The sequence below is a fragment of the Aegilops tauschii genome, chromosome 5 (assembly GCF_002575655.3).
Source record: "Aegilops tauschii subsp. strangulata cultivar AL8/78 chromosome 5, Aet v6.0, whole genome shotgun sequence".
NCBI lineage: Eukaryota > Viridiplantae > Streptophyta > Magnoliopsida > Poales > Poaceae > Aegilops > Aegilops tauschii.
The window spans coordinates 356,995,564-357,067,652 of NC_053039.3; the positions used below are offsets into that span (position 1 = coordinate 356,995,564).

Below are 72,089 nucleotides of genomic sequence, written 5' to 3' on the forward strand. Positions count from 1 at the left end.
TCTCCTTGTCCTATTCAGACTGGGGGAGGGGCGCGTGGCCCTGCCCTGTCCTCCTCTCCTCTCTTCCACCTAGGCCCAATAAGGCCCATTAAGTTACCGGGGGGTTCCGGTAACCTCCCGGTACTCCGGAAAAATCCCGATTTCACCCGGAACACTTCCGATGTCCAAACATAGGCTTCCAATATATCAATCATTATGTCTCGACCATTTCGAGACTCCTCGTCATGTCCGTGATCACATCCGGGACTCCGAACAACCTTCGGTACATCAAAACATATAAACTCATAATATAACTGTCATCGTAACGTTAAGCGTGCGGACCCTACGGGTTCGAGAGCTATGTAGACATGACCGAGACACCTCTCCGGTCAATAACCAATAGCGGAACCTGGATGCTCATATTGGTTCCTACATATTCTATGAAGATCTTTATCGGTCAGACCGCATAACAACATACGTTGTTCCCTTTGTCATCGGTATGTTACTTGCCCGAGATTCGATTGTCGGTATCTCTATACCTAGTTCAATCTTGTTACCGGCAAGTCTCTTTACTCGTTCCGTAATACATCATCCTGCAACTAACTCATTAGTCACAATGCTTGCAAGGCTTATAGTGATGTGTATTACTGAGTGGGCCCAGAGATACCTCTCCGACAATCGGAGTGACAAATCCTAATCTCGAAATACGCCAACCCAACAAGTACCTTTGAGGACACCTGTAGAGCACCTTTATAATCATCCAGTTACGTTGTAACGTTTGGTAGCACACAAAGTGTTCCTCCGGTAAACGGGAGTTGCATAATCTCATAGTCATAGGAACATGTATAAGTCATGAAGAAAGCAATAGCAACATACTAAACGATCGAGTGCTCAGCTAACGGAATGGGTCAAGTCAATCACATCATTCTCCTAATGATGTGATCCCGTTAATCAAATGACAACTCATGTCTATGGCTAGGAAACATAACCATCTTTGATCAACGAGCTAGTCAAGTAGAGGCATACTAGTGACACTCTGTTTGTCTATGTATTCACACATGTATTATGTTTCCGGTTAATACAATTCTAGCATGAATAATAAACATTTATCGTGATATAAGGAAATAAATAATAACTTTATTATTGCATCTAGGGCATATTTCCTTCAGTTTGGATCATGCGCTGGTAGGTGGCGCCGACGTTCTTGAGCCCGAAAGGCATGGTGTTGAAGCAAAACGGCCCATATGGGTTAATAAGTGTTGTTGCAGCTTGATCGGATTCCTTCATTTTGATTTGATGGTATCCGGAATATGCATCGAGGAAACACAGCGAGTCGTGTCCTGCGGTGGCGTCAATGATTTGATCAATGCGGGGAAGGGGAAAAGGATCCTTGGGGCAAGCCTTGTTGAGATCCTTGAAATCGACACATAGGCGCCAGGATTTATCTTTCTTTGGCAACATCACCAGATTTGCCAGCCAGTCCGGATGCTTGATTTCTCTAATGAATCCGGCCTCGATGAGCTTGGCCAGCTCCTCCCCCATGGCTTGTCGCTTGGGTTCGGAAAAGCGCCGCAGTGTTTGCTTGACTGGTTTAAATCCTTTTAATATGTTGAGGCTATGTTCGGCCAACTTGCGTGGGATCCCTGGCATATCTGAAGGGTGCCAGGCAAATATGTCCCAGTTTTCGCGCAGGAACTCTCGTAGTGCGGCATCAACTGTTGGTGTCAGTTCAGCTCCGATAGATGTTGTCTTCTTGGGGTCTGTTGGGTGGACCTGGAATTTGACTATTTCTTCTGCTGGTTTGAATGAGGTGGATTTGGGGCGTTTGTCGAGGATCACATCGTCCCTGTCCACTGTGGAGCGTAGTGCAGTTAATTCTTCGGCCGCGAGGGCTTCAGATAGCGCTTCCAGGGCCAGGGATGCGGTTTCGTTTTCAGCGCGCAGTGCTATGTCCGGATCACTGACGAGAGTGATTATACCGTTTGGTCCAAGCATTTTGAGCTTCATATATCCGTAGTGAGGTATAGCTTGGAAGCGTGTGAAAGCATCCCACCCCAATAAAGGCGTGATATCCGCTGCTGAAAGGAGCCACTTGGAAGGTTATTTCTTCGGACCGATAGTTCTCCGGCGTGCCGAAAACACGTCAAGTGTGATTTTGCCGGCACACCGTGCCGCCCGACTAGGAATAATTCCCCGGAGGGTTGTGTTACTTTGTTTGATGCGGCTCCTGTCTATTTCCATTTTATGGAGTGTGTCCTCATAAATGAAATTTAGTCCGCTGCCACCGCCCATGAGGACCTTGGTGAGTCGAAACCCGTCCACGATGGGGCTGAGGACTAACACGGCTGGTGCTCATACTGGTCTGTAATTTGGTTCGTCACCGGCGTTGAATGTTATAGCCGTGTCGTTCCAGCGATTTGGCAAACTTCATTGAGCTCGCGAAGTGCCCGCTTTCGCTTGTTATTTGAAGCGAATGTCTCAAAGACTGTCAGTACTCTTGAGTCGTCATCTTCTGGGGGGTACTGTTCTGGGGCGTCCTTTATAAGGATGTCCTCGCCGCTCTTGGCTACCTGTCGTAGTATCCAGCATGCTCTAAGGCTGTGGGTTGCCACGGTATCTGTTGTTGCATGTATTTTGCATGGGCCATCGAGCCACCCCTCCAGAACGGTGCCGTGCCGTATGGCGTCTTTGTGTTTTTTGACTGTGGGACTGGGTGTGCCGCGAGGGTACGCCCTTTTCACCTGTAGGGGACTTGGGTTGGGGCTGGTGGTTCCCAGCGAGCTGCCCAAGTTTCCCAGGCACTTTCCATCACCAAGTACTTTTGTACGATGGTTGCTAAGTCAGCAAATTTCATTATGCGGTGGCGATTGATGGCGTTGAGGATTCCTTCGTCCGTGTAATTTTTGCAGAACGCCGATATTGCATCCTCGTCACGGCAATCTTTTACCTTGTCCTTGACAAGGAGGAATCTGGCCCAGAAGTGGTGGACCTTTTCCTGAGATTGCTTTTTTATGCTCATGAGAGTCTCTGTGTCCGGGTGGGTCGGTGGAGCGAAATCCGAACCCTGACCCAATTTTGGATCCGGAGTTTGAAGATCTACCGGCCCTGGCAGTTCGGTTTCCAGGATATCGACTGATTTTTTAGGCTCATCGTCCAACTTCATGTTCGGGGGACGGGGTATGCCTTTCTGCCGGAGAGTATCCGGCCCTTCAATATCGGAGACCCGGACATAGTTCGTCTTCAATATAGTAGAAGAGCTGCTGCGCTCCTCGACTACCGCTATCTGGTGGGTGATCGGCGGAGTTTTAATTTCTCTCCAGTCGGGTTTAAGCCCAACCCGATCGTAGTCTGTAGCGACCCCCAAGGCGGCCATGCGATCCAGGAGTTCATTCAATGACGATAACTCCATTGGATCCATCCGGGCGGAGTACTCGGGATCGACACGGAGGCGATTTTCAATGACTTGAGAGGTCATCTTCGGCTTAAGGGCCGAACCGGCGGTCATGACGAAGCCGCCCAGCCGGAGGGTTTGGCCTGGGGCCAGGGTTCCTCCGGAGATGATATTATCCTTGAGAACAAGGCGAGCCATCAACCCTCTTGGCGACGGCACAGTGGAACTCTCAATGAAAGCACCAATGTCGGTGTCAAAACCGGCGGATCTCGGGTAGGGGGTCCAGAACTGTGGGTCTAGGATCAATGGTAACAGGAGACGGGGGACACGATGTTTACCCAGGTTCGGGCCCTCTCTATGGAGGTAATACCCTACTTCCTGCTTGATTGATCTTGATGAATATGAGTGTTACAAGAGTTGATCTACCACGAGATCGTAATGGCTAAACCCTAGAAGCCTAGCCTATGCGTATATGGTAATGAATGTGTCCTATCCGGAATATGCTCTCTGGTTTATATAGACACCAGAGAGATCTAGGGTTACATGGAGTCGGTTACATAAGAAGGAATCTTCATAGTTGATCGCCCAGCTTGCCTTCCACGCCAAGTAAAGTCCAATCCGGACACGGTTATAGTCTTTGGTCTTTGTATCTTTATAGCCCGTCAGTCCGGCCCATGGATATCAGGCCGGACGCCCGAGGACCCCTTAATCTGGGACTCCCTCAGCGGGGCCTTGTGGTTTGACTACTCGTATAAATGTGCCAACGACCTGAGGAGGAGCAAAGAACCGTGAGGTATACTCAAGTTTTCCACTGGAGTACGACAGAGGAGCACAAAACACGGTAGCCCAGTGCCATATCCTCTACTCTCTACTCTTATTATATATTACTAGCGAGAGGCATTGTTCTATTGGCTATAAAGAATGATCTAATTTGCTAGTCATCTCATTTTTAGCATTGTTCTATTCATGCCTCACAGAGAAGGTGACACGTGCGGCGAAACACCCGAAGCAAAAGAAGAAACACAGGAGCAAAAGAAGAAGGAAGATTATCACCCCCAAAAAAGAAGGAAGACGCACACACAAGTCTGGGGCGCTGCTCTCACTACATGAAGGGTTGCTGGCCGCGGAGTCATAACTGCTTCTTCATCGCCTCCATGAGCTCCATCTCCTTGCGCGTCTCCTTCGCCATCTTCTTCATTGTGTCCATGGCGCGGGATTTCTCGACGCGATCCTTCATCATCTGTTCCACGGCCACATTACGTACCTTGACAGGAGCCAGGTGCTCGATGCGGAGCTTCGCGAACTCCTCCTTCTGTTCCATGATGAGGGCCTGCAGCATCTTCATCGAGGAACTACTATTGTCATGCAGCTTATTCTAGCCGGCATTCTCCTCCTTCAGCAGGTCAAGCTCGTGGCAGAGCTTCGCCTTGTCCTCTTGAAGTCGCAGGATTTCGCCGGTCGCCTTCTTCTCCGAGGCAATGCTCTTCTTCAGCAGCATCACCAAGCCGGCGGTCAACTCCCTCTGCTCATTGAGCTCAGTGGGCATGTCGTCGAGGCTCTCCTTCAGTAGCTCCACCAAGCCGTGGATGAACTCCTTCTGCTTATTGAGGTGCTTATTGAGCTGATCGGGCATGCCGTCGAGGGATAACGACTCCAGCGCCGCCAGCTCGGCATGTTCGCCTCCACGGCTAGGGCGCTCCTAGGAGCCATCGCCTGCCCGTGAGAGATCTTTCGAGGTCTCTGCGTGGCGGCGAGCCCTCTTTTTTTCCGCAGCCTTGGTTGCCGCTCCCTTGTTACGAGTAGTTATCGACCTAGAGCTCTGCACACCGGCCATGGCAAGGACGGACGAAGAAGGAGGACTTATGAGGAGGAAGGTAGAGTAATTTTCGGTTAGGTAGTTCCCCTTTTTATAACCTAAGTACTAGCACTAGTACTAAAACCTGCATAGTGGGAACACGTTAGGTTAGGTACGTACTGGTAGGTGTGAGCAAGCTTGCACTTAATTGTAGCCCTAGTACTCTGGAATGTGATGGGAACAAGGTAAAGATTAATTGATGGTTTTGGTTTCAGGCCCGAAACGGCTCCCGATGAGTTTAGTGGAACATAAATTTCAAGTACTCCCGATGAGTTTAGTAGAAAATAAATTGTTTAACATAAAAAATATATCATTAAAAAATAGAATATTTGAAGTTTGTAATGATATATTTTTCATAATGTATGCCTCTTATTAAGTTGGTCAAATTAATGACCTAGGTACACGTGCAAGACTTGTAAACTGAGATAGAGGGAGTACTACACTGCTCAAATGCAGTCGCACAAGTCAGTGATGTAACTGGTCGTACATGTCAGACCAAGCCGATGCGTGTCCCTTCGGTGAGACGCGGGTCCGACCGACCGTCTGTTGGTGCGACCGACCGTAAAGTACTTACACGATGGAGACTTCTGGTTGTGGCTTCGGTTGATTGTCACGATCAAGCATTGTAAAACTAGTGATAAATCAATTACCATCTTTTTCGAAACGACCAGGTACTTTTTACATGAAAACAATACATATAGATGGAGTGATTGTCAAGGTTGCAAACTGACATAGCGTTGCAAGTTCACTGCAGCAGCAACCGACTAGGTCACTGCATCGCTGCCGGGGAAGGAGGGCAGCTCACCTCACTTACGATGCATGCCCAGCGGCGCCGCCGCAACTGGTCCCGGGATTTGGCTTCTCCTACCGCCCATTTGAACAGTTGCACCGGCTGCTCATGCCATTGCGCAGGCATGCACGTTCTTTCCTCCGCAGTCGACTCCGTGAATATGATCTCTGCCATTAGTCCTAGCTCGAAATCAACACGATGCTGCCAGATGCTGACATCCCTCAGCATCTCTCGCCTGAGATCGACTTGCGCCTCCGCCTTGTGTTGCGCCAGGCACAACTCCTTGGAACTTCTCTCCAATCGATGCAACGCTTCCTCGATCCGATTTGACCTTGCTGCCCACCACCTGAAACGCAGCCCTGGCATGTCCTCGGGCGCCACCGATCTGTGATTCCAGAGCAATGGATCCCCTCTAAAAGACATGTGGGTTTCTCTCAAAGGCGGCAGTGCTGCGGGCCGCAGCGAGAGGGCAGCCCGCGGGGTCCTGGGATCTAAGGGATTATCCATGGCGGGATTCGGTGGGCGAGGCGGGGAGGCGAGCCTAGGCGCTGGGAGAGCCCTACGAGGCTAAGATAAAGATAGTACTACTCCATTCCGTCCATATTTAAATACAAAGGCCACCAATAGTAGCCCTGGCAAAAATTGATCATGCTGCGTGCGTCCTGGTTTATTGGCCCCCTTTTTTTGCCACTTTTTATGTCATGCATAAATATTATGTTACTTACAAATATGGTCAAAAATTGGCACCAAATACGAAGGAGACCAATGGAAGTACTGGCACCCCATGATTTAACTACTCGCATGCGCGAAGTGGAGTAGTAATGTCTTTCTTCCGCCCTCACGTCCACTCAATTTGCATGCGCTGTATTAATTGACCATCAATGAAATGAAGGACTTTACACCCGTCAAATTATCACATGGGGTGGATCTTCGTACAAAAATGCCTCGCCCCGTGTACCCGCATGTGCGTGCGAGGGAATGAGTGCGTGCGTGGCATGCGTGCACATCTTCGCTTCGTGCATGTACCGCCAGTGTGGCTCAGAGAGGACGAGTACATTCTTCTGGAAGCAGTAGCACGTCACTGTGATCAATGCACACAAGGAGGTCGCGACAATGCCTCCACATGTGCCACGTAGCTTCATGAACTGTAAGAGAGACACTGTGTAGCGTGCCATTGGAATTCTAATTTACGTGTTTGCACATACTCGAAGTACTAGTAAGGTACACGTGCATTTCATGCATCAGATTTGGCAACCAAATTATGAATAAATACCACACTATAGCATGTAAGCTCTGAGTCATATATGCCTGATGTAGACCTTTGTTTAATTCTTATAGTTCATCTCATTCAAAATAAATTAGGTTTTATAAAAAAGCTCAGGCCTCTTTGATTCGTAGGATTTCCAAAACTCGTGAATAGGAAACACATGGGATTAGAGTGGAATGTCGTCTTGAATCCTACAGGATTGTACGAGTGTTTGATTGTGCATAGAAAAAACACAGGATTCTTTCAAAGTGGTTTGAGTGGATGGGATGCTTCCTATGAAATCTAGTGCAAATGAATCCTATGAAAAAATTTCTATGGTTTACAATCCTACGAATCAAACAACCAAGATAGGAAAAATTCCTAAGGATTAGAATCCTCCAAAATTCCTTTGAGAACCCTTTGAATCAAAGAAGCCCTTAATCTATTTTATGATTCATGGAATTGTGCGTTGTAAAGCATAAAGTAAAAACAAATAATGGCAATTCAACTAGAAAAAAAGTTTGGGCAGTTTTGATACGGAAAATTCTAGAACAAAGGAGAAGCACTTGTGTTTTGAGGTTTGTGCATTATGCTTAAGTTCAACCATGGAGTCTGCTAGATTGTACATGTGGCAAAATCCAGTGGGGGCTAGAAGATGGTGCGAGGGGCCAAGTGGAGGGAGACTATGAAGTAGTGCAAAAGTGCGAGATCGATATTTGAAGAGAGGGGCAAGAACGTGTGCTGTGGCGGAGCCATGAAAAATAAATAAGCTAGGGGGCCAAACATTGCTAATCCTTTACGAGGAGGGCCAATTCATCAACTTAAACCATTTTACCAGCAATTGTCTAATGATCACATTCATATTAGCCTCAATATATAGTGATGTTAGGGGGGGCTTGCTGCCCCTGTCTTCGCCACTGTGCGCGCGTCTCAGAGATGAAGCGGAGGCATGGATGATGAGAGGGGGACGTTGGATATATAATTTATGTGGGTGTATTAGCTATGTAATCCTATATAGAGAGGTATAGATTGATCGATGTGGACGTGGGAAAGAGGGTGAGACCTCACTAGATACTTAGATTGATCGTTTTGTGTGGAAATCTGTGAAAGACCTAGCTATATATACACACACATAGAGGAACATCGATCGTTGCGCATGCACATGAGAGATAAAGAATGCCCGATATGATGGGGAGGGGAGGTGTGTGTGTGTGCATGCATGGGAGACCGACCTGAAGAAAAAGAGTGCATGTGTGCAATGGATAATGCCGACTGGTACTGTGTGTGCATGTATGCACGAGAGAAAGTTAATGGTACAATTATAAAGAGAAGATGACTGTGTGGGTGTAAAAGACTAGGTGACGTCATAATCAATGTAAAGTAGAATTCAAATATTTGAATAAGAGATCATGATGTTTGAAACCCATGCATGCATGAATATAACTGAGATATGCGTGGTGTGGTTTGGAAACGAGCATGTTGTACTGTATACACATTGAACAAGGTCAGACTGATTTGTATTTGAGATATCGATGGCAAACATCGTTTGGCCACATTGCATCCGTGCATGGACACACTATTCTAATTGGAGATGATGGGTGGCTTTCGCATCAGATATCTATATCTATACCCCTATATATATATATATTACATTTTATATTTTTTATATAGTGTGCGGATAACTTTAACTTTGAAAGATGGTCGTTGGATGAGGCCAATCCGATGGTGCAGAGATGGCAAATTTGAGCACAACTGGCCATTGGATATCATCTAGATTCCACCAGATTTTGCCACATGTACAACCTAGAAGACTCCATGGTTGAACTTAAGCATAATGTACAAACCTCAAAACACAAGCACTTCTTCTTTGTTCTAGAATCTTCCGTATCAGAATTGCCCAAATGTTTTTCTACATGATTTGCCATTATTTGTTTTTACTTTATGCCTTACAATGCACAATTCCATGAATCTTAAAATAGATTAGCTTTCTTATAAAAACTAGATGATTTTGAATGAAATGAACTATAAGAATTAAACGAACATCTACATCATGCATATATGACTCAAAGCTTACATGCTATAATGTGGTATTTATTCATAATTTGGTTGCCAAATTTTATGCGTGCAATGCACGTGTACCTTACTAGTCTAAATGGTGTTTGTGTGTGTGTTGTGCTTGTTAAACACATTGTACGTAGTATATCATACATGATTTAGATTCCGAACATCTAGCTAGAGCATACATGTACTATGATTTGAATTCAACATAAGATCTATACATATATTTGAATTTGAGATCGTATGCACATGTAGTTCGTATTTATGTAGGAATTTACTTCTCCTATATTCATGTCATGTGTTGTGAAGATAATATTTAGATGGTTGTATAACTAACCCGAGTACAATCCCATTCAAACAGGGAAAATGTACTCAAATTTAGTCCATATGCTAGACAACACACATTGTTTTTTTATTGTTGAGGGAAGTGCAAATTGTTTTGGTACTGTACACGTTATGTTTGTTGTCCTAATTTTTTTTTGTTTTTTTGTTGTATTTGAATGCATTTCTAGTAATATAGTAAAACGGGACATAGCTCTCTCTAGTGATGAGGTGCGAATTGTCTTTTTTGGGGTACACGTTAAGCTTGTTCTCCCGAAATTTCAAGCCACGCCTTGTTATGCCGAAATTTCAAGCTAGCGTCTGTGTCTATCATGCTGCAAAACTCCCGCCTCTTCAACCCGCGCCTTGTTACCCCGAAATATTTAAGATATATCTTTGTCTCGTTGTGCTCCGACAACTCCCTCCATCTCAACCCGCACCTTGCTATTCCAAAATTACAACGCGCGCGAAAACTCCCACCTCCTGTGAAATCCCAACACGCGAAATGCCCGTGATACCCCTGAACCAAAAGAACCGCCTAGGTCAAATCGGTGGGGGTACTTTCGTAACTTACCCCACATTTCGGACAAGTGCGTACCTAAGCCATGGTTCCCCGCTCCCATACCATCCGCCCACCCATTCGTACACCGAGGCCACGAAAACCCGCGAAGCCCCACACCCTCCTCCATCCGCCACCCAGCCGGAGCCTCTTCCCCGACGACGTCGTCCACAGCAACACCTCGACGTACCTCATCCACCATACCAGATGAGGATCCGTCGTTGATCTCGTCATCCCGCCGGTTCAGCCACCCCATCCTCCACCTCCAAGGAGCTGCCCCGACGTTCCCCTCGTCTTTCGCACCACCTCCATTCCCACATCGCCATCTTCACCTGCACCACCGGAAGAGAATAATCATCACTGTTTCCTCGGATGAAGCTGAGGCCTAATGGGCGCCACCAAAGAGGTTGTACACTAATCACCGCATTTTCTTCTTGATTCGATCTCACGGTGCTGCCGGCGCTCGGTCCCGAGCCGACACGGCGCGGCTCCATCCACGGCGGCGTCGCCGGCCACTTCCTCCACGGCGTCGCTCCCTCGGCGGCGACATCCACATTAGTAGGAGCTGCTGCTGCTTTAGCTCTCGCTCGCGCTGCTGCTCTGCTCTTGCTCTCGCCCCCTTCTTGGTCTGCTCTTGCTATTGCTTTTCCTCTTGCTGCTGCTCTCGCTCTTGCTCTTGCTTGCGATGCTACTCCGATTTAGCTACACTTCAGTCGACTGAATCGACTTTTGGGTCAGTCGATTTTCAGGGGGAGGGGGGGCTCGCCGGAGTTAAGGAAGAACCAGCCATAGCAGGGAGGGGGCTCGCTGGAGAGGTACCCCCACTATCTATCTTAGGGTTCAGGGTGGGGGCGGTGGTGGGGCGGTGGCGTGGGGATCGCCAGAGAAAAATATCGGCACGGGGAGGGGCTAGAGGGATGGCCGAGGCGGCGGCGGACTGGCGGTGGGGAGTGGTTTCGGGGTGGGCGGGGTGGCGCACCGCCGACCGCGGGCGGCGGGGGCCGGCTGTTTGGCCGGTGGTGGCTGGCAGCTCAGGGTAGCCTCACCTGATGCTGCTACACGACCAGCTGCCCCGGCTCTCGCACGCGCTACTGCTACTGCTTTTCTGCTACTAGTGCATTTAGTTTCGACAGTTAAGTTCAGTTTCGACAGTTAAGTTCAGAGATGAGCGGCTGATGTATTTTACATCTAGCACTTTGTGGTTATGTATTTTACGTCATCTATTCGAGATGCTATTAGAATTCCACTCAGGTTAACGTTGTCTCTCTTGTCCTGCTTCAGCCTCGGCGTCGTACAACTCACCGGAGCTGCTCGAACGACGAAACCCTCCATCACAACGGAGCAGTACCCTGGGCTCCATCTCCAGACGCCTAAGATCTTCTTCCCCTCCTCCGATAGCCAAGTCAGCCGGATCATCCTCACCGACCAACCCAATCATGCTGAGATCGACATGGCTTCGCCAAAGAGGTTGTACACTTGTTGCATCTCTTTTTACTCTACATGTTATATATATATTATCCACTGAGCACACGCAGTAACGTGAAATACGATTAGTTTCTCCTACTATATGACAAGCAGTGAGGTACCACGCTACTTAGCTATCTGTGATGGATTCTCTTGAATGCCATCATTATTAATCTCTGCGCGTTTGAGCTGTGCATTTGTCGATGGGCCTGGGAATTGAGCTAGTAGGGCAGCGGCCTGGGTCCAAAGTAATAGAAGTAGCAGAAAAACATTTTTTGAGTGTAGGCTTTTCCTTCATCAAGCCTGCCTACTAGGATCGCCAGTGCTTGAAAGAAAAAGTGAAGGAAAAACATAGGAATTGGAAAATTTCCTATGGTACTACTATTCATGAATTTGGTTCAAAGGAATGGAGCAAAGGAAAACTGTAGGATTTGTTCCTTTAGTGTCTCCTTGAAATAAAAACCGTAGGAATTTTAATTTCCACTTGTCCTCCTTTTCAAATTCCTATTCATGAAGCACAAGACTAAGAGATAGTAGCATAATAGCATTATAACCGTACATTTTCTTGTGGTTTGACTTAATCTCACCTTGCTTCTTTGCATCCTCTGATCTTCCAATTCTTGTGAATCAAACACCCAGATTGGCATAAATCCTGTGCTTTTAAATTCTCTGTTTTGCACGTGCATTCCTATCCTATTCTTGTCTATTTCCTATCCCTGGATTGTTAGAATCCTCAAATTCAAACAAGCCCTTACACAATTACTTCTGTTACAGATATGTGTCAAAGAAAACCTTGTGTGGTTTGTCCTGCTCCTGCTGCGCAGTGTTCCACCCCATCTTAGCTGCTCCAACGACGGAAGGGTTCACCACAACAGGGATCCGCTCTCCAGACTGTCTTTCGCCGCCTCAGATCTTCTTCCCCGCCACCGCTAGCCACGACAACTGCATTACCATCATCAACTGAGCAGATGACCTTGAGGACTACACGGGTCCACAAGAGAGGTCTCACTCTTCCGTGTCTGCTTTCGTTATGCATCGCTTAATATGATGATATGCTAGTTTATCGTCATGTTCACCTATTAGACTCCGAGTCAGGTCCATACTAATGCTAAAACTTGAGTTTTTAAATGGTTGTGGGGTACATATTGGGGCAGCAATCAGTACTATCTGTCTAATATCTGGTTAATCTCGTGTGTCTACTATGATTTTCATGTTGGGTGCAAACAAACATTAAAGGAGCCATTATCTGTATTTTTTAATTAAATCTATTATCTGCCTACTATCATTGGTTTTGGGTCTATCCACAGTTTGCTACCATCACTCTGGATTTGTGCATGCACTCCTTACATAATCTCACTATGTTTTATTCCTATGCACGTCAGTTATTGTACACAATGGAACTAAACATGTAGAGCAAAAGAGATGAGCCTTGCGTGGCAATAAAATTTCATGCAGATGTCGCTCCATGGTGGGCACAAAGGAAGCCCCGCTCCACCCATTTTGGTTCGTAATCAAGAGGAAGATAACTGTTCTGAGGGGGATTCAGAAGGAGAAGACCACTCTTATTTACACCCTGAGGTCTTCGCTCTAACTTGGCATGCTGGTGTTGGTAATATCATGAATATGGTGCCTTGCATTGCTTACTGGATACATCAAATATGTCATCTGCTTAGTTTAGACATGCTTTGTGTCAATGCCATCTGTTTAGTTTGTTTATCGTATATGTGAATCATGCAATGCCATCTTGTTTTGCCAGGCATCATATATGTGAATTTTGCAATGCCACCCCGGTTAGCTAGTCATCTTATATGTGAATTATATCATGCCATCATTTTTTTGTTAAATTTGTCAATAATTTTAGTACATTCAATTACTCTTCCCGTGCATCAGCCATTCGGCACGGTCATGGAAAAAAAATCTGAACTGGAAACAAGGTCTTCAGAGCAGACAATGCTATCTGAAGAAGCGCATGTCTTGCTGGTTATGGATAGCTCCTCAGAGGAGGATTTAGAGATAGATGACCAGCCCTATTTCCCCCCCCCCCCCCCCGAGGTGCATGCTCTCACTTGGCAGGGTTATGTTGCTCATATCGTGCGTATGGTATCTTGCATTGCTATGTCATTTGCTTAGTTTAGACATGCTTTGTGTGAATGCCACCTGTTTAGTGTCTAATTACCATATATGTGAACTAGCAGAGTGACCCGCGCATTTGCGCGGCTAGGTTGACTACATATATTGTTATATTTGGGATATTTCTCTTTGCCAACTTTATGGCCTCTTACTCATATATTATCTAATTTAATTTGCCATGAATTATGTGTCATATCAATAAAATATAGTAAAAGAGCAAGTTTCGATGAAACATGGTCAGATTATTGAGTGCGTTGTAGTTTGTTGTTAAAATTCCTTAGTCTGTGAACTTAGAAGACGGGCGCAATATCGTATATAGACTTCTATACCAATCTTCATGTTTCCCAACATCGATCCTCTCCTAATCCATTCTTATGTATCTTTGTACCAATATGTCTTTCGATTTCCAAGAATTGGATCTTGACACGAATGGCTTCTATGTATACCAAATGGTCTCTTGTTCCTCCCAAATCAATCACCGGCTGCATACATAGTTGCCTTGACTTTCTTCATCCACGCAACACATTGGCTACCTACATATATATCCACACACACACACTCATCTTAATATCACCAGTTACCTCTGTCTACTGGTATTTGTGCTTAATAATTTTCTCTCATTTTGTTCCTTCATAACTCCATCATGTTTATGGTTTCTTTATTGGTTTGCAATATCTTTACTACCAATTGTAAGCATTCATGCATGCTCATCTTGGCATGATTGGTTATCATTGTATATTAGTATTTGTGTGTTCATAGCTTGAGGATTTTCTCCGGTACTCTTCATTGCTTAAGGATGTTTCTGTCTTCACTTCATTCGTATCTTATTCATTTTCATCATGTCTCTATTGTCTTCATATCAAATCTTACTGTACATATTTCAAGATACGAACCCAACTACTAATTACGTGATATTTTCATGAAAATATACATGTCAAAATGGTACAGTGGTATATACATGATTAAAAATATATAATATTTCATCCAAGAGCTCGCATAATTTTCTTTAAAAAATGTACTTTGAATTAAAAAAGGACAATTCAAGCAGTATAATGAGCTATGTGTCACCATTGTGCCTTCCAGTTTTCTTCTAACATGTATACTTTCCGATCAGTTTGTTGTGCTTAGTACTGGAAACTGGAGTATACTATCATATTTCGTATTATCAAATGTAAATTGCTATACTTATGATCATCCATATAATTAATTGTGGTAGTCAATATATGTGATTGAATACTTGCGCTTCTTAGGTGGCGATTTGAATTTATATTTAGATAATATGAATTTTAAATTTTGTTTCAGTGGCCATGCCAGCCAGAAGAACCTCTTGGTCATAGTTAATTTTTGTGATAGTTTTATTTAAAGTGTACAACAATTTTATTTTATTTTCGCAAAAGCTCTGGCGTCAACGACCCCCATAGCTTGTACGTGGCGCCATCATTGTTTCCTATATCTCGTTACATTCCTTGTTTTTAGATTTTGTTGCAAAACTTTGCTAAATTTTAATAGATCTGTGTTTATATATATATAATTATAGATGCTATTATAATTTAAATAATTTATGATGAATAAAACGTTATTAATTTTCCTTGACCCCTCAAACTATTTATAGGAATGTTCTTAAATATATGTGCTTAATTGGGTCTTATTATAGCCCTCTTAATTTACATGGCTTAATCGCCTTTAGTAGATTTATGTTAGTTGATTTCTATAAATTTATTTGTTCTACATATGCTCCCACATATTTATCTATAATACCTAAATAGTTCATCCCCACTATCCTATTTCTCTTGACATGCAGCCTATCCACCTCAGCAGCCTTGCCACCTCATCAATTACTGTTCTTTTTATCTTTGTGCAGCTCACCACGTCAGCATTTGTTTTAAAAAAGTTGTGTGATTCGACTCTGGTAACCGAAGAGGCCTCTGTGGTCTGTAGACGACGAGTCAGTGTTAATATAATGGATAAAGGGAGTCCAACAAAAGCCCATTCGTCGATCTCTTCCACGCACCTCTTCTCCAGCGCGCACGCCCCCTCCCGCGGTCCCGGGGCTCCCCTCTGCGCACGCCTCCTCCCTGGAGGTGCTCTTCCGCCTCCTGCACCGCGCGCTGCACCACCCGCGCCTACCGCTCGCTCGACCTCCAACTCCGACTCGCGGCAACCGACGCCTCCTCGGCCTTCCGCGCCGACCACCATCTCAAGAGCCTCCTCAGGCAGGAACCATTGTCCCGGCTCCCTTCTTCGTAAGGCCCGGCGGCCAGGCTCCCGCCAGACGCATCTCCGACAGGGCCGGTGGCCCGGCTCTCATCTGCATTCGGCACTGTGGCCGAGACTCCAGTAGGACCCCGTTTGCAGGAAACCATCCGGTTGATGTCCAATCAGCACTCCCAATTGTCAAGGTATCAATGTACCGATTTCAGTATCGCAGGGCTCTCCACCACGTGCGGGCATCAATTGATTCAGATAGAATCGAACAAGTTTGATTTTTATTTTATTTGTGTGGATTTTGCAGCAAGGATGCTCCTGATGACAAGTCGATGGGAATTTTTAGTAGGGGAAACATCTAGATACGAACCACTAGATAGGTTTAGACCTGTAGTATCTTATTGGAATTGCTGATTTTCTTGATATAGCATGCACATATGCATGGGTATGGTACTGCTATCGCTCAGACTATGGAGAGCAATCCATGATTCAGGTGGAGTTATTCTTGACCATTTTTTTCCTGGTTTATACCAGTTGCGATCACCATTGATACACACCTATCCAGCCAGATGGGCAATGTTCAATTGTGTTTTCATGTAAGTATTTCCCATGCTATGATCAAATACTAGCGCTGGTGGAAGCTATGGGATTTCCTTGCAATGTGCAAGATGAACCTCTCTATCAGTGGCGGCAATGTTCCCGTCAGCAAGGTACATGGGATCCACTAAGGCATGATCCTTTCCCCTTTTTCTTACATTATCAAATCTGGATGTCACTTGATCTTGAATCAGTAATTAACTATCCATCACATATTAGGATTGAAGTATCTGTTCTGCTATAATTCATTCAGATATGTGCATTGGCTTTTGTTTCAGAGAAGTTTCGATCTACTTCCATCAGCAGTCCATTGGTGGATCTCTTTGTGGCTATTATCTATCAGCCTGCCAATATTGTATTTGGTTAGCAATTGTAGACTGCAGGATGGGTGAAGCAGACGCTTAATTAAGTTGAGGAATGGCATCCAAGATTTATCCCCTTCACGATCAGAGCCCTTCCCACACAACTTGGGGTGTCAGCTCTGTTTACTGGTATTGAGGTAGTCTGCTTTTATTGACATAGCTGGGGAGCATGAATGTAGAAGCGGAGAAAGTTTAAGCTGGTACAAGAGTACTAAAAAAGATTCGAGAAGTAACTGTTTTGACTTCCGTCATAATTCTAGCAGATGAACCCCTGTTGTACTACGTGTTTCTATCCGACCCATAAGTAGTACGCATGGACAGACCTAAAATGAAATTTGGCTTTACGCCAAATGTAACAAATCACCTTGGGTTTGGAAGATAACTGTACTCGATGCTCATGTGTGATATTTGTTGTCTCATGAGACACTTGGTTATTTGTAATTACCGAATATCACTGGTGATGGGTCAAGTAGTCTAGGCCCTGACAGAAAATGATTTTTGATTGTTTTGCATAAGATTTATGTTTTTTTTTTCTCATTCATGGTTATATGTAGATCATATACAGTAAGGTTCTCCGAAGTATGTGTACAGTTAGCTTATGTGTGATCACCTACCAAATCTCTGGTAAATAATACATGGAATCCACTATATTATATCATATTTTTATCAGTTTGCCTAAATTAATGTGTTTGTTTCAGTATATTCTACAGGGAGCTCTATTCTGTAGTGCTCTTTTCCGTTGGTATCTTCCATGAAAAACCGCCATTGAACTAAAAGTATGTCAAGCCAATATGATCATTGGTTAATGCTTGCATGTGATGATCGTTTTTAGTACATGGATAACTTGGACCTCGATGCTTATCTATATGTAAGTTCTCATGCTCTTGACAACCCAATAATTTGAGACAATAGGAATAGGTTTTTGTGTTGACAGGAAAAAGGGAAAATAAATTGGTACTCTTTCTCCAAATGATCTTGATCTTGATTTGTTCTCATTGTGATATTAGAGCTTCATCATTCAACGTCAATTATAGCAAAATACTACAGTGGTCATATTCGTTTTTAGTTTTTGTTCTTTGATGAGGTCTTAATAACCATGTAGATATAAGGATTGGTTTACTCATATGAGATTACTTATGGCATATCACCACAATTAGTAGAAAATTTGATCTCATAATTCACATTTTTATAAGTTCAATTCTATTCCAAGTGCGGTGTTTATTACAGTTTTTTATATCTTAAGATCATATATTGACTTTGCAAGCAAAGTTATTTAATTTATATTATCACGTGTGTACAACTAAGAGGTCCCGCAACAACGTGCGGGGTATCATCTAGTTTTTTTAATTCCTCATGTCTTTTAGGCATTTTGCATTTCTCACGTACACTCAAATGCCCAAGCAAACGAATATAGTGTTCCCAATAGCAAGCGCACATGCATACATGTGACCCGAGAACATGCTGGGTAATTGATTTTCTTTTTACTTGTGCGGTAGTTATTATGCTTAAGGGCCCACCCAAATTATCAGGTACAGTCGGATTGGTTGGTTACTACTCTGTATAGGGTAGGAACACATCTTCCATATTGTTTTTTTGTGTGGATTCTGATTGTCTTTTTTTACTGGAGAATTCCTGTTGCCTTAGTTTCTAATGGAATATTTTTGCCTTTCTTACAGGAGGATTCTGATTTGGCTCCTAATATTACGTACATGTTTCCTTTTCTCACGTACATGGTGCATTTTGGCAATCGTGGCCTCGTGGGTTTCTCTATCATGCATCTTTGGACCTGGTTCCTTTAAATCTGAGCCGTTTCTTTTTATGTGCTTAATCTGAGCTGTTACTGTTCTGCTGTATTAATAATAGATTTATATAGCCCAACTACAATACGGGCTACATATTTGTTGGAGGACATATGCTTTGTGGTGTCCTTTGTTTCTACAGTACGTGATTGTTTCTTTCTATGAGAAGTTTGTGAGCAACTAAGGATACTTCCTAGGCATATTTCTTTTGGGCTGATATTTCATGTCTATCTGATTGATTTTCTTCTTCTTTTGTGAAGATAAGTTTTCTAGTACGTACATGTGATCTATTAATTTATACGTGGCATGTTTCTTTTTTCTATGGAAAGATCTGTCTGTAGGTTTCTCTTTCCTTCTCTTTGCTTAGTGTACATGTACGTGTCCATAATAGACTTAGTTTGGATGCGTCATATCAATCCGGCCGGAAGCTGATGGTCTCGTGTCCGATGGTAACACCTATTCCTATATACGTATAACTTTTTTTCCTTCCTTTTCTTCGTTTGAATATAGTAACACTTTTTCTTTTCTTTTTACATTACGTGGGTGCATTTCATACCTGTCAAGGTGTTAAAACATGCACAAAATATTGTTGTACGTAACTTCTATATCTTTTAATCTCAACCGTTATAATGTAAATCAACGCATTATATATTTTTAACATATGTGGACAAACGTGATGGCTTGTTTTACTTCTGTTTTGATTATATAATAGATTATGCGATGCCATCTTGTTGCAAGACATTATATATGTGAATTATGCAATGCTATCTTGTTGCAAGGCATTATATATGTGAATTATGCAATGCCATATTGTTTAGCCAAGCGTCATATATGTGAATTATATCATGCCGTCCTTTTTTTGTATTTCTCGTTGCATTTATCGACAATGATTGTATATTCAACTGCTCTTCCTGTGCATCAGCCATTTGAATTGGTGATGGAGAAATCTGCAGTGAAAACAAGGTCTGTAGAGAAGACAATGCTACCTGCTGAAGCAGATATCTTGCTGGTTACAGATAGCTCTTCAGAGGAGGATTCAGAGGCAGATGACCAGTCCTATTATCCCCGAGGTGTATGCTCAAACTTGGCAGGGTTATATTACTCATATCATGCATATGTTGTATTACAATGCTTAGTTTTTACATCATATGCACAATATTGAATGCCATCTCCTTAGTTGACACATCATATATGTGATTGCCCTCTACTCACTTGCTTAGTATATAAATCATATATTTAAATTATATCATGCCAAGATGTTTACATAGACAGCATGTATCTGAATTATGGCATGCCAACCCATTTTCTCAAGACATAATATAGTTGTATCATCTCATCCTGTTTACATAGTCATCATATTTTGAATTATGTCATTCTATCTTGTTTAGTTAGCCATCATACATTTGAAATTGTGTCATGCTATCCTGTTTAATTACCCATCATATATGTGAAATTATGTCCTGCTATTCTGTTTGGTTAGACAACATAAACGTGAATTAGTTCATGCCCTGTTTTCTTTCCAACTATCCATTGCACGGGTCTATCTTACTATGTCTGTACATTCAATTACTTTTCTTGTTTATCAGCCATTTCAATTGGAGGGGTGATGGAAGTATCTGTGGGAGTAAAAACACAGTCTTCAGAAAAGATTGTACTACCCGTCGATGCAGATAGAAACACGGTTGTACTTGCCCAAGAACCAGCCCCACCACACATAACTCAGACTCACGCAGATTGTACCCCTACCCAGTTGGACAGAGAACTAGCAACACCCCTTCTAACCCCAACCCCACCAGATAGTAACCCAGTTCCAGTTGACATAGCACCGTCTCCACCACAGAGCACCCAAACACGAGCAGTTAGTAAGGCAACTGCAGTGCCCAAAGCACAAGGACTACCACTCTGAACCCCAAGTCAACGCTTAAAGCAGAAGAAGAACTGTTCTCAGGTCAGGTTCCGTAGCTATTGTTCATACTACTTTGCTCTTGCATCACTGTATTTACTCATACCAACTAATTTCAAATTGAAGGATGCAATTGAAACTCCAATGGCACGACAGGTATGTTTTAAACCTGTTTCTTTAACGTGTTTGCTGTTGTAACTTGCTATATGTTGATTTCAGTTTCAATTGAATAAACAGTTATGTTCTCATGCCATGCACATTACAAGTGTTGTTATTGCTGTGTAGTTTCCCACACTTATATTCTGTCTATGCTGCTTTGTCTTAAATAGATATGATTCAAACTGTATCTATCTTGATTTGGCAACATAAACTAGAATGATATAGACCATACAGTGACCATACTACATAGATATATGTTTGTTTCATATTGTTATCCTGTCCACCTTACTACTCAACTGGTTTACCAAAATGAGTTTCATATGCTACATTGTAAACCTGTGATGTGTTTGTTTGTTTCTCTTTTAGAATGCGGATAAAATATTGGAGAAGAGTACCCCATTATGCAATGGTAAAGGAAGTAATGCAGATAAGGTTCAAGATAGTGAGACATCCCTGTTGGTCTCCAAGAAAGCTGATAAAAACTATATTGAAGACACTGAGACAACCCCAAAGTCCTGTCTTGTTGTAGTGTTCGAGTTACTGGCTACTACTGCTGGCACCAGCTCTTCGAACTCGCTACCTGAATCAGTTCGGCTTCTTGAGTCTCAACTTCAAGTTGAAAGACATCGATCAGATGTTATGCGACAGGAAGCCGAAGGACTGAGGAAGTCCCTGCAGAATTCAGATGCATACTTTCTGGTGCAACATCAAGTGCTGCAGGATTTAAGCGCCAAACAAGAGAAAGTTAATAAGCTTACTAAGCATCTTGCCAGCATTATGGGTACCCAGGATATTGTTTCTTGAGCTCTTCTGAAGTGGTTTCAGTTCTGGACTTGTTTTGCTGCGGCGTTTATTTGCACTGGTCGCCAACTTTGACAACTAGTGTATATGATATGCTACTTTGTTCCCTATATTTGCAGTGGTGGCGAACTTTGATGCCCTGTGGATGTAATATGTGTAATAGCCGTGATAGCCTAGCGTAAGTTGCTTGCTTATTTATTTGCTTGTTGTCTTGTTTATTTGTTTGCTTATAGTCAGAGCAGTTCTTTTTCCGCGGTTTGCTAGTGGCCGCAATAACCTATTTCTTAAAACTATGCCACAATAACCACGGGCTACATATTTAATGTAGTTACCATGGGCCTCCTACGGGCCCTAGAAACAATGGGCCTTCTTAGGGCCATAGAAAGAATGGGCCTTCTACGGGCCGTAGCATCAATGGGCCTTCTACGTGCCGTATGATCGATAGGCCAAACATGGGCCAATAACAGACCGCATTATGGGCCATAAACAGGCTAGATTTGGAATCGCCCGTTCATGGGCCGACAATAACAGGTCGTCGTTTAATCGGTCGTATTTGATGACGTTATGAAAACAGTCCAACGGAGTAATGGGCCGCAAACGGGCCGATTGTAACCGCGGGATGAATTTGGCCCACGGGCAGAAAAGGCCAATGACGGGCTGTAAGTAACCGAATGCTGGAAATGAGCCCAAGAATAAATGGGCCCTGAGAAGGTCGAAAGATAACACGGGTTGTAAACGGCCCAATGGAATAATGGGCCGTTAATGGGTATAAAGGGGTACACTGTTCATTGCGGGCCAGATTCACCACGGGCCGTTAATGGGCCAAGAGTTACAAATGGTCTCGTATGGGCCGGAAGACATCATGGGCCATACATGGGCCGGAAGTTACAATGGGCTGGAATCATATTGGAAGGCCCAGATGAAGCTACTAGGCTTAATTCGGATAGGCCGTAACGGGCCATGAGTTAGCGGGCCGTAAATGGGCTATATACGAACAGGCCGTTAACAGGCTTTCCGTGGGCCGACCCGTTACCATTTGACCAAGTCAAACGGGCCGGCCTTTTCACCGGAATGGGCCTCTGTTGGGCCGTGCCACGTGTCGACGTATCATAGACGCCTCATGTCCAATGAATGGATGGCATCTGTCCCAACGGTGAGCCAACACATGTTTCCTCCGACCAATGAGAATTTTACACGTGGGAAATCCTCATTGGTCCGGGCTGTTAGCGGGTTATCGGATCCAAAACCGGACCCGATAGCTTAACGGCGTCCCGTTACGGTGGATGCCACGTGCCGGTCACCCTTGACAAAAGCACTTCCATGAGGCGCGATTTATCATCATGGAAGTGGACACTTCTGTGATGATAATTTTGGTAATTTCATGGAACACTTCTACGACAGCACATGTATGACTATCTTGATTCTGTCATAAATTTGTCATGGATGTACATGCATGCCAGAAAATGTGACCTACTGTGACAAACACGTATCATCACGTAAGTGTCTTTTTTTTGTAGTGTTGTCCCTCGCATCTGAATCACTTCAGATCTAGGGTTTGTGTTATGTTTCGCTCGAATGGAATGCTTAGCTCATTGTCTAGTATATTCTTCAGACCTACTAGCTCGTTCTATACATTTCTTTTGTTCAAAACATCTCTCAAATTCTACATCTAATTCTTCTTCAAAATGCTTTTTGCTCGATTTTTTTTTGCTGTGAGCATTTGTAACCTTGTCCCCATTTTCCCTTGTATCTATTCTAATTCACACGTGCATGACCGATGAAGATGATGTAATCATGGGTACAACGGACGAATCTAAGGCACCAAATGCAAAGGGCCCAACGATAGGCCCATCCACCGGCAAAAGGAAAAAGCATGAGCAAAGTCCAGATGGGCCAGAAGAAAATGCTCCGAAGAAAAGGAAAGACGGCAGGCAACCTTTCACAAACTCAGCTCAGTATATCTCTCGTGACAACTACAACACTGTTCCAGGAGAAGATTCGTCACAGAGAAGAAAGCGTCTGCAAAGGATTCGACGCCACTGGGTGCGCAAGTGGTTCCACTATAAAATGGTTCATCCTTGGTTTGCGAAGAACTTTGCTTTCCATCCTCCATGGGGTGACTGTAGTGAAATTGGCCTTGTCCGTGCAAGTGATCCCCAGGAAAGACCGCCACTTCAACCTGATGCTGATGAGTCGTCTCTCAATTCTCCCAATCATATCCTGATGAGTTGGCCAAGCGCCTGAAGAATGCCGAAAAGAGAGGTAAGAAGGCTGGAAAGGAAAGGGCCGGAGAAGAAGAAAATCGTCGTCTTATCAAATCAGACGTCGAAAAGAAAAAGGCTAACGGAAAAGAAAAACGCTGTTCTAAGATCAAGCATGATCCTAGCTCTGCTTTGAAGAAAAAGAGCGGATTGAAGGGAAGGCCAGCTAAACCAGTTACCAGAAATGATTAAAGTGATTCCTCCTATCAAGAAGATCCTCCACTCACAAGAGAAGAAGTTGATGCAACTCTTTCCGAGCAAGTGAACATCACTACATCCACCATCCTGCCTGATCTTCGAGCAAGTGCAGTTCCAATAGCACCTCCGAAGAAGATTTCTTTGAAGAGAAAAACGCCTCGTACCACTATCACTATGGTAGACCATGTGAATACAATCCCTCATCCTGAGGCAATTGATCTGCAAGACTTAGTTGTTGAAGCTCCAGTAAGCACAGCTAAGCCAGGAGAGAAAATTCCAAAACAGAAAGTGAAGCAAATCACAGCTCCCTCTACCGAGCAAAATGCTCCACGGGCTGATGTTGTGAAAGAAAAGGCTGCTAAATTTGCCCCAAAGTTGACACAAGCATTGGCTTCTATGCCTCTGACCGAGAAAAATATAGTACAGACTGCTCTTGTTGCACAGACTAATGTTGACTCTGATGCACCGGATTACTTCAATCAAGTGTTCATCATGGAGCAGCTTGAAAGATTTGTGGAGAACCTGTTTGATGGAGAAGTGGCATCTTTGCCCATTCCCTCTGAAGTAATTGCTCAAGCCACTGATCCAGTTCGAGACATGAGAGATGTTTTTGTTGAGATCAATGACCTCACCGCCCAGCTCAAAGAGCTTGACAACCGTATGAAGGCTATGAAATCCAAGTTTGTCATCAAGCAACTTGAAGAATCATATGTGGATATCAATAGAGCTTTGACTGTCCTTCGGCATAGGCGATCGGGATTTCATTCGGACCTCGATCAAATTGTTCGCAAGATCTGCCTCGATCATCAAGCCCAAGCCACTAGCTACAATGATCTTGTCAAAGGGCATATTGATTAGCCGAATCAGAAGAAGAAGAAGAAGAAAATAGCAAAGAAGAATGCTCCTCCTCTACCTACGATAGAAATCTCCTGAAGCTGAGACACAGAAAGAAAACTCACCTGAACTAGAAATTCCTTTGCCAATTCATGAACCAGTTGCAGATGCTCCTACTTCACCAAGGCCAACTGTAATAGTGACTGTGGCCTCCCCTGTTCATGAGGCAAATCCCTCTTAGATAAATATTTTAGAAGAAGGTGAAATTCCTCTGTCTGCACATCCAGCATCTCCAGCTCATGTCGAACCTAATTAATCAGTTCCTCCCTCTGCACCTCAACCGTCTGGCGAAGAACATCCTCTTCAGTCCACTGAGCCAGATAAAGCTTTAGTGCCTGATAAAGTCTCTGCTCCCTCACCATTTCGTATTTCTCTCGACACTGCGAAAAGAAATTCAGATGTTGGTCCTTCTGCAGTAAAGTCAGTTTTTGATCACCATTCAGATTCAGTAGTTTATGGCGATGAAGTGATTTCCGTTGAAGATGAGCTCAAATATCCATATCCTTGAGAGCAACTACCTTTATTCTCTACATGCGTTGGCGTCAAAGGACCACTTTTCAATCGGAACACTCATCATGTTTTCTTTCAAGAGAGTCCATACGGCAAGCCTCGCACTTCTGAATCTCCTCGGTTCTGGACTCAAGAACAGGCTACACATTATTCACAGGTCCTATATGACAGCCGCAAGATATTTTCTCATGAGTTCCCGGATTTTGCTGCTATGAAGAACACTGGCTGCTTTAATCAAGTATTACAAGATATCGAAGACTTGGGCCTCACGCATGTCTTGCTTTTTAGCATCCATGGAACAGAGAGATTATACTTCAATTCCATGCCACATTGTACATCTCTGGTGATGAAGCTGATAGTACCAAATGGATCATGGAATGGATGACTGAAGGGAAACACATAAAATGCTCTGCAATGGACTTTGTCTCTCATTTCCATTTCCCTCAGTTCGAGCTTAGCAAGACAGAAATTCGAGTTCAAAACATTGATGCAATTATTGATGAAGATTTCCGGTGCACAATGGATCAAGAGAAAATTTGTGATTACAATGGTCCTCCCTTGCCTGAGCATTTGACCTTTGACAATCAGACCTTATATCACATTCTCACTTATACCATCTGTCCTCTGGCTGGGATGAATGCTGAAAATGCTATATCTGATGTTCTTCGAAACACTATTCATGCCATCTCCCAATGATATATCTTTTATGTCGAAGACATGTTTCCGCGCATACTGATGGACTCTGCTCAGCTCCCGAAAACTATCAAAGTCTTTGCACCTTGGATTCAGAAAGTTGTTGACTATGCAATGCACGCCGAATATTTGGCCAAAGTTAGTCACAAAAGCTTCATTCCTTCTGTGCGTGATACTCTGCGAGTCATGTAAGATTTTTCTTTGGGGAAAGCACCAGTGTCAAGCCCTCCAGATTATCATAATACATTCGACGGGCCACGGCTACCTCAGCGTGATCGTCAACCGAATACACAACCTGCTTCACACCTTGAAGTGAGCTTGCGTACTGAGCAGCTGCTGTTGCAACATATGGCTGAGGATCGCCGAGAGAAAGAACACCTGGATAATGAATTGAATGCCATCAACAACTGCATGAAAGTTGTGCACATGATCACGGCTGAAAATAAGAAGCACCTATGGAAATTGCTTCGGAAGTTCTTCTCCAAGAAACAATTTAGCAACTCTGATATTAAAGAACTCTATGAGTATCTTGATCAAAGTTTCTCTGCCAAAGACTTTCAAGATCGTATCACTCCTCCTCTACCAGCTCGAGAGCCAACAACTGATTTACTTTGGTTTCAGCTGCGCAAATTACTCAATGAATCGGAAGCAATGTCGGGGGGATGAACCCCGGGCAGGCAACGGAACCCGGATCCTTTTCTAAAACAACGGGGCCAACATCGCCCCTCAAGCCGACTCGCGCTTGGCCGGGTCGCTCAACCCGGCCAAGCCCCTCGACCCGGCCTAATCCTCGACCCGACCCCAACAACCAGCTCAAGACAGCTGAGCCCGGCGCACCAAGACTTCTCCAACAAGCCAGCTCCCCCCTTGTCATGTTCTCCAACCCAGCCAAGGGTTAGTGGCCGTCCCATCCCAGCCGTACGATGGGACGAGTCTCCACCAACTGATGACCGAAGCAACAGTTCCCCGCCCATGCCTCTGGTCAGCCGGGCATGGCAACAGTGCCCCCCACCTACCCGCTGACCAGGGCTGGCATGGCCACAGAGCAATCGTCATCACCCATGACGCCAGCAAGTGGCGACCTAACGGAGCGCCACTGTAGCCGACTCGACCCGGCCACTCCCTGACGATCGACAAGACGGCTAACAGTGCCCCCGTACCCGGCGGGCCCGGGGAACCCGGCGAGGCCTAGTACCCGGCAGGTCCCAGCACCGGGTTCCTGGACGCTAACAACCTGGCCCTACGGCCTTGTAACATTACCATTGTACCCCTGGGGGGTTGATCTATAAAAACCCCCCGGAGCCCTCATGCATACGGGCAACTCCATCACTCGCACAGACGACTCTTTCACTCATCCACTCACTCACACACCTAGCAAGCAACACCCGAAGAGAGGGAGCCGCCTAAGCCTTGGCTAGCCTTCCTTCTTCCTCCCTACAGCTCTAGGAACAACCCTGTACTGTTGCATATAAACCACACTCGGCAGGACTAGGGGTGTTATCTCTCCGGAGAGCCCTGAACCTGGGTATGTCTTGCGTCCCGCGCTTGCTCATGCCGACCTCGCCTCTAGAGCCCACCAGTGCCCTCAAGCCTCCTCCTCTCTTTAGCCATCCCTTGGCATCTGCCGTGCACCCACCACGACAGTTGGCGCCCACCGTGGGGCAGCTCGAGGTTCTGGCCGGGAGCATGCTTCAGACGGGGCTCCTCTCCTACTCCGACGAGCCCGTCACGCTGGCGGACGACGTCATCGACGCACTCGCCACCTCCTTCGCCGTGCTGCGCATCTCCGACGCGCCTGCGGCCAACGAGTACCCCAGTGAGGTACTTGACTTTTCCGACTCCCCCTTTCCCCCGACGGCGGCACTCCTGCCGTTGTGATGGACCTCTGCGCGGAGGTTTTCATCACCGACACCGGCGCCGCTTCCTTGTCCAGCGCGGCGAGGAAGGCCGCCAAAGCCAGGGCCGCAGCGGAGCGGGCCAGCCCGCCCAACCCGCTGCGTGCCACGATGCAGAGCCTTCGCATCCCCATCCCCATCGGCACCAACATCGACTCCTCCGACATCGCCGAGGCCTGGACTCGCCTCGACGAGGACCACTAGCGCCTGCTGGACCTCACCGAGACGCTCGCTACCACACAGCGCCGCCTCGACTCCGCTCAGCTGGAGCGCAACGCTGCCTACGGCTTCACGCCGGACGCCCCCGAGCCACGCCAGGTCGCCGGCGTGTGGGCCCGGGGCGGCGAGATCGGGCGCGCCTTCGGCGCCATCCCTCCCGTCTACGAGACTCCCGTGAAGAACATGCGCGCTGCCCAGGCGGCCGCGGTGGGCCTGGACCAGCTCGCGGGCGAAGAGCTGCAGGACCGCATCAAGAGGGTGAACGACCTCCTCGCTGCGGCCAACGCGCAGCAGGACCGCCTCAACCAACTCGCCAAGCCAGCCGGATCCGGCTTCGCCCGCATCGCTGGACCCGGCGACATCCAGCACACGGCATCCTTGCCACCCGGCGAGGCGCACTCCGGCCGCACCCGGACCCGGCGCAACCCCGCCCCGACGACCGCCGGCGGCTTGGGAGACGAGCCGGCCTCGGAGGTCCGACGCCAACTCGACCCTCTGCTCCAACCCAGCCGACGTCCGACTGGAGGCTACCCGGTCCCCCACGGCGGGGTCACCGACCGGCTGGCCCGCGCGCCATCGACGACACCGACGCCCGTCACCGCCTCGACCGACTCGCCTTTCCCAAGAGCTGGAGGAGACCGGCCCCGTTGGACCGGCGTGCTTCGGGCCACACATTCGGGGTGAGCCCTTTACTAAAGGGTTCACGCTCCCCCATGACACCCCCAAGTACAACGGCACCGTGAAGCCGGAGGACTGGCTCACCAACTACACCACCCCATCGGCATCGCCGGCGGTGACCGCCGGCTCGCCGTGCGCTACGCGCCTCTCATGCTCTAGGGGTCGGCCCGCACCTGGTTGAACAGTTTGTCGGAGGCAGCATCAACGCGTGGGTCGACTTCGAGCAAGCCTTCGTGCGCAACTTCACCGACACGTACAAGCGATCATACGCTGGACCGAGCTCCGGAACAGCTGCGAGGGCGTCCACGAAGTCCAAGCAATCCAATACTTCTTCAACGGGTGCCGAGACGGCACCCTCCTGAAGCACAAGCCCTTGCGCTCCGAGCTGGCCACCATGGCCGCGCTCATGGTGACGGCGGACAAATAGCCAACATCAACTCTGCCATGAAGATCCAGGTGGCACTGGATGAAGCCAGCAAAGCAAAGCCGGTCACCCCCCCCCCCCGAAGTCGGCCGCCGAAAGCAGCCGGGAACAGCACAACCAGCAGAACAACAAGCGCAAGGCCGATCAGCCGGCCCAGCGCTACGACAACCGACTTGTCGCGGCCGCCGAGCAGGCGCCTGCGGCCGACCCGGCCGCCAAGCATCGGCAGACCGGCAAGACGACGTGGCAACCCGCCATGAGTTTCGAGGAGATGCTTGACGCTCCCTGCAAGCACCACAGTGGCGCGAGGCCGTCCACGCACATGCTTCGGCAGTGCGCCATCACCAAGCGCATCTTGAGGGGCGACATCCCGCCTCCTCCGGCCCCGGCTCTAGGAGCGGGACCTCCACCCCCTCCGTCGCCACCGGTTGGCGGCACGATGCGCGACGATGCCTACCCGGCCCAGAACGCGACCTACGTCGTCTTCACCAGCCCCGGGGACGACAACCATAGCGAGCGCCTCCTCCGGCAGAAGGTGAACACCGTCATCCCGGCCAAGATGGAATACATGCGCTGGTCAGAGCGGCCGGTCACCTGGACTCGGGAGGACCACCCGGCCGTCATGCCGAACCCGGGTGGCTACGCCCTCGTCCTCGACCCCACCATCGTCGCGCCCTGGCGCACGTGCAAGTTCTCCCGAGTTCTCATCGACGGCGGCAGTAGCATCAACATCCTCTACCACGATACCATGACCAAGCTCGGCTCGAGGCCAAGGACCTGGAGTCAACCCAGACGATCTTCCACGACATCGTTCTCGGACTCTCCTACTCCTCGATCGGCCGGATCCGGCTCGACGTCCTGTTCGGCAACAGCAGCCACTTCCGACGCGAGCCGATCTGGTTTGAGGTGGTGGACCTGTCCAGCGCGTACCATGCGCTGTTGGGCCGGCCCGCGCTCGCCAAATTCATGGTGGTTCCCCACTACGCCTACCTAAAGATAAAGCTGCTGGGTCCGAAGGGCCTCATCACCATCACCGGCGACTACCGCAAATCCATAGAGTGCGCCCGAGACGGCGCCAAGTTGGCCGAGTCGCTGGTCGTGGCCGAGGAGCGGCGCCAGCTTCACCGGATCGTCGCCTTGGCCCAAGAAGCGTCGGCCGCACCGATCCTGTCCGAGGAGCCGGCCGACGAGGCCTCGTTCAAGCCCTCCAAGGAGACCAAGAGAGTGAAGCTGAACCCGGAAGACGCCGGCTGCAGCAAGTACGTTGTCGTGGGCACTCGCCTCGACAGCAAATAGGAAGGCGAGCTCGTCGACTTCCTCCGTGAGAATCGGGATATCTTTGCATGGACCCTAAAGGACATGCCGGGTATCCCGAGGAAGTACGCCGAGCACAAACTCCACGTCCGCAAGGACGCCAAGCCCGTCCGTCAACCCCTGTGACGTTTTTCCGAAGAGAGGAGAAGGACCATCGGTGAAGAGGTCGCCAAGCTTTTGGCGGCCGGCTTCATCATGGAAGTGTTTCACCCTGAGTGGCTGGCCAACCCAGTCCTCGTCCTGAAGAAGAACAAGACCTGGCGCATGTGTATCGACTACACCAGCCTGAACAAGGCCTGCCCCAAAGACCCGTTCGCCCTCCGGCAGATCGACCAAGTCATCGACTCGACTGCCGGGTGTGAGCTCCTGTCCTTCCTGGATGCTTACTCCGGCTATCATCAGATCAAGCTGGACCCGGCCGACGCCCTGAAGACGTCCTTCATCACACCCTTTGGGGCGTATTGCTACATCACCATGTCGTTCGGCTTGAAGAACGCCGACGCCACCTTCCAGCGCTGCATGCAGAAATGCCTGCTACCGCAACTCGGCCGCAACATCCACGTCTACGTGGACGACATCGTGGTGAAGACCAAGCAGCACCTCACGCTCCTCGACGACCTGAAGGATACCTTCACCAACCTGCGCGAGTACAAGGTCAAGCTCAACCCGGAAAAGTGCGTTTTTGGCGACCCGGCCAGGAAGCTACTCGGCTTCCTCATCTCGGAGCGCGGCATTGAGGCTAACCCGGAGAAAATCAAGGCCATCGAGCGCATGCGCAAGCCGGCTCGGCTACGCGATGTCCAGAAGTTCACCGGCTGCTTGGCCTCGGTCAGCCGGTTTCTCATCTGGCTGGGTGAGAGGGCCTTGCCCCTATATCAACTGATGAAGAAGATGACATCGTTCGAGTGGAACGACCAGGCGGACGAAGCTTTTCGGGATCTCAAGCGCATGCTCTCCACCGCACCAATCCTGGCTGCACCGGCCGAGAAGGAGCCGCCGCTGCTCTATATCGCCGCAACCTCGCGATCGGTTAGCACGGTGATGGTGGTCAAGCGACCAGAGAAGGACAAGGTCCAAGCCGTCCAGCGTCCCGTCTACTACCTGAGAGAGGTGCTCTCCGCCTAGAAGCAGAACTACCCGCACTACCAGAAGATGTGTTATGGCGTGTACTTCACCGCCAAGAAACTGAAGCAGTACTTCCAAGAGCACGTCATCACCGTGGTCAGTACGGCCCCTCTCGGTGAAATCATCGGGTGCCGGGATGCCTCTGGCCGGATCGCCAAGTGGGGGCTCAAGCTAGCCGGCCACACCATCCTCTACGAGCCCCGCACTACGATCAAGTCCCAAGCTTTGGCCGACTTCCTCGTCGACTAGACCGAGACCCAGTACCTGCCACCGCCACTAGACTCGACGCACTGGCGCATGCACTTCGACGGCTCGAAGATGCGACTTGGCCTAGGGGACGGCATCGTGCTGTCCTCCCCCAAGGGCGACGGGCTCAAGTACGCACTGCAGATCCACTTCGCCGCCTCCAACAACGTCGCCGAATACGAAGCCCTTGTGCACCGCCTCCGGCTTGCCAAGGAACTCGGCATCCGGCGCATCCTGTGCTATGGCAACTCGGACCTGGTGGTGTAGCAGTGCTCCGGCGAGTGGGACGCCCACGACTCCAACATGGCAAGCTACCGCTTCCTCGTCCAGAAGCTGTCCGGATTCTTCGCGGGCTGTGAGTTCCTCCACATCCCGCGCGCAGAAAATGAGGCGGCCGACAGGCTCGCCAAGATCGCCTCGTCCCGGCAGTCCATTCCATCCGGCGTCTCCCTCGAACATCTGCACAAGTCGTCCGTCAAGCCGTCTCCGGACTCCGAGTCCATCCACGTCCCGGGCGACCTGGCCGCGCCTCAACCCGGCCCGGGGGCTGCTCCACCTGACCCGACCATGCCTCAATCCCCCTGGGGCTGCTCCACCCGACCCGGCCGCGCCTCAACCCGGCCCTGGGACTGCTCCACCCGACCCGGCCGCTCCTCAACCCGGCCCGGGGACTGCTCCACCCGACCCGGCCGCCCCTTAACCCGCTCCGAAGACTGCCGAACCCGGCTCGGGGGCTGCCGTCCCAGAACCCGAAATGGTGTTCGTTTTCGCTGTGGTGACGGCACCATCCTGGGCCCTGCTAATCTCGGAGTTACTGGAGAACGGGGTCCTCCCCATGGATGAGACCGAAGCTCGGCAAGTGCAGCACCGAGTGTCCGCCTACAGCATCATCAACAACGAGCTCGTCAAGAGTAGCTCCACCGACGTATTCCAACGCTGCATCCAGCAAGACAAGGGCATTGAGATCCTCCTCGATATACACCAGGGCGAGTGCGGGCACCACGCCGCCTCGCGGTCCCTAGTGGCCAAGGCTTTCTGCCATGGTTTCTACTGGCCCACGGCCCTCGAAGACGCAGAGTCACTCGTCCTCAAGTGCGAGGAATGCCAGCGCTTCAGCAAGCACAACCACCAGCCGGCGTCGGCGCTCCGGACCATCCCGATCGCCTCGCCCTTCACGATCTGGGAACTCGACATGGTGGGACCCTTGAAGACGCTCGAGGCGGCATGACGCATTTGCTGGTGGCGGTGGACAAGTTCACCAAATGGATCGAAGCAAGGCCGATCAAGAAGCTGGACGGGCCAACGACCGTTCGATTCGTCAAGGACATCGCGGTGCGCTACGGAATGCCGAACAACATCATCACGGACAACGGCACCAACTTCACCAAGGGCGGGCTCGTGCAATATTGCTCCGTCTCCGGCATCCACCTCGACCTGGCTTCCGTCGCGCATCTGCAGTCCAAGGGCCAGGTCGAGCGGGCCAACGGCCTCATCCTATCCGGCATCAAACAGCGACTCGTCGAGCCGCTCATCCATTCACCCGGCAGTTGGCTTGACGAGTTGCCGGCCGTCCTCTGGAGTCTCCGCACCATGCCAAACCGGTCGACCGGGTTCACCCTGTTCTTCCTCGTCTACGGAGCAGAAGCCGTCATCCCGACCGACGTCGAGTTTGACTCGCCGCGAGTCACGATGTACATAGAAGGCGAAGCCAAGGAAGCCCGCGAAGACCGCGTCGACCTGCTCGAAGAACCACGTCTCCTAGCGCACAGTCGCTCAGCCATCTACCAGCAAGGCCCGAGGCATTACCACAGCAAGAAGATCAAGCCCCTCATTTTTCGGGAGGGAGACCTCGTCCATGGGAGGGACCCTTCATTGTCAGTAAGGCCTTGTGCGATCGCAACGCATACTACCTCATCGACGCCCGCAAGACAAACACGCGCAAGAGGGACACCGCCGGCGAAGAAACAACCTGGCCATGGAATTGCAGAGCTCCTCCGCCCGTTTTACAGTTAGCCGTGTGCACGTATGTATCGCTGCCTTTTGTAATCATCTGAAAACTATGGGATCCCCGAACGATGCTCAGGGGCTGCCCTTTTCCGACCAAGCTATTGTGTCTCCTACATTTGTGCATTACTTTCCTCTTAAATCAACCCGACCACCAGGTCGACTCGCTCGACCCCGGGGCTCGGGGGCTGGCCGGCTTGGCCACCCGCCGTTCCCCTTAGCAACTCCTGATGCGTTGGATCGCCACGGCCTCTCACTTCGCCCTAAGCCGCAGAACCGGCTTCGGCTGTTGGCTGGCAAGGAGATGAGACCAATGCACCAGTGCGCCACGAACACTAAGTCAGGAACTGCCGGGTCGCCCAACCCGGCCTCGCCACTTTCAATTGCTGCACGACCGGCTGATTGCCAACCCGGCCCCGCCGGATCGCCGCCAGCCGGCCCAGTGGGTGTTTCGCTCACACTCAACGTTTCAAAAGCCAAAGTATCGCACGCTCCTCCCAAAGGCTGAATCCCTTGTCACGGACTGGAGCCTCGGCCGTCAGACTCGCGCGGGGGGGGGGGACCCAAAGGGGGAAAAGTTGTGAGAAAACGGCTCCAAAAATGAAAAGCAGGAACGCAGACATCCACGAAGTTTCTACATACCGCTGGGTCACGCAACCCGGCCTCGCCACTTTAAGTTGCCGCACGACCAGCTGCTCGCCAACCTGGCCCCGCCGGATTGCCGCCAGCTGGACCAGTGGATTTTTCGCTTGCGCTCAACATTGCGAAAGCCTAAGTACTGCACGCTCTTCTCAAAAGGCTGAACCCCTTGTCACGGACCGGAGCCTCAGCCGTCAGACTCGCGGGGGAGAAGCCCGGGAGGGGATAGTGCAGGAAAACGGCTCGAAAAAACGAAAAGCAAAAGTGCCAACATTCACAAAGCTCATACATCATAAATTAAGAAACAGGCCCAAGGCCAAAGTTCATTACACCCAGTTAACCCCCAGTGGGTGGGTGGACCTGCTACGCAACAGAAATTTGTACTGAGTTAAAAATCAGGCATTCCCGCCGCCGGATCGCGCAGCTCCCGGGTCCGCTGAGGTGCCGCTATCCTCCTCTCCGAGCCGGCTCGATGGCCCATCAACGCGTCCAGCGACAGGTCCGGATGCCAAGACATCGCGGACCTGAGCGCCATGTCGGCGCCAGCACGAGCGGCGGAAACCCACCAGTCATGGAGCCGATCCGGCCCCGCCTCCAACCATCGCGCTAGCCGTGTGAAGCTGTTCGGCGCGACGGAACCCGGCCAGAGGGCTGCAGTCATCGCCGCGCCGGCCTCGGAGAGCCGCTCCATCTGCTCGCTCAAGACTCGCAGACGGGCCTCGGCGGCGGTCATGATCTCCGGGAAGGTCCAGGCCACCCACGGGTAAGTCCCGGAGCTGACGATCCACTGCGGGTCACGCTGAAAGCGGACCGCCTCCTCCGCCAGCTGGCGCGTCTTCAGGAAGGCCCCTGTCGAAAAGAAAAGCAAGTCAGAAGAAAAGTCACCAAGAACAAGAAGCTGGAGTCCCAACCCGGCAACAACAAAACCAAAGGAAAGCACTTACTGGAGAAGGACTCTTCCAGGTGCTGCACTTCGAGCAACGTACTGTGCCGCTCCCGGGGATGGTGCGGTCACACTCTTGGAGCATCTTCTCCAGATCAACGACCTTGGCAAGGGCCGCCTTCAGCTCGGCGTCCTTGTCCTCGGCCGCCTTCACGGCCTCCTCGCGGCGCCGGGTCTCCCCTGCCGGGTGTCCTCCGCCGTGGCCACCAGCGCCTTCAGGCGCTCCACCTCGGCCTGGAGCTACCCCTTGTCGTCGGCCAGCTTGCCGCGTTGCTGGTCCGCCTCGGCAAGGGCCTGCCGCGCCTCCACAACCTTGGCGGACTCCGCCTTGAGGCGCTCCACCTCGGCCTCAAGACGGTCCTTGTCGCCCGCCAGCTGCTCCTGCAGCTGGCTAGCTTCGTCGAGCGCCCGCCGGGCTCCCGTCGCCTCCGCCCTCGCCCACTATGCCTCGGCTCCAAGCTGACCGACGTCGGCAACGAGCCGGTCGTAATGGAAGCCGGCCCGAATCAGCCGGGTCCTCCAAGACAGCACCTCGGCTGCAGAAGAGAGACTCAGAAGCAAAGTACTACTTTAAGATTCGACCCAACTGCTACGCAGTTGGCCGAATCTCGGGGGTACACCCAGTGGGTGCGCTAGCGCGCCCCCACTAAAAAAGAGCATGCAAGAAAAGTACCTGCCGCGGCGCGGAGCTCCTCCTCCTTGACGGCGAGCCTTTCCTTGAGATGTCGGTGCGTCTCAAGGAGTCGGTTGAAGACGTCGACCCGGTAGGAGGCCAGTTGTTGCAGAAAGCAACGATCAATACAAGCCAGCAAGATAAAATTCGACCCAACTGCTACGCAGTTGGCCCGAATCTCGGGGGCTACACCCAGTGGGTGCGCTGGCGCGCCCCCACAAAGAAGAAGCAATGAAAAAAGAAAAAGCAGAAAACTTACAAACACGGCGCGCTCCAGCTCCTGCGTCGCCTCCACCTCGGCCTGGGCGAAGGCCTGGATCCGGTCCGTCCGCCCTCGCAGGCGCCGGGTCACGGCGGCCATCGCCGCCTCCTCTTGGGTTGGAGGCCTGAAGAAGCCCTCGCCGGTCCCGCTCCGCTTCAGCTGCGACCCGGCGGACCGACGACCCCCCGGCCTGAGCACAAGGGCGTGCTCCCCGCTGGCCGCCTGCCGTGAGGCCGGTGCCCTCTCTGGCGCTTTCTCCGGCGCCCTCTCGGGCATCGACGCCGGCTAGATGGGTAGAATGACTTGCGGCCCCACCACCGGCGGCGCCTCGCTCGTCGGTGTCCGAGCCGCCCCCTCCGGCGCCATCCGCGACGCCTCCCCAAAGACGACGTCACTGCCGCCTCCGTCGGCCCCCTCCCGCTCGACCACGTAGGTCCGCGGCGGGGTGTCGTCCCCAACGACCACAACCTCCCAGTCGACGTCCATTACGTCCGCACAGCCAGCTCGACCGTGCTCCCCCTCCAACGATGGCACGAAGACCGTCGCCCCCGCCACCGTCCCCGCCGGCATCTCCGGCCATGCCGGCTCCTTGCCGGCTCGCGCCCACGTCGCCGCGGCACAAACCCAGGCCTGGGTCGACGCCGCCTCCAGCTCCGCCTCAGCCCGGTTCCGGTCCCTCCAGGCCAGGCCTTCGGCGTCGGTCGGGTCCAGACCGAGGTCTGAATCCGCCTGCTCCTCCTCCCCCTCGTCCCGGTCGACGGTGCCAGACCGGCTCCTCCGGAACGCGGCACCCTCAACGGACGCCGCATCCACCGCCGCCAGCACCAGCGAGATCAGTGACCTGAAACCGAAGACAAACTAAATACAGGCCAAGCAGAGCCACTCGGCAACTCAGTTCAAGCCAAAAAGAAACCCACCCCGGCACCACCGGAATGGCGGACCTCGTCGCCCTGTCCTGCGGCGCGGCGCGCCTTCTCTTGGCGGGCGGCTTCGCAGCCCCAGCTGGGTCCGCCGCGCGCTTCGCGGTCGGGGCCCGCGGCGTGATGCTGTCCTTCCCGTGCGGCCGCCTCACCGCCGGCGCCCCCCGAGACGACCCAGCTCCGGCCGCACCGCCGCCTCCTCCACCCGACGCCACTACACCAACGGCTCACGTCAGCACCAACAATGCCGTCCCACGACCGACAACTCAAGAAGAAAACACAAGACTTACTGACTCGGCGCCCTGCGCCCGTGTCGGAGCTCGCCTCCTCCTCTCCGCCGTGGGCCTCGGGCTCCTCCGAGGCGACGCGCACCAACTGCGCCCGCGCTCGGTCGTAAGGATGCCGGATGGCGTTCAGAAGCACCTCCCGCGTCGCGTCGAGGCGGATAAGAAGATAAGCAGCAGCGAAATATGGAGGCCAAGGACTCACCATCGGTGCCGGGTTCACGCGGATGTACGGGGTTTCCTGAACTGCCAGTCATCCCGCAGGTTGGCCTTGGTGATGTCGTTAACCCGGTGCGCGACCTGGTCCGCCGCCAGCCGCAAGTCCGCCATGCGGTTGGGGTCCTGAAGGCCGGTCATCTGACCGATGAGGTGGCTGCGCTGCTGCAGCGGCAGCACTCGGCGGACGATGAAGGCGGTGATGAGGTCGGTGCCGGTGAGCCCCTCCCGCTCCCTCATCACGGACACCCGCTCACACAGGTTAAGCACCTCCTACGACGGATGCTTGGGTAGTACCCCCAGTTCTGCTTCTCCCTCAGCGGCAAGTTGATGAAGGGCGGCAAGTTAATGCGGCCCGTGCTGAGGTTGCGGACATAGAAGAAAGAATTCTGCCACTTCTTGGCAGAATCCTCCAGCGGCATCTTCGGGCAGTCAGCGCCCGACCGCTTGGAGATGACGGCGGCGCCACACTCGAACATCTCCCCGGCCTTCGGCCCCTGCTGCTTCAGGGAGAAGAAGCGTACCCAGAGGTCGATCGAAGACTCAACCCCAGGTACCCCTCGCAGAGGGTGACGAGGCCCGACAGCTGCACGATGGCGCCAATGCCCAGATGATGGGGCTGGTGCCCGAAGAACTCCAGGAAGTCACGGAAGAAGCCGCTCGCGGGAAGCCCGAACCCGCGCTGGAAGTGCGGGAAGAAGATGACACACTCCATGCCCTCGGGCCGCGGCTCCCGCTTGCCTTGCGGGAGGCGCGCAGCGACCTCCGTCGCCCCCGGCAGGCGCCTGGTGGTGCGGAGGTAAGCAATGTCGTCGAGGGTGATGGTCGAGCCCATCCACGAGCCTGAAGGCAGCGCCATCGACAAAGACACGAGAGAAGGAAGAAGAAGGTGGCTACAAAGCTCTGCTCAAATCAACGGGCGTCGCGATCCGCGGCGGTCGCAAGAAGCAGAGGAAGGAAGACGAAGGCAAGGAGCGCGAGCGAGAATGATTTCCGCCGCCCCCTCCTCGCCCCAATTTATAAGCCATGGTTCGAAACGTCGGGGAGTGGGATCGTTTGCGCTCGGCTTTCCCACTTCCCAGCAATAACTGCGCACGTACGCGCAATAACTGCCTCGAGAATGGCAACTGACTTGTGGACGCTGCAATAAATCCGCGCGCGTGGGCCGAGGGCGCGCGGCCGCGGGCCCCAGCGCGTTGCCCTGTCCCGTCGCGCGCGTGGGTGCTACCTCTTGAGCACTGCGTTGGTTTTCCCTTGAAGAGGAAAGGGTGATGCAGCAAAGTAGCGTAAGTATTTCCCTCAGTTTTTAAGAACCAAGGTATCAATCCAGTAGGAGGCCACGCACGAGTCCGTTGCACCTACACAAACAAATAAATCCTCGCAACCAACGCAATAAAGGGGTTGTCAATCCCTTCACGGTCACTTACGAGAGTGAGATCTGATAGATATGATAAGATAATATTTTTGGTATTTTTATGATAAAGATGCAAAGTAAAATAAAAGGCAATAAAAACAGCTAAGTGTTGGAAGATTAATATGATGAAAAATAGACCCGGGGGCCATAGGTTCCACTAGTGGCTTCTCTCGAGAGCATAAGTATTACGGTGGGTGAACAAATTACTGTTGAGCAATTGACAGAATTGAGCATAGTTATGAGAATATCTAGGTATGATCATGTATATAGGAATCACGTCCGAGACAAGTAGACTGACTCCTGCCTGCATCTATTACTATTACTCCACACATCGACCGTTATCCAGCATGCATCTAGAGTATTAAGTTCATAAGAACAGAGTAATGCTTTAAGTAAGATGACACAATGTAGAGGGATAAACTCATGCAATAAGATATAACCCCATCTTGTTATCCTCGATGGCAACAATACAATATGTGCCTTGCTGCCCCTACTGTCACTGGGAAAGGATACCGCAAGATTGAACCCAAAGCTAAGCACTTCTCCCATTGCAAGAAAGATCAATCTAGTAGGCCAAACCAAACTGATAATTCAAAGAGACTTGCAAAGATAACCAATCATACATAAAAGAATTCAGAGAAGATTCAAATATTGTTCATAGATAAACTTGATCATAAACCCACAATTCATCGGTCTCAACAAACACACCACAAAAGAAGATTACATCGAATAGATCTCCACAAGAGAGGGGGAGAACATTGTATTGAGATCCAAAAAGAGAGAAGAAGCCATCTAGCTAATAACTATGGACCCGAAGGTCTGAGGTAAACTACTCACACATCATCGGAGAGGCTATGGTTTTGATGTAGAAGCCCTCCGTGATCGATGCCCCCTCCGGCGGAGCTCCGGAAAAGGCCCCAAGATGGGATCTCACGGGTACAGAAGGTTGCGGCGGTGGATAGGTTTTTGGCTCCGTATCTGGTAGTTTGGGGGTACGTAGGTATATATAGGAGGAAGAAGTACGTCGGTGGAGCAACGTGGGGCCCACGAGGGTGGAGGGCATGCCCAGGGGGGTAGGCGCGCCCCCTACCTCTTGCCTTCCTGGTTGATGTCTTGACGTAGGGTCCAAGTCCTCTGGATCACGTTCGTTCCGAAAATCACGTTCCCGAAGGTTTCATTCCGTTTGGACTCCGTTTGATATTCTTTTTCTATGAAACTCTGAAATAGGCAAAAAACAGCAATTCTGGGCTGGGCCTCCGGTTAGTAGGTTAGTCCCACAAATAATATAAAAGTGTATAATAAAGCCCAATAATGTCCAACACAGAATATAATATAGCATGGAACAATAAAAAATTATAGATACGTTGGAGACGTATCAAGCATCCCCAAGCTTAATTCCTGCTCGTCCTCGAGTAGGTAAATGATAAAAACAGAATTTTTGATGTGGAATGCTACTTAGCATTATTTCAATGTAATTCTTCTTATTGTGGCATGAATGTTCAGATTTAATATGATTCAAGATAAAAGTTTAATGTTGACATAAAAACAATAATACTTCAAGCATGCTAACCAAGCAATTATGTCTTATCAAAATAACATAGCCAAAGCAAGTTATCCCTACAAAATCATATAGTCTGGCTATGCTCCATCTTCCCCACACAAAATATTCATATCATGTACAACCCCGGTTTTAGCCAAGCAATTGGTTCATACTTTTAACGCGCTTCAGCCTTTTCAACTCTTACGCAATACATGAGCGCAAGCCATGGATATAGCACTATGGTGGAATAAGGTATAATGGTAGGGGTTATGTGGGAAGACAAAAAACGAGAAAGTCTCACATCAACGAGGCTAATCAATGGGCTATGGAGATGCCCATCAATTGATGTCAATGCAAGGAGTAGGGATTGCCATGCAACGGATGCACTAGAGCTATAAGTGTATGAAAGCTCAAACAAAAGAAACTAAGTGGGTGTGCATCCAACTTGCTTGCTCACGAAGACCTCGGGCATTTTGAGGAAGCCCATCATTGGAATATACAAGCCAAGTTCTATAATGAAATTTCCCACTAGTATATGAAAGCGACAAAATGAGAGACTCTCTATCATGAAGATCACGGTGCTACTTTGAAGCACAAGTGTGGTAAAAGGATAGTAACATTGTCCCTTCTCTCTTTTTCTCTCATTTTTTATTTGGGCCTTTTCTCTTTTTTTTTATGGCCTCTTTTTTTATTTAGTCCGGAGTTTCATCCCGACTTGTGGGGGAATCATAGTCTCCATCATCCTTTCCTCACTTGGGACAATTCTCTAATATTGATGATCATCATACTTTTATTTACTTACAACTCATGAATTACAACTCAATACTTAGAACAAAATATGACTCTATGTGAATGCCTCCGGCGGTGTACCGGGATATGCAATGAATCAAGAGCGGCATGTATGAAAGAATTATGAATGGTGGCTTTTCCACAAATACAATGTCAACTACATGATCATGCAAGGCAATATGACAATGATGGAGCGTGTGATGATAAATGAAACGATGGAAAGTTGCATGGCGATATATCTCGGAATGGCTATGGAAATGCCATAATAGGTAGGTATGGTGGCTGTTTTGAGGAGGATATAAGGAGGTTTATGTGTGATAGAGCGTATCATATCACGGGGTTTGGATGCACCGGCGAAGTTTGCACCAACTCTCAAGGTGAGAAAGGGCAATGCACGGTACCGGAGAGGCTAGAAAATTGCGGAAAGGTAAGTGTGCGTATAATCCATGAACCCACATTAGTCATAAATAACTCATATACTTATTGCAAGAATTTATTAGCCCTCGAAGCAAAGTACTACTACGCATGCTCTTAGGGGAAGGGTTGGTAGGAGTTAACCATCGCGCGATCCCGACCGCCACACAAAGGATGAAAATCAATAAATACCTCATGCTCCGACTTTGTTACATAACGGTTCACCATACGTGCATGCTACGGGAATCACAAACTCCAACACAAGTATTTTTCAATTCCACAATTACTCAACTAGCACAACTATGATATTACCACCTTTATATCTCAAAACAATTATCTAGTATCAAATTTCTCATGATATTTAGTTAAAGCAAATTGCCATGCTATTTTAAGACTCTCAAAATAATATAAGTGAAGCATGAGAGATCAATAGTTTCTATAAAAAAAATCTACCGCCGTGCTCTAAAAGATATAAGTGAAGCACTAGAGCAAAACTATATAGCTCAAAAGATATAAGTGAAGCACATAGAGTATTCTAACAAATTCCGAATCAAGTGTGACTCTCTCAAAAGGTGTGTACAGCAAGGATGATTGTGGTAAACTAAAAAACAAAGACTCAAATCATAGAAGATGCTCCAAGCAAAACACATATCATGTGGTGAATAAAAATATAGCACCAAGTAAAGTTACCGATGGAAGTAGACGAAAGAGGGGATGCCTTCCGGGGCATCCCCAAGCTTTGGCTTTTAGGTGTCCTTAGATTATCTTGGGGTGCCATGGTCATCCCCAAGCTTCAGCTCTTGCCACTCCTTGTTCCATAATCCATCAAATCTTTCACCCAAAACTTGAAAACTTCACAACACAAAACTTGACAAAAAATCTCGTGAGCTCCGTTAGCGAAAGAAAACAAAACACCACTTCAAAGTACTGTAATGAACTCATTCTTTATTTATATTGGTGTTAAACCTACTGTATTCCAGCTTCTCTATCGTTTATAAACTATTTTACTAGCCATAGATTCATCAAAATAAGCAAACAACACACGAAAAACAGAATCTGTCAAAAACAGAACAGTCTGGAGTAATCTGTAACTAACGCAAACTTCTGGAACTAAACAAATTCAGCCAAAATAGGACGACCTGGATAATTTGTTTATTGATCAGCAGCAATTGGAATAAATATTTTATCACGTTCTGGTTATATTTAACAATTATTTTTCGTGAACAGAAAGTTTCTGGAATTTTCAGCAAGATCAAATAACTATCATCCAAGAAGGTCCTATAGGTTAAACTTGGCACAAACACTAATTAAAACATAAAAACACATCTAACCAGAGGCTAGATCAAATATTTATTTCTCAACAGTAGCAAAAAGCAAAAAACTGAAATAAAATTGGGTTGCCTCCCAACAAGCGCTATCGTTTAACGCCCCTAGCTAGGCATAAAAGCAAGGATAGATCTAGGTATTGCCATCTTTGGTTTTAGGGAAGAAAAGAGCAAACTTGTTATCTATGGAATTAATCTTTCTATTTTGATAAAGCACGTGGCCATTAGTGGTAGAAGAAAGATTAAGCACGTTGCGGAAATTTGCATCTAGGCTAGCTTTTATCTATTTGATAGATTCATTTTGGTAGGAGAGCAAAAGAGATGTAGATTCAACTTTCTCATTCATGGGGTGCCCAAATATGGTTTTCATCTTTTCATAAGTATCTACGACATCCCCTTCAAGAAATCCTTCTTCAAATATAGAACCTAAGACATGCTTAAACGAAGAAGGTAGGGCAACATAAAAGCTCTTCAAGTAAATTTCAATTTGGTATTGGGGTACATAGTTAGCCCGGATCCTTAATAGTCTATCCCAAGCATCTTTCAAAGATTCATCAGGTAAATAACGAAAAATTCCGGAATCATCTTCATCAAAATTATTAGGACTCTCATTGACAACTCCGGCAGGTTTTTCCATAGCATTATCTATGAGTTTAGATAGAACAGAAGGATTGTCCAAAGCACTAAAGCTCGGGAGAGAACCCCCAGCTCTTTTTGGTTCCGACATGGCGAAGGAAAGGCGAGCGGAAAAGAGGGCGAATAGAACGGCAAGGGTGAAGTGGGGGAGAGGAAAATGAGAGGCAAATGGCAAATAATGTAATGCGGGAGATAAGGGTTTGTGATGCGTACTTGGTATGTTGACTTTTGCGTAGACTCCCCAGCAACGGCGCCAGAAATCCTTCTTGCTACCTCTTGAGCACTGCGTTGGTTTCCCTTGAAGAGGAAAGGGTGATGCAGTAAAGCAACGTAAGTATTTCCCTCAGTTTTTGAGAACCAAGGTATCAATCCAGTAGGAGGCCACGCACGAGTCCCTCGCACCTACACAAACAAATAAATCCTCGCAACCAACGCAATAAAGGGGTTGTCAATCCCTTCACGGTCACTTACGAGAGTGAGATCTGATAGACATGATAAGATAATATTTTTGGTGTTTTTATGATAAAGATGCAAAGTAAAATAAAAGGCAATAAAAATAGCTAAGACTTGGAAGATTAATATGATGGAAAATAGACCCGGGGGCCATAGGTTTCACTAGTGGCTTCTCTCGAGAGCATAAGTATTACGGTGGGTGAACAAATTACTGTTGAGCAATTGACAGAATTGAGCATAGTTATGAGAATATCTAGGTATGATCATGAATATAGGCATCACGTCCGAGACAAGTAGACCGACTCCTGCCTGCATCTACTACTATTACTCCACACATCGACCGCTATCCAGCATGCATCTAGAGTATTAAGTTCATAAGAACAGAGTAACGCTTTAAGTAAGATGACATGATGTAGAGGGATAAACTCATGCAATATGATATAAACCCCATCTTGTTATCCTCGATGGCAACAATACAATACGTGCCTTGCTGCCCCTACTGTCACTGGGAAAGGACGCCGCAAGATTGAACCCAAAGCTAAGCACTTCTCCCATTCCAAGAAAGATCAATCTAGTAGGCCAAACCAAACTGATAATTCAAAGAGACTTGCAAAGATAACCAATCATACATAAAAGAATTCAAAGAAGATTCAAATATTGTTCATAGATAAACTTGATCATAAACCCACAATTCATCGGTCTCAACAAACACACCGCAAAACAAGATTACATCGAATAGATCTCCACAAGAGAGGGGAAGAACATTGTATTGAGATCCAAAAAGAGAGAAGAAGCCATCTAGCTAATAACTATGGATCCGAAGGTCTGAGGTAAACTACTCACACATCATCGAAGAGGCTATGGTGTTGGTGTAGAAGCCCTCCGTGATCGATGCCCCCTCCAGCGGAGCTCCGGAAAAGGCCCCAAGATGGGATCTCACGGGTACAGAAGGTTGCGGTAGTGGAATTAGGTTTTTTGGCTCCGTATCTGGTAGTTTGGGGGTACGTAGGTATATATAGGAGGAAGAAGTACGTCGGTGGAGCAACGTGGGGCCCACGAGGGTGGTGGGCGCACCCAGGGGGGTAGGCGCGCCCCCTACCTCGTGCCTTCCTTGTTGATGTCTTGACGTAGGGTCCAAGTCCTCTGGATCACGTTTGTTCCAAAAATCACGTTCCCAAAGGTTTCATTCTGTTTGGACTCTGTTTGATATTCTTTTTCTATGAAACTCTGAAATAGGCAAAAAAAAAGCAATTCTGGGCTGGGCCTCCGGTTAATAGGTTAGTCCCAAAAATAATATAAACATGTATAATAAAGCCCAATAATGTCCAAAACAGAATATAATATAGCATGGAACAACCAAAAATTATAGATACGTTGGAGACGTATCACTACGCGATTGGCGGCTCGGCCAGTCGAGGGTGAGACTCCGACGGCGGTTGAAACCCGAAGGGCCAGGGAGCTTCTTCAAACGGCTTTGGTACAACAGCAGGCTTATTCCTATAGTCGTGACTGGATTCACTCGACCCCTCATCCAAGCCAGAGCTACAGTAGGCACATTGACTCGCCAGCAGTTTCGAGTACTGAGCGGTGTCGTAACCAACCTCATGGACATGACCCAGCGCGCAATGGTGCCAATGCACAGGATTTGGTGGACCAGGGCAGAGCGCGCCGGGAGGCCGAGCTGGCGGCTCAACTGGCGACTCACCAGCACGCGCCGGTTTACCCGACGACTTCAGTGGTGGCGGGTGTAAATTCGAGAGCTTTCGGTGTGCCATGTCTAACGGCGGCTCTACGGAACGAGCGTCTGCCGAAGGACTTCAAAGGCCCTCGCAAGGTGCCCACTTATATAGCAGATCAGCCCCCTGAGGCCTGGGTTGAGAGTTATGAGATGGCTATGGAGATGCTAGATGTTAGTGAGGCTGTGTACGCTAAGTACTTCACCATGATGCTGGAAGGGACGGCTCGTACTTGGTTGAAGGGGCTGCCGCCTAATTCCATTGGGTCATGGCAAGAGCTGAAGGCCCGGTTCATCCAGAATTTCAAAGATACATGCAAACAGCCTATGTCGATCATGGATTTGGTTTCTTGTGTTCAAGCAGAAGGCGAGTCAACGACCAGCTGGGTGCGCCGGGTCTCGACTATCATACATTCTTCAGATAACATCAACGTCGGCTCAACGGTTCTAATGTTGGAGAAAAATTGCCGTTTTATTCCACTCAAGCAGAAGCTTGGGCGGCATAAGCGTCATTGCAACGACATGGGGGAGCTTATGGCGGCTCTTGTTAAGTATGCCTACTCTGATGGTACCAAGGACCCCGACTCTAAGGATGAAAGATTGGAAAGGGAAAGAAGAGTAGCGGCATGAAGGGACAGCAGTACAACCCTACCAATCAGGGCAGCAACGGTAGGCACAAGGCTGATGATTTTGTGGCTAACACCGGTGCGCGAAATTATAACCAGCATCGTAAGGGACCGCCGGCTCAAGGGACAAGGTTTGACCTTGATGCAATATTAAATCAGCCATGTCCGAAAGACGGAACGGATCAGAAGCCGGCTACTCATCTGTGGAAGGATTGCAGCATAATGAGAAGCTTTAGGGAGTCCATCCAACACAACCATGGCCCAAACGGTGGTTCAAGGTCCGGCTCTCATGGTGCGGGTCATGGAGGCGGCAGTTCAAATTCCGGGTTTCAAGGCCACGGCAACCAAGGTAGTTACAACCAGCAGAATAATCAGGGGAATCAGCAGCAGCAATAGTCTGGTTATCAGAGCAACCCGAAGCAACTGAATAGTGGGCAATACCATGTCTTCACCACCAGTTTGTGTAAGCGGGATCAAAAGCTTCACAAGAGAGCTGACAATGCTGTTGAGCCGGTGGTGCTACGTTATTTACGATGGTCAGAGCAGCCTATTGTGTGGAGTCGTGAGGATCATCCGCCCCGGGTCGATAATCCGGGTCACCTGGCTCTGGTGGTGACGCCTCAGATTGGGGCCTATAAATTTACTAAGGTACTCATGGATGGAGGTAGCAGCATTAACATACTTTATTATGAGACCTTCCGTCGCATGGGACTGACTGATAAGAATCTTAAGACGTCAAACACTGTTTTCCATGGTGTGGTGCCGGGTAAGTCAGCCTACCCAGTGGGTAAGATATCTTTGGAAGTTGCCTTTGAAGATGAGCATGATTCCATGTCTGAGACTTTAACTTTCGAAGTGGTCAAGATCAAGAGCCCTTGTCATGCTCTGTTTGGGCGGGCGGCTTATGCTAAGTTCATGGCGAGGCCTTGTTATGTTTACTTGCAGCTTAAGATGCCGGGTTATAAGGGCACCATCATAGTGCATGGGAGTCGCAAGGTGGCCTTGGAGTGTGAGGAAGGGGATGCCGTGTATGCTGAATCAGTTTGTGCAACGGAAGAGCTAAAATTTTACAAGGATAATGTTGACCCGGCAGAGATGATGTCCTTGACAAAGCCAACCACAGAGCATGATCCTTCGTTAAATTTTAAATCGGCGGATGACACTAAATTGGTTGACTTTGTCCCTGGCGACTCATCTAAGCAGTTCAGTATCAGTGCTAATCTGGACCCGAAATAGGAAAGCGCGCTCATCGAGTTCATCCGTGAGAATCGGGACATCTTTGCATGGAACCCTTCAGACATGCCGGGTGTACCGAGGGAACTCGTTGAGCACACTCTTAATATTGATCCAAATTTTAAGCCAGTCAAGTAATTTCTTCATCGATTCAACGAGGAAAGGCGGAAGGCCATTGGTGAAGAGGTGGCCCGTCTCTTAGCGGCCGGGTTTATCGTTGAAGTTTTTCATCCTGAGTGGTTGGCTAACCCAGTGTCGGGGCTTAAGAAGAATGGCACTTGGAGAATGTGTGTGGATTACACGGACTTAAACAAGGCATGTCCGGCTGATCCGTTTTCTCTCCCTCGTATTGACCAAATCATTGATGCTACGGCGGGTTGTGAGCGTTTGAGTTTTTTGGATGCTTATTCTGGTTATCATCAGATCAAGATGGCAGTTAAGGACCAGGAGAAGACAGCTTTCATTACTCCGTTTGGAGCCTTCTGCTATGTGTCCATGCCTTTTGGGCTCAAGAGTGCCCAGGTGACTTACCAGCGGTGTGTGCAAAATTGCCTTCACAATCAGATTGGGCGTAATGTTCATGCTTATGTAGATGACATTGTGGTGAAATCCAGGAAGAAGGAGACCTTGATTGATGATTTGAGGGAGACGTTTGACAATCTCCGGGTCTACAAGATGATGCTTAACCCGGCCAAGTGCGTTTTTGGTGTACCAGCAGGCAAGCTCTTTGGCTTTCTGGTTTCTATCAGAGGCATTGAAGCTAACCCGGAGAAGATCAAAGCCATTACTTCGTTGGTTAAGCTGGCGTGTGTTAATGATGTTCAGCGTCTGGCGGGTCATATTGTGGCTCTAAGCCGGTTAGGTGAGAAGGCTACTCCTCTTTATCAGATGATGAAGAAGACAGATCCTTTTGTTTGGAGTGATGCTGCTAATCAAGCGTTTGAGGATCTGAAGAAACAGTTGGCTGAGCCGCCCGTTCTTGCTGCCCCTATTGATAAGGATCCTCTGTTGTTATATGTGGCTACTAATAGCCGGCCGTCAGTGTAGCTATTGTGGTGGAAAGGAAAGAGGCAGGCAAGGAATACCCAGTTCAACGGTCGGTTTACTACATCAGTGAGGTGCTTATCGAGTCCAAACAGAGATATCCACACTGGAAGAAGCTTGTGTATGGGGTTTTCATGGCAAGCCGGAAGCTTAAGCAATATTTTCAGGGTCATCCCATTACTGTGGTTAGCTGTGCTCCTTTAGGAGACATCATCCAAAACAGGGAAGCCACAGGCCGGGTTGCTAAATGGGCCATTGAGCTTGGACCTCATGGTTTAAAGTATGTGCCTCGGACGGCCATCAAGTCCCAAGCACTTGTGGATTTCATCAATGATTGGACAGAGCTGCAAACGCCTGAGGAAAAGACGGACAACACATATTGGACTATTCACTTTGATGGATCCAGGCAATTGGAGGGCTCGGGGGCTGGAGTTGTCTTGACTTCCCCGCGAGGTGATAAATTCTCTTATGTTCTCCGGTTAATGTTCCCTTGTACTAACAATGCAGCTGAGTATGAGGCCTTGCTCCATGGCCTTCGGATGGCTAAAGAGATGAATTTAAGCCGGGTGAGGTGTTTCGGCGATTCAGATCTGGTGGCTCAGCCAGTTTCTGGTACTTGGGATTCTAAGGATCCGCTTATGGCGGCTTATTGTCGAGAGGTCGATGCCGTTGCAGGTCACTTCAAAGGTTACCAAGTTGAGCATATTGATCGTCGGAAGAACGAGGCGGCTGACAACTTAAGTCGGTTAGGATCTCAGCATAAGCCGGTGCCACCTAACACGTTCCTGGATGTTCTGCTCAACCCTTCTGTCAAATTGCCTACGGAGGAGGATCTTGCTATTCCTGACCCGGAGGCACAATTGGTGGCGGCTCTTCATGCTATTCCTGATTGGACAGTGCCGTATTTGGCTTACATGACCCGGGGTGAGTTACCTGAAGGTGAGATCTTGGCCAGGCAGATGACCCGGGGGTCTAAGTCAATGATGATCGTTAATGGGTGTCGGATGTGGGGTTCCAGCAAACCCTTAAGGTTCGAACACTGGGGTGCACGCGAAGTCTTTCCCTCCTACCGATCTACGCCCTAGCTCGCTAAGATCTCGCGGACGAACTCGACGAACTCGCAGCATAGAAGGACACGAGATTTATACTGGTTCGGGCCACCGTTGTGGTGTAATACCCTACTCGAGTGTGTGGTGGTGGATTGCCTCTTGGGCTGATGAAGAACAGTACAAGGGGGAAGAACATCCTCCTGACGTTGAGGTGTTCTTGTGCTTGCAGACTTGTGTGTGTCTTTGGATCCGATGCCTACTACTGTGGTGGCTAGGCCTATTTATAGAGGCCCTGGTCCTCTTCCCAAATAATGAGCGGGAACGGAGCCAACAACGGCGGGCAAGTTTGAAGGGGGACAACTAGTACAAGCTATCCTGAAAAAAGTGGTCTTCGCCTGCGAAAGGCTGTGGTGGTGACGCCGTCTTGGGCTCCCCGATGACCTCCATCTTGCCGTCCTCCTGGTCTTGGTCTCTTGCACCCATATGGCAACCTTTGCCTGATGCCTCGGTACTCCTCGCCTGCACTGGCTTCCTTAGCACCAAAGAGGAAACAAGGACGCTGCGCGCGCTGGCGCTCGCCTGGCGCCCGCCTGGTGCCGATCGTCATGGCTCACGTCACGAGAGCCTCGTGTGGTTTGCCCCGCCTTGATATCTCTGCTCCTCATGAGCCTGCCTGACTTGGCCGCTCCTGAGGAGGTCCTGCGTCGTCCGCCTCGCGAGGCTTGGCCCCTTGCGAGGGCCTTTGATGCCTTGTTGATGAAGATGGGCCGTACGGCCCGCTGGCTCTGCCACGCCGTGGGCCGCAGGCAGGCAAGTCTGGGGACCCCCATTCCCAGAATGCCGACAGTAGCCCCCGGGCCCAAGGTGCGCTCGGGCTTGGCTTCGCGGCGAAGCCAAGGGTCAAGTACGGAGCACCGCGGGCCCCAAAAGCCTGCGGCCACGGTTGACGCGTGGCAGTTGATTGGATGTGGGCGTCTTCGCTTCCCCACGCTGCCTCGGCAACTGCTTGACCTGACAAACGGCTGGCGCAGGCAACACTTGCCTTCATTGCTTCTTCCTCGCCCCGCTCCAGATCCCCTTTCTTGCTCATCGCCACCGCTACCTCCAGATCTGCTCCAATCTCATCCTGCATCCGCAATCCATGGCACCGCGCAAGGTCAAGACTTCCTCAGCACCGGCTTGGTATGAGCCGGCCCTTGAGGCACCCACCGTCACGGAGAAAAGCCTCGCCTCCGTGCGCCTGCTGACGGCGGGTGAGAGCAATGAGTGGGGGGCGACCGAGCTCCGGCTTGCCTCCGACGTGCCGGAGCCCGAGGAAAGCACCTTCTTCCCCTTCTTCTCGAGCGGTATCGCTGTCGGGTTGGTTCCTCCCTTCTCTGATTTCTTTTATGAAGTCCTCGACCACTACGGTCTGCAGGCGTTGCATCTTCATCCCAACTCTGTCCTCCTCCTGTCCATCTTCGCCTACTACTGTGAGGCGTACCTGGGCGTGATGCCGTCGTGGCATTACTGCGCCATTTCTTCTTCCTTCGTGTCAGCGAGGGTCACATTTTCGGATGAGCTAACTTTGTCGCATGCGGCAAGGCCAACTCGATCTCGAGCACCGGGAAGAGGGCCAACAACATCGGATCCAAATGGGTCATGATGGATGCCAAGCGTGCCGATCAACGCCTGGCGTTGCCAACGGCGGCGCCTTCTTCCAACGGGGGGTGGCCCAAGGCGGAGCTCGCTGATGAGCGGTCATAGCTAGTGTTGGGGCAGATGGTGACCGACCTGAAGCCGGGCAATGCGAGGGCGGCCAAGGTGACGGGGGTCATGCTCCTGAGGGAGTTCTTGACGCTACGAGTAGCCCCGCTCCAGGCGCCGCGCCCCCTGTGGGAGCTTGAAGAAGAGGGAAACAAGGCCCGCCTGAGGCCGGGGGCCTTGCCTGACGATGAATTGGCTGCTGTTCTGCGCCTCATAGTTGGGGACAACCAGGAGTACCCGCCAAGCACCTTCATTCCCCTGTTCCAGCGTAGGGATCGGGAGGAATTCGTCGCCTCCAGGCCGACCTTTGACGCGCGCGGACTGATGCCGCCGGCGCTCCAGGGGCTCCTGCGGCTATTCTTCCCGTTTCGTTCCTGCAACATGTATCAGGCCTCGTGGAGGCATTTAGAGTTTTCATTTGGTATCATGAGGACGATGTGCTTGTAATATTTGCTTCATGATTTTGTGTTTTCCTTCCTATTTGCTTGTGCTCTGCGTTGGCAGAGCCCGGCCCCGCGCATACCTCAACCTCCATTGAGCCGACCGGAGACCAGGACGGACCAAGGAGTGAGGGGCTACATGACCAGTTAGGCTCCTGAGTCGCGATGCTCAGGAGTCCCCCTTGACGCGCAAACAGCATATATGGAGAGTTCATGAGGATAGATTAATGTTCTACGTCGGCAGAGCCCGGCCCCGCGCATACGTCAACCGACATTGAGCCGACCGGAGACCAGGACGGACCAAGGAGTGAGGGGTTACGTGACCAGTTAGGATCCTGAGTCGCGATGCTCAGGAGTCCCCCTTGACGTGCAAACAATTTCCATACCTGCCCTCGCCAAGGCCTCGGGAGGGGCGCGCGACGCCCAGGTCCGGGAGACCTGGTTGGGTGGCATGCGCTTGGGCGTGACCCGAGCGCAGCCCCCGTGCCCATCCCCCTCGCGCGGCTCTCCCGAGGGGAGGCGTTGCGGTGAGGCTGGACGCTGAGCTCTGGGCTCCTTGATGTTGGTACGACCGTGGGGCCGCCCTCAGTTCTTTATCGCCAGCGCGGAGCATAGTGCTTCCGCTTGTGCACGGGCATAGCCACTCCTCGGCAGTGTCGACGGCCAGTGCGGAGCATGGTGCCTCCACTTGTGCGTGGGATGGGGGCCCCTCCGGGAGGAGCCCCCGGGGCGTGTACAGCCCCGCCCTGACACGTGGCTTGCACGGCAGGGCTGCGAGGTGTATCTGGGCACTCGTGAGCCAGCGCGGGACTCACGAGGCCCTACCTCAAGGCGGGTTGCGTCTGGTCTTGAGTCTTGGTGATTGTGTGTTCCTGCAAGGCAGTTAGATGCAAGCACTCTACATCCTCAGGTCCCGGCCCTCGAGCGAGCTCAGCCGCCGCTGGTATGCCAGGTCGCGATGCCGTGGGCAAGGCCAGGGGGTGAGGGTTGGAGAGCCAGTAAGAGCTCCTGAGTCGTGATGCTCAGGAGCACCCCTTTTAACGCGCAAGCGAATTGCATAGGATGAACAGACCCGTGGTGGGCGGCGATCGGGCGGCGACAGCTGTGGGCAGGTTAAGTATGGAAAGCAGACCAGCTTAGGTAAATGCAGGAAGATACATGCCACTGGGTCCGGCCCGAGCGGCTTAGGGATGATGCAGCCCGAGGGGCGCCCCCAACAAGGTAAGCTAAAGACATAGCAAAAGAGATACATGCCACGGGGACGGACCCATGTGGCCTGGGAATGATGCAGCCCGAGGGGAGCTCCTAGCTAGACGAGCTTGGAAGATGTCACCTGGTTCTGTAGGCGAAGTAGAGTTGGTGCAGCTGAAGACGTGCGTCGAAGGAGTGACTCTTCATGATCCACCGGAGCCCTAAGCCTCGGGAGGCTCTGGGGGCTCGGGAGGTTCCCTGAAGACCGTCTCCATCTCCTCCAAGACGGCGTGGTACCTGGCCTCCTGAGATGCCATGACATGCCGCATGTTGCGTTGATAGGCTGACGTCACGCTCGGCAAGCCGAAGGGCATGCGAACGTAGCTGTGTGGCGGGCCCTCGCAGCGACCCACACACGAAGGCCAGAAGCGCTCCTGAGATGCGGCCCTGTTGAGCCCTGGGACGTCGATGCAGACACGCAGCCCAGCATCCTCGCCTGGATGGGGAGCTGCGTCTCGTGAGCGGCCGTCGCCGCGCATGGCTCTTGCGTCTTGCAGCTCCTGAGTGGTCTTGGTGATGAACTCTTGAGTGGTGGGCACTCCTTGCCCTGTGCTCTCCTGAGGGAAACATGCCGTGAAGCACACCTCCAAGTGGTGCCCAAACGCCTCACTCGTGAGGTTGGCAAGGTCTGAGGCCCTCCAGAAGAGAGCCCCCGAGCCCTGCCCGAGGAGGGCGCTGGGCGCGCCTTCCTATGCGATGGAGGGAGGCGCCCCTGGGACGGACGCTGATCCTGACGAGGCTCCTGCCGCGTCACCATCCTCCTGAGGTCCTGCGCGGCGCAACTGCTTCTTCTTGGGGATGGCCTCCGGAGGGCCCTCACTTCTGTTGTCGGGGTCGTCGATTGCTGCAGCTTGGAAGGCGCGTTCAAGGGAGCACACCACATCTCTCTCTTCACATGGGACCATGATGATTCTGCCGCTTCCCGGCATCTTGAGGACGTTGTAGCCGTGGTGGGTGACTGCCATGAACTTTGCCAGGGCCGGATACCCGAGGATGGCGTTGTACGGCAGGCGAATGTGCGCGACGTCGAAGTCGATGAGCTCGGTGCGGTAGTTCTTGCGTCTCCGAAGGTGACAGGCAGGCGGACCAACCCTATCGGCGTGGTGGAGCCGTCGGTCACTCCCGAGAAGGGTTTGGTAGGCTGGAGCTGCTCATATGGCACTTGGAGGTTGTCGAACGTGTCGACGGACAGGACGTTGAGCCTTGCGCCGCCGTCGATGAGGGTCTTGGTAACCTGCACATTGCTGATGACTGGGGAGCACAACATCGGGAGGGCACCAGCGGTGGCCGCGCACTTGAGCTGATCTGCCGAGTTGAAAGTGATGGCGCATTGGGACCACTTGAGCGAGCGCGTGGCTTTGAGCTTGGGGAGCACCGCATTCACCTCACGGGCGAACTGTTTGAAGATGCATTGAGAGGCTGGGGCCTGGGCGCCGCCCAAGACGCAGGCGATTGCACGCGGCTCCTGGAAGCCCCCAGCCCCCTCGTCCCGATGGTGGTCGTCGTTCCTTCTTGGTGGCGGCAGTGGGGGAAGACCGGTGTTGCCTTGGGGCGATCCTCACAAGGCGGGTCCCTCCAGGCCCCCTCGCGAGGATGGTCCTGCCAGCGGTCCTCACGAGGCCTGTCGTGCCATTCCTGGCGCGGGCCACGGTCGTCCCAGCGTCCGCCTCCACGTCCCCCTCCTCGGCCGTAGCCCCGGTCACTGCGCTCGGGGCGTCGACCGAAGCGTCCTTCTCGAATGGCTCTGAGCTCTTGACAGTCGCTGGTGTTGTGGGAGGTTGTGGATGGCGCAGAACGGTCGGCTGTTCTTGGATGACTCAGGCTGATCTCTGCCCCGCTTGGTGTCGGGCTCCGCTGCTAGCACTGCTGCTTCCTTGCGCTTCACTTCCTTGGCCTTGGCCTTCTTCTCCTCCGCTCCTGCAGCTGGCAGCTCGAGGAGAGAGAGGCGCCCCTCCTCAGCTCTTGCACACTTGGTCGCCAGGTTGAACAGTTCCTGAGATGTGTAGAGGTCCTCATGGATAGCGAGATCTTCCTTCATCTTGACGTCGCGGACGCCGTCGGAGAACGCGGAGATAATGACCTCGTCCGTGACCTTGGGGATCTTGAGGCGGGTGTTGTTGAAGCGCTGGATGTACTTCTAGAGGGTCTCTCCCGGTTGTTGCTTGATGCGGTCCAGGTCGCCCGCGGCCAGCGGGCGGTCGCGGGTGCCCTGGAAGTTGGCGACGAAGCGGTCGCGCATCTCGCCCCTGGAGGAGATCGAACCGTGCTGCAGGTTCAGGAGCCAGGAGCGGGCCCCATCCTTGAGAGCCATGGGAAACCAGTTCGCCATGACTTTCTCATCGCCGTTGGCTGCTTCGATGCTCAGCTCATAGAGCTGCAGGAACTCCGTGGGGTCGCCGGTGCCGTCGAGCGAGGAGGCAGATCCGGCTTGAACTTGCCTGGCCAGGCGACGCTACGCAGCTCGGGGGTGAAAGCGCGGCAGCCAGCCGTGGTTGCTTGTGCCAGCCTCGGTGGTGAAGCTTGGTCTTGACGAGGTCCGCGCGGCGCCGCTGCGGGCGGTGCGCGGTCTTGATGAGGCGGCGCAGGGAGCGCAGGTGCAGCTTCTCGCGGCCGCGGGATTTCTTGGCAGCTTCTCTCTTCGCGCGCGGGCACCGGGCATGGTGGATCACGCCGTGGGGCCGCGCGCCTTGGTGCCAAGGCACCGTCTTGGGGTAGAGGTGGCGGAGGCGTGCCATGGGCCTCATCGCCCGTGGCTGGCTGAGGGTGAGGTAGAGAGAGGGACGGCGCCGGAGAGCCCCCTGCGGCGCAGACGAGCTCGGCGACGCGGTCGAGCCACTCCTCGTAGAGGTCGTCGACTGGGCGGTAGTGCAGGAGTTCGTTTGCGGCGATGAGTGTGGCCCGCGCCTCCATGGGAGCGCGGCGTGCGTGAGATGAAGAACCGGCTGGGGTCAGTGAGGAGTGGCGGTGCGGCCGTCTTGCCGCACCGACGGATGCAGCGAGGACGCCTGCTGCTCGTTCCCCGCCGGGCCTATGGCAGCGTTGACGGCGGGAGACGGAGAACGACGAGGTTGCCCACCGACGGAAGCCGTCTGAGCAACGCGGGCGGTGAGGGCAGCCCGATGCTCAGCTCGAGCACGGCGAGCGTCCGCCATGGAGACGACGGAGCGACGAACTGATGGAAAGGAAGCTACGGCGCTCCCCTACCTGGCATGTCAAATGTCGGATGTGGGGTTCCGGCAAACCCTTAAGGTTCGAACACTGGGGTGTGCGCGAAGTCTTTCCCTCCTACCGATCTACGCCCTAGCTCGCTAAGATCTCGCGGACGAACTCGACGAACTCGCAGCACAGAAGGACACGAGATTTATACAGGTTCGGGCCACCGTTGTGGTGTAATACCCTACTCTAGCGTGTGGTGGTGGATTGCCTCTTGGGCTGATGAAGAACAGTACAAGGGGGGAGAACAGCCTCCTGAGGTTGAGGTGTTCTTGTGCTTGCGGACTTGTGCGTGTCTCTGGATCCCATGCCTACTACTGTGGTGGCTGGGCCTATTTATAGAGGCCCTGGTCCTCTTCCCAAATAATGAGCGGGAAGGGAGCCAACAACGGCGGGCAAGTTTGAAGGGGGACAGCTAGTACAAGCTATCCTGACAAAAGTGGTCTTCGATTGCAAAGGCTCTGGTGGTGACGCCGTCTTGGGCTCCACGATGACCTCCGTCTTGCCGTCCTCATGGTCTTGGTCTCGTTGCACCGATATGGCAACCTTTGCCTGATGCCTCGGTACTCCTCGCCTGCGCTGGCTTCCTTAGCACCAAAGAGGAAACAAGGACGCTGCGCGCGCTGGCGCTCGCCTGGCGCCCGCCTGGTGCCGATCGTCATGGCTCACGTCACGAGAGCCTCGTGAGGTTTTCCCCGCCTTGATATCTCCGCTCCTCATGAGCCTGCCTGACTTGGCCGCTCCTGAGGAGGTCCTGAGTCGTCCGCCTCGCGAGGCTTGGCCCCTCGCGAGGGTCCTGGATGCCTTGTTGATGAAGATGGGCCGTACGGCCCGCTGGCTCAGCCACGCCGTGGGCCGCAGGCAGGCAAGTCTGGGGACCCCCGTTCCCAGAACGCCGACAATGGGAATTGCATCATCACAGTGTCACAGGGGCGTTTCAATGTTGCGTCTGTCCTGAAGAAGCTTGTGAGATTCTACGAGAGATTCATGAAGGAGATTGTGGTCATCATGCTGGTTAAAAATCTCTCGTAGCCAAGGCTTTTCGTCCCGGTTTCTATTGGTTGATGGCTCATGCTAATGCTGAGGACTTGGTCAGCAAATGTGACGGTTGCCAGAAGTTTTCACGATGAGCTCATGTTTCGGCTCAGGAGTTGAGAATGATTCCAATCACTTGGCCGTTTGTGACTTGGGGGCTTGATATGGTTGGGCCTTTTAAGAGGTCCAAGGATAAGAAGACCCACCTTTTGGTGGCAGTTGATAAGTTCACTAAGTGGGTGGAGGCAGGGCCGGTTAGTAAGTGTGACGCAGCATCGACGGTTCAATTCATGAAGATGCTTTCCACACAACATTATAACAGTTAATGGCACTAATCTCTCTAAAGCTGCTATGAAAGAATTTTGTCAACGGGAGCATATCCGGCTTGACGTGTCCTCTGTGGCTCACCCTCAGTCCAATGGTCAGGCAGAACGAGCGAATCAAGAGATTCTGCGAGGTATCAAGCCCCGGCTTATGGTTCCTTTGCAAAGAACGCCGGGTTGTTGGGTAGAGGAGTTACCCTCAGTGTTATGGAGCATCAATACGACCCCCAACAGATCTACGGGTTACACACCCTTTTTCATGGTTTATGGAGCAAAGGCGGTTCTCCCTAGTGATATCCGTCACGATTCACCCCGGGTGGTGGCTTACATTGAGGCTGACAATGAAAAGGCACGTCAAGATGCACTTTACCTATTGGATGAGGAGCATGATCTCACGGCGGCTCATTCGGCGATTTATCAGCAAGACCTACGTCGTTATCACAGCCGCCGGGTCAAAACCAGAACCTTACAAGAAGGCGACTTAGTGCTCCGGCTCATACAGGATCAAAAGGATATGCATAAGCTATCGCCGCCTTGGGAAGGATCTTTTGTGGTCAGCAAGAATCTGCATAATGGGTCATACTATCTTATCGACGTTCGAGACCACAAGGACTCACGTAAGTCGGAGGAGGAGACCCGTCGGCCGTGGAATATAGCTCATCTTCGGCCCTACTATACTTGAGCCACCGGCTCTCATGATGTACATAGTCAACTGATGTATATATTATAAACAGTATAATAAAGCCGGCATCCCTGATAATTCATGGCCTCTATTGAGTCTTTATCATCATCTTACATATTCATTTAAGAGGCTCGACGCCCAACTTCAGGGACCAAAGAGAGTTGGATGCATGGCACAGCTCAAACATAGGTCCCTGACGAGCACGACTTGTCAGTATGTCACTTGGGGGCTTCCTGTTCAAACATAGGCATATTTGACCAAAGAGAACATAGCGTTACTACCCTCTTGATTAGGTTATCTGTCCAAACATAGGCGTATTCGACCAAAGAGGACATAACCTTTCCGGGTCATCCTACCTGTATACCAGCTGCTTCAACTCCATCGGGTAATCCCGATTGACCCGTCGAACTCTTAACAATCAATCTTTACGGCGTATTCGACCAAGATCTGAGCTTGTTAAGGTTCAAACGGCGGGTTGTCATGCGAGAGCATGGCTTACAAATAGTCAGGATAGATCCAAGCTTCATAAGCCGCCTTCCTTGAAACTTGGATAAATCGGCCCGTGATGTATGCTGTTACTCTGACCCCGCGTACTCCTGATAAAGTCTATGAGCAAGATCTGACTTTATCTGGGTTCAAATGTCGATTGGGTACTATGAGTCAGGCTCACGGAACGCACGTACCTTCTAGTGGCTCAGGCTAGTTTCATCGAAGAAGACACTTTGGCTTGGCAGCCTACAAAAGCCTTGAATTTCTTTTGATTTCTTATTTATATTCTATGTTATCTTCTTTGACTTCTGATATTTCACAAGTCGGGCCCAGCTGCCCTACTTATAGCTCATATTTGAAGCATCTTTTGGGTCTCTATAACCCGCCAGGATGGCAGACTCTAAGTCGCCACAGCATCATACTCTTGTGTTTACAGTTACAGATCTAACACCTCTAACTGTATGAAGCTGATAAGCCGGCAGTCTAAGCATATACTACAGGTATGATATTTTAATTAATAATTGTCAGACCGGCCCTGGTTATGGACTATTCGTCCTCAGTGGCTTCAATGGGGTATCATGACCCACCCGGTGGTAAGCCGCCAGGGCATTCGTATTTCCTTTGTGTGCAGGACAGTATTCGATCAAATCGGCATAAATCAAATGTTATCATAAGCCTAAGGTGATGTTTTCTCATAATGGAGATCAACAGTTTTGTGCAAAAAGAAGAAACGTGCATGATGGCACGACAGATTTAAGTTTTTACTACCCTATTACATGGCTCCATGAGCCGAATAAGATCAAGTGTTTTTTCAAGGATCAAATATATAAACCGCCCGGCGGTTCAATCTTCTTGGCCTTGTTGGATGGAGGCCTCTGGGTCATCCCTTTCCGGTTCTTCATCCTCCTCCGCCGTTTGAAAATTTGGTGATGACCAATCGATGCCAGATAAAGCTTGAAATTCAGCCTCGTCATCTATAACATCAGACGGCTCAACTTCAGGCGCAAAAGTGTGCTTACAAATTGGAGGTATTAAGTCCATCACTCTATAAGCCGGGGTCGGCATCTTCTGATTCTCCTTGTTATAAGCCGGATGATACTTTGAAAGGTCCGAGTCATTGGCAATCATAGTCGCCATGGGACGTATCTCTTTCACGCAAGCAGAGAAATCCTTCTGATTAAACGGCGTACCATCTTCTTTCAAGCTTGGGTAACCAGTGGCTACCTCAGATGGGTCAAGGTCTGGTAACCATGCCTTGGCCCGGCTCAAAGCCGTCACAGCAATGGCTCTTGCAGATGACCGCTTCATTTCATCAAACTTGGCAGGCAGCACAGAAAGTTTTTTCAACACATCTATCAACAGAGTAGGTGCTTGGCTCGTTGGAGAACTTGCGGCCAATGCGCGTTGGGCTCCGGTGTACAGCTGTTCGACAAGTGTGTAGACAGCCTTGAGCTTCACAAGCATGTCTTGGTTAAGCCTTGAGCTTCAGCAGTAGCAGCCTGTATGAAGCACAGAGTTGTCAACACGTTCATATCAGTATTACAAGAATATAAGTCCCAAGCACTTTGCAAGCAAGACTACTTGGCACTTGGGGGCTAATGTCTGTCAAAGAAATTCTTCAAGCAAACGGTTCATATGAATAAAGTCCTAAGCACTTTGCAAGCAAGACAACTTGGCACTTGGGGGCTAATGCATATTGCTTGTATCTTCCTACTACTTTCTGATGATCCGGTTGTGCTGTAAATAGTCACAGCCGACTCATGGGGGCTACACAGATAAGCTTTTCTTCCTAAACAATGATAAATAGGACCGGCTCATTCATGCTGATTAAACTGGCCCTCGGGGACTACGGATGCAAGGCTAACTTGTTTAACCATCCGGTTTAATTTTAACTATGACAACCAGCTTTGAAGGGATTCTACTACAGAAGCTTATGGATTATTCTAAGTCTACAACCTATTCAATCTTATCATAGCCAGTAGACATGGGGGCTGGCAGGATGTACATAACTTATTTAAAGTCGGAGTTCATACCTCATATTTTTGGTGCATCTGTTTGACTATATCAATCTCAAGGTCACGGCTGGAATGAGCTTGGTTGAGATAACCAGAGAATACTTCATTGACGTTCAGTTGATAGTAATCAGCAATATCAAGTTTCAATTTCCGCCTCTCAATGAACTTGTCTTTCGTGGAGTGTTTAGCCAAAACAGTTGGACGTCCTGTTTCTTTGAAGCTGGTGCTAGTAATCATAACGTCTTCACCATGTTCTTCTGGCGGCTTAAGTGGGTTGGATGACTTGATGGGCATAGGATTGATATCCGTGTGGTCACGGGAGAGGTCAGGAATTTCAAGTGAAGGGTCAGAGGCAGGTTCTTCTGGATGTTTGTCAGAAACTTCAGGTGCAGAGACTTGTTGCTCCGGCTCAGCAGCTTTAGATGCCTCAGTTGGCTTGGTCACCTTCGCCTTCTTATTAGGCTTTGCTTGTCCACTTCACGGATTATGATAAGTCAGTATAATTATCAGAATATAAAGAGGTGCAGAGTAAAAAGTACTTGTCATTACCCAGGGGCAGTCTTGAAAGCCGTCAATTCGGTTTACGATGAACCGCCAAAGGAAGAACGGGTGGTCTCCTGGTCAATTAAATCAACAAAGTTAAGTGGTAGACAAATAAGACCCACCTGCAGGTAAAAAGAGTAAGTTAAAAAGAACCTCGTTTCGACGTTTTCGAGGAGCAGGAGTGTTCGGTAAGCCGGAGGACAATTCTTCACCTCCGCTGGTCCGGGTCTGACGTTGATTCTCGTGTTGTTGTTTCTTCAAAAGAAAGTGAGGGTCTAAATAAGCCAAGGGGTGTGAAAAACTTACTTTCTAGGTTACTTGTCGAAGTTTCTGTCTTGGCAAAGGTTCTGAGCCAGAGGAAATGATAGTTACCTCTTCTTCAGCTGCTTGGCTGGCTCCCGTGTCATCCTGATAATAGTCGGTGTCAATAAGATAATTGAAAAAAGATCCAAGGGAGTCAAGGGCTACCTCCAACTCAGAGGTGTCATCTAGGTCAAGCAGTTCAGAGGCACTGGGTTTCTTCTTCCTCTTGGTGGTCTTCTTGGCAGCTTTCTTGGCATCCCTGGCCTTCTTGGCAGCCTCATGATCATACTTCTTTTTCAAAAAGTCAGACTTAGCCTGTAAAGGTCATTAAAGTTTGAGTTAATGAGGTATTTAAATAGCGAAGTAAAGGTAAGTAAGTTTATAGACTCACATCTGGTGGCGGGTTAAGCTTGCAGAAAGGGGCCAGACCCACTTTAATGCAATCTTCCGGATATTCATTTAGAAGGGACTTAACCATTTCGTGAATTGCCTCATCAGTTAAAGGCGTAGAACTATGGCGCAGTGGATCTTTACACCACCAATGTAAGTACACATTAAGCCGGTGCGACGACTCAAGGGTATGATCCGCCAAGAAACCCAGCACCTGACCAAATCAATGTCGGTCAACCCATTTCCTAGCAGGGCTTTAACCTTTGCAATGGTAGGAGCAAGTTTTGCCCGTTCGGCAGTGGTAAGTTTCTCAGGAAGATTGTGCTTTGGGTCCAGGCGCTCGGCACGGTAACCCGGCAGTGGATTTTTGTCATCCGGAGAGGTATCTTTACAATAAAACCATGTCTGGTTCCAATCCTTGGGGTGACTCGGCAGGATTGCATAAGGGAAGATGGCATCTCTTCTGCATTGAATCGAGATTCTGCCAAGTTCAAAGTTGGGCCCGTTCGTAAACTCATTCTGGCAGTTCAAATAAAAATACTCTCTAAAGAGGTCGACGCTGGGCTCTTCTTGAAGGTATACTTCACAGAAGACTTGAAAGTTGCAGATATTTGACACGGAGTTGGGTCCGATGTCTTGAGGATGGAGTTGGAAGAAGTGCAGAACATCTCGGAAAAACTTAGAGCCGGGTGGTGAGAAACCCCGGTTCAAGTGATCAGTGAATACGATAACTTCGCCATCCTTTGGCTAATGTCTTTCTTCGCCCGGTTCAGGAGCACGGTAATGCATCACACTCTTTGCGGGCAACTACCCGACTTTGACAAAATCTTTGAATGAGCCCTCAGTGACGATGGAGGGGACCCAATTGCATGTATAAACTGTTTTTGGCGGCATTGTGAAGAGAGAGAGCCTAAAGGAAGGGAAACTTTTGCCGGTTCAAGTCAGTTGGTAAAATCACAAGTTAAACAGTTACAGTATATATTCAGCATGGCGGCTTAAGTGAGGACTAATGATATATGAGTGATTATAAGCCTGTGAGGTAAGACGCCATGACCAGCATGGATATTCAAGATCTATCAGGAGCAAATTATATTAAGTGTTGGGAAAACAGGTTTCATAGGTTGAAGCCATAAGATTGGATCTGCAGTTGTTCAGAAAAATGAAATAAAATCTAAGTTCAAAGTGGCGATGGCCGAAAAATAGGGACATCCAGATGAGATCTATTTGCAATGGGGGTATATTCTGATATCAAAGAATAAGTGCTAAAACTGCTACCGCGTAAGATTTATGTGGTTTTTCGGATCTAAGCTATGAATCTATGCAAGGAGAAGGAAGGGCGGCGACGAACACCGATGAACACTGAAACCCTAAAGACAGATCTATTACGAGGAAAGAGAGGACTTACTGATGCTGATGAGACAGCGAAGAGGCGCCGCGGTGTTCTGGTCTGTTCAGGGTGATGCAGCGGCCGGAGTCGAGGCAGGAGACGAAGGTCGACGGCGGCGGAGCTCGGGCACACTGGAGCGTCGTGAGGAGGAAGAAGGCGAGAAGGAAAAGGGGGAGAATGAGAAGTGAACCCGTGGCCCTATTTATATGGTTGGAAGGAGTGGCATGCGCGGGAATCGAGGGGACAAGGAAATGGATATGTGACGGCGCGGACGCCTTGATTTTTGGAAGTTCGGTAAAGGAAAAAGATTTATTACGATCTGGGCCGTATATAATATTAATGACAGGTGACATCACGGCTGGTCACCGCAATTTCAGGAGATGACGTTATGGCGGGTTACAAATAACACGGGAAGATGAAGAAGGATTTTTTCTAAGTGTTGGAGATTGACATGAACAAGTTCAAATCAACCTGGGGCCTAATGTTGGGGATATAACTATCAGATATGACCCGCCCAGGAGGGGCCGGGTCATCTAAATGAAGCCCAAGAAGTATATTAAAGATGGCGGTTCAATAGACAGGCTTGTTAAAGGGCCCAAACCCGAAGGCGGCTTAAGGCCCGTAAGTGTAAACCGCCATGTATATGTAAACTTGTATTGTAAGGCATGTAAGATAAGTCACCGAGCCGGACACGTCTGTGATACGTCTCCGTCGTATCTATAATTTTTGATTGTTCCATGCCAATATTATTCAACTTTCATATACTTTTGGCAACTTTTTATATTATTTTTGGGACTAACATATTGATCCAGTGCCCAGTGCCAGTTCCTGTTTGTTGCATGTTTTATGTTTGGCAGAAACCCCATATCAAACGGAATCCAAACGGGATAAAAATGGACGGAGAATTATTTTGGAATATTTATGATTTTTGGGAAGTAAAATCAACGCGAGAGGGTTCCCGAGGGGGCCACGAGGCAGGGGGGCGCGCCCTGGACCCTCGTGGGCACCCCGCAAGGCGGTTGACGCTCTTCTTTTTCCGCAAGAAAGCTAATTTTATGAGAAAGATCTGGGCAAAAGATTCACCCCAATCAGAGTTACGGATCTCCGGATATAAAAGAAACGGTGAAAGGGCAGCAGACAGGAGCGCAAAAACAGAGAGAGACAGAGAGACAGATCCAATCTCGGAGGGGCTCTTGCCCCTCCCACACCATGGAGACCATGGACGAGAGGAGAAACCCTTCTCCCATCTAGGGAGAAGGTCAAGGAAGAAGAAGAAGGAGGGGGGCTCTCTCCCCCTCGCTTCCGGTGGCGCCGGAACGCCGCCGGGGGCCATCATCATCACCGCGATCTACACCAACACCTCCGCCATCTTCACCAACATCTCCATCACCTTCCCCCTCTATCTACAGTGGTCCACTCTCCCGCAACCCACTGTACCCTCTACTTGAACATGGTGCTTTATGCTTCATATTATTATCCAATGATGTGTTGCCATCCTATGATGTCTGAGTAGATTTTTGTTTTCCTATCGGTGGTTGATGAATTGCTATGTCTGATTTAATTTGCTTGTGGTTATGTTGCTGTCCTTTGGTGCCCATCATATGAGCGCGCGCGTGGATCACACCATAGGGTTAGTTGTATGTTGATAGGACTATGTATTGGAGGGCAAGGGTGACAGAAGCTTCAGCCTAGCATAGAAATTGATGCATACGGGATTGAAGGGGGACCAATATATCTTAATGCTATGGTTGGGTTTTACCTTAATGAACGTTAGTAGTTGCGGATGCTTGCTAATAGTTCCAATCATAAGTGCATAGAATTCCAAGTCAGGGATGACATGCTAGCAGTGGCCTCTCCCACATAAAACTTGCTATCGGTCTAGTAAAGTAGTCAATTGCTTAGGGACAATTTCACAACTCCTACCACCACTTTTCCACACTCGCTATATTTTACTTTATTGTGTCTTTATCTAAACAGCCCCTAGTTTTTATTTACGTGCTCTTCATATTCTTGCAAGCCTATCCAAAAACACCTACAAAGTTCTTCTAGTTTCATACTTGTTCTAGGTAAAGCGAACGTCAAGCGTGCGTAGAGTTGTATCGGTGGTCTATAGAACTTGAGGGAATATTTGTTCTACCTTTAGCTCCTCGTTGGGTTCGACACTCTTACTTATCGAAATAGGCTACAATTTATCCCCTATACTTGTGGGTTATCAAGACCTTTTTCTAGCGCCGTTGCCGGGGAGCGATAGCGTGGGGTGAATATTGTCGTGTGTGCTTGTTTGCTTTATCACTAAGTAATTTTTATTTGCCGTTCTTAGTTGTTCTGTATCTTTAGTTATGGATATGGAACATGAAATACCAAAAAAATTAGGTGTACTTGCTACTCATGGAGATGAGGAACCTCCTAAAACACTCGATGCTCGTTATGTGACAGATATTATGTACTACTTTGATAATCCAGAGAAAACCACATTCAATTTGGTAATGGGAGTAACGTTGGATCAACGTGAATACTTTAGGGATTATCGCTTGACACAAAAAGGGAAACTATTATGGGATCAAATTGATATATTGAAGTGGTATGCTCGGCAAGTATGCTTGAGTTATGATTATACTTGTTGCTCTAGGATGAAGGCTCCACACCTTCCCCTTTCATGCAAATTTAATGATAACGAAACCTTAGCTTCTTATGCTAATGGTATATATGATTACTATGATCTGGAACAAATATAAGAATTTGTTGCTTTTAAGGGTGCTTATGAAATTGAATCTTTGTTTGAAAAGTATGAAACTTTTGATGATGATGTTTATAGGCCTGAAAATTTTGCTATATTGAAATGTTGCTATGATAATTATGAATGTAATTCCTATATTAATGCGCTTATTGAGAAAGTCTCCACTGTCCAAGAAGAGATTAATATTTTGCAGGAATCTATGGAAGAAGAAATTGATGAAACTGTGAGCTCATTGGATGAAAAAGATGAGGAGAAGAGCGAAGAACAAAAGGAGGAAGAGCGGATTGATCACCCGTGCCCACCTTCTAATGAGAGTAACTCTTCAACATATACATTGTTTAATTTCCCTTCGTGCTTACCGAAGGATGATTGTTATGATCCTGTTGATTCTCTTAAAATATCCCTTTTTGATGATGCTTGCTATGCTTGTTGCCAAGATGCCAATATGAATGATGCTTATGGAGATGAACTTGCTATAGTTCCTTATGTTAAACATGAAATTGTTGCTATTGCACCCACGCATGATAGTCCTATTATCTTTTTGAATTCTCCCAACTACACTATATCGGAGAAGTTTACCTTTATTAAGGATTATATTGATGGGTTGCCTTTTACCGTTGCACATGATAATTTTGATGAGTATAATATGCATGTGTGCTGCTCCTACTTGCAATTATTATGAGAGAGGAACTATATCTCCACCTCTCTATGTTTCCCACACGATAAAATTGCAAGAAACTGTTTATACTATACATTGGCCTTTACTATGTGTGCATCAATTGTTCTTTTATGACATGCCGATGCATAGGAAGAGAGTTAGACTTCGTCATTGCTTGATATATGTTACTTTGTGCTCACTACTAAATGTCAAATCATTGCTAATTAAAATTGGCTTTGATATACCTTGGGATCCGGGTGGATTCACTACTTGAGCACTATATGCCTAGCTTAATGGCTTTAAAGAAAGCGCAGCCAGGGAGACAACCCGGAAATTTTAGAGAGTCATTTATTTCTGTTGAGTTCTTTTATATAGTTTAAAAACAAAAATAAATAAAGAGGGGAACCTAAAACTTTTCAAAAAGGAAAGTGAAAGTGAGAAAAACAAGCATTGTTGAAGTCGGAGAGCTCCTTGAACTTTGTTCATGCTCACGGAAACTTTGTGAATCTTGATTACAGAAACTTTTCAACAAAAATAATTATCCCCTTGTACAATTCCATTGTATTACAAAAATAATGTGCCAAGGTTTGCCTTTAGGATGTTTACAATGCTTGTTGGTTTGTGCGGTGCAGGACAGAAACTTTGGCTGTAGTGCGCGATTTTTAAATTTTTACTGGAACGTCAAACGGTTCTGATTCTTTTTGCACTGTATTTATATACAAATTTTTTATTTTTCCTAATTTGGGAAGAATTTTTGAAGTATCATAAGTATGGTGAATGTTCAGATTATTACAGACCGTTCTGTTTTAGACAGATTCTGTTTTTGATGCATAGTTTGCTTGTTTTGATGAAACTATCAATTTATATCAGTGGATTAAGCCATGAAAAAGTTATATTACAGTAGAAATAATGCAAAAGCAAAATATGAATTGGTTTTAAACAGTACTTAGAGTAGTGATTTGTTTTATTATACTAACGGATCTTACCGAGTTTTCTGTTGAAGTTTTGTGTGGATGAAGTGTTCGATGATCGAGAAGGTCTCGATGTGAGAAGAAGGAAGAGAGGCAAGAGCTCAAGCTTGGGGATGCCCGAGGCACCCCAAGTAAATATTCAAGAAGACTCAAGCATCTAAGCTTGGGGATGCCCTGGAAGGCATCCCCTCTTTCTTCAACAAATATCGGTATGTTTTCGGATTCGTTTCGTTCATGTGATATGTGCAATCTTGGAGCGTCTTTTGCATTTAGTTTTATTTTTTTTATTTTATGCACCATGATGGTATGAGATAGTCCTTGGTTGATTTATATAATGCTCATTGCACTTCACTTAAATCTTTTGAGTATGGCATTATAGAATGCTTCGTGTGCTTCACTTATATCATTTGAAGTTTGGATTGCCTGTTTCTCTTCACATAGAAAACCGCCATTTGTAGAATGCTCTTTTGCTTCACTTATATTTGTTAGAGCGTGGGCATATATTTTGGAGAAATAATTAAACTCTCTTGCTTCACTTATATTTATTTAGAGAGATGACAGGAACTGGTCATTCACATGGTTAGTCATAAAATCCTACATAAAACTTGTAGATCACTGAATATGATGTGTTTGATTCCTTGCAATAGTTTTGCGATATAAAGATGGTAATATTAGAGTCATGCTAGTGGGTAGTTGTGGATTGTAGAAATACTTGTGTTGAGGTTTGTGATTCCCGTAGCATGCACGTATGGTGAACCGTTATGTAACGAAGTCGGAGCATGAGTATTTATTGATTGTCTTCCTTATGAGTGGCGGTCGGGGACGAGCGATGGTCTTTTCCTGCCAATCTATCCCCCTAGGAGCATGCGCGTAGTACTTTGTTTCGATGACTAATAGATTTTTGCAATAAGTATGTGAGTTCTTTATGACTAATGTTGAGTCCATGGATTATACGCACTCTCACCCTTCCATCATTGCTAGCCTCTTCGGTACCGTGCATTGCCCTTTCTCACCTCGAGAGTTGGTGCAAACTTCGCCGGTGCATCCAAACCCCATGATACGATACGCTCTATCACACATAAACCTCCTTATATCTTCCTCAAAACAGCCACCATACCTACCTATCATGGCATTTCCATAGCCATTCCGAGATATATTGCCATGCAACTTCCATCATCATCATATACATGACTTGAGCATTTATTGTCATATTGCTTTGCATGATCATAAGATAGCTAGCATGATGTTTTCATGGCTTGTCCGTTTTTTGATGTCATTGCTACGCTAGATCATTGCACATCCCGATACTCCGCCGGAGGCATTCATATAGAGTCTTATCTTTGTTCTAGTATCGAGTTGTAAGTAAATAAAAGTGTGATGATCATCATTATTAGAGCATTGCCCCAGTGAGGAAAGGATGATGGAGACTATGATTCCCCCACAAGTCGGGATGAGACTCCGGACGAAAAAAATAAAAATAAAAAGAGAAAGGCAAAAAAAAGAGAAGGCCCAAAAAAAGAGAAAAAAACAAAAAAAAATGAGAGAAAAAGAGAGAAGGGGCAATGTTACTATCCTTTTACCACACTTGTGCTTCAAAGTAGCACCATGTTCTTCATATAGAGAGTCTCTTGAGTTATCACTTTCATATACTAGTGGGAATTTTCATTATAGAACTTGGCTTGTATATTCCGATGATGGGCTTCCTCAAATGCCCGAGGTCTTCATGAGCAAGCAAGTTGGATGCACACCCACTTAGTTTTCAGTTTGAGCTTTCATACACTTATAGCTCTAGTGCATCCGTTGCATGGCAATCCCTACTCCTCACATTGACATCAATTGATGGGCATCTCCATAGCCCGTTGATTAGCCGCGTCGATGTGAGACTTTCTCTCTTTTTTCTTCTCCACATAACCCCCATCATATTCTATTCCACCTATAGTGCTATGTCCATGGCTCACGCTCATGTATTGCGTGAAAGTTGAAAATGTTTGAGAACATCAAAAGTATGAAACAATTGCTTGGCTTGCCATCGGGGTTGTGCATGATGTGAATATTTTGTGTGGTCAACATGGAGCATAGCCAGACTATATGATTTTGTAGGGATAACTTTCTTTGGCCATGTTACTTTGAAAAGACATGATTGCTTTATTAGTAGGCTTGAAGTATTATTGTTTTTATGTCAAATGATAGACTATTCTTTGAATCACTCGTATCTTAATATTCATGCCATGATTAGACATATGATCGAGATTATGCTAGGTAGCATTCCACATCAAAAATTATCTTTTTTATCATTTACCTACTCGAGGACGAGCAGGAATTAAGCTTTGGGATGCTGATACGTCTCCGTCGTATCTATAATTTTTGATTGTTCCATGCCAATATTATTCAAATTTCATATACTTTTGGCAACTTTTCATATTATTTTTGGGACTAATATATTGATCCAGTGCCAGTTCCTGTTTGTTGCATGTTTTATGTTTCGCAGAAACCCCATATCAAACGGAGTCCAAATGGGATAAAAACGAACGGAGAATTATTTTGGAATATTTATGATTTTTGGGAAGTAAAATCAACGCGAGATGGTGCCCGAGGGGGCCACGAGGCAGGGGGCGTGCCCCATGGGGGCAGGCGCGCCCTGGACCCTCGTGGGCACCCTGTAAGGCGGTTGACGCTCATATTTTGCCACGGGAAAGCTAATTTTATGAGAAAGATCCGGGCGAAAGATTCACCCCAATCGGAGTTACGGATCTCCAGATATAAATGAAACGGTGAAAGGGCAGCAGACGGGAGCGCAAAAACAGAGAGAGACAGAGAGACAGATCCAATCTCGGAGGGGCTCTCGCCCCTCCCACGCCATGGAGACCATGAACCAGAGGGGAAACCCTTCTCCCACCTAGGGAGAAGGTCAAGGAAGAAGAAGAAGGAGGGGGGCTCTCTCCCCCTCACTTCCGGTGGCGCCGGAACGCCGCCGGGGGCCATCATCATCACCGCGATCTACACCAACACCTCCGCCATCTTCACCAACATCTCCATCACCTTCCCCCCTCTATCTACAGCGGTCCACTCTCCCGCAACCCGCTGTACCCTCTACTTGAACATGGTGCTTTATGCTTCATATTATTATCCAATGATGTGTTGCCATCCTATGATGTCTGAGTAGATTTTCGTTGTCCTAGCGGTGGTTGATGAATTGCTATGATTGATTTAATTTGCTTGTGGTTATGTTGCTGTCCTTTGGTGCCCATCATATGAGCGCGCGCGTGGATCACACCATAGGGTTAGTTGTATGTTGATAGGACTATGTATTGGAGGGCAAGGGTGACAGAAGCTTCAGCCTAGCATAGAAATTGATGCATACGAGATTGAAGGGGGACCAATATATCTTAATGCTATGGTTGGGTTTTACCTTAATGAACGTTAGTAGTTGCAGATGCTTGCTAATAGTTCCAATCATAAGTGCATAGAATTCCAAGTCAGTGATGACATGCTAGCAGTGGCCTCTCTGACATAAAACTTGCTATCGTTCTAGTAAAGTAGTCAATTGCTTAGGGACAATTTCACAACTCCTACCACCACTTTTCCACACTCGCTATATTTACTTTATTGTGTCTTTATCTAAACAGCCCCT

The 72,089-nt window shown here is 49.0% G+C and overlaps 1 protein-coding gene and 1 long non-coding RNA gene across 3 annotated transcripts; both read left to right on the top strand.

Annotated features, from left to right (window-relative positions):
• The first annotated feature begins 16,582 nt into the window (after positions 1-16,582).
• LOC141023427 (uncharacterized) lies at positions 16,583-21,814 on the top strand. 2 transcript variants are annotated; one of them, XR_012184860.1, is made up of 6 exons: positions 16,583-16,727; positions 16,874-17,825; positions 18,634-19,826; positions 20,343-20,704; positions 20,786-20,815; positions 21,185-21,814. It is a non-coding gene; the product is annotated as an uncharacterized lncRNA (long non-coding RNA). The 2 variants fall into 2 exon arrangements; XR_012184858.1 differs by lacking the exons at positions 16,583-16,727; positions 16,874-17,825 and having other exon boundaries at positions 18,102-19,826.
• Positions 21,815-33,420: 11,606 nt separating this feature from the next.
• LOC141022861 (uncharacterized) lies at positions 33,421-34,948 on the top strand. Its single transcript, XM_073499134.1, has 2 exons — positions 33,421-33,686; positions 34,879-34,948. Exons 1-2 carry the CDS (start codon positions 33,421-33,423, stop codon positions 34,946-34,948), a joined length of 336 nt encoding a protein of 111 aa, XP_073355235.1.
• The last annotated feature ends 37,141 nt before the right edge of the window (positions 34,949-72,089 follow it).

Excerpts from the sequence above, each read along its gene's own strand:
- LOC141022861 (XM_073499134.1), top strand. The coding sequence starts at position 33,421 with ATGCCGAACAACATCATCACGGACAACGGCACCAACTTCACCAAGGGC. Across the intron at positions 33,687-34,878 it reads ATGCCAAACCGGTCGACCGG|GCTGAACCCCTTGTCACGGA; the intron begins GTTCACCCTGTT and ends TCTTCTCAAAAG.